The sequence below is a fragment of the Oncorhynchus gorbuscha genome, linkage group LG08 (genome assembly GCF_021184085.1).
Source record: "Oncorhynchus gorbuscha isolate QuinsamMale2020 ecotype Even-year linkage group LG08, OgorEven_v1.0, whole genome shotgun sequence".
In the NCBI taxonomy this organism is placed as follows: Eukaryota; Metazoa; Chordata; class Actinopteri; order Salmoniformes; family Salmonidae; genus Oncorhynchus; species Oncorhynchus gorbuscha.
Window position 1 is genome coordinate 73729811 of NC_060180.1, and position 72089 is coordinate 73801899.

Sequence of the window (72089 nt, forward strand, 5' to 3'; positions counted from 1 at the left end):
TCTCTCTGGCACTGCTACAGAATCTCCTGTTCAATTGGGATCTGGTGACACAGACACCCTTTAAACCCCCTATGCTCCTTTGAGACTCTTATATTCAAGTCACTGAGATCTCTTCTTTTATCAGTGGTAGCTAAAATAATGGGAAATTGACCACAAGCATGATGGGGAAGTTAATTGCTTAATTAACCCAGGAAGCACCACTGCTTCCCAATTTTTTTTTGTATCGCTTATTTACTCAAGTGTTTCCGTTATTTTGGCATTTTACCTGTATGTTCCCCTAGGAGGTGGTATAAATCCACATTTTTCAAATGTGTGTAATGGCCTGTCAAAAGTAATAACCTCGGTGGAATGAAAACAATCATTTAGGAAATGTTCTTAAATCTTTCTTTTACTTTGAAAATGTGGAGTAGGTTGTGTAGTTCGGTAGAAATTCTTTAATTTAGTCCATTTTAAAGGTAACAACATTTGAAAACTGTTCAAGGGGTGTTTAGACTTTTACTCGGCACTGTATAACTTTTACATCTCTACAAAGTGATCACATTTATATGCAGGACCAATACATGGGTGTTGTGTTGCCTTATGACAGTGTTACGGCCATAGATATAAAGCGAGTAGGACGGTCTTGGAACCTCTGATCTTGGCAATTTGACTGGTGACCTCATGGGTACACATAACATAGCTGGAATTGTAATGTATATATAGGGTGTAATTTTAGACATGTGGTTTTGCATCAGTCACTCAATAAGCCCATTTCAGCTAAAAATGTATTCGATTTGTAAATTAGTCTCACGGCCAGCTACAGTATCTAAACTTGTAGTATGCCGAATCACATTAAAAGCTGCAAACATTTGCCTCCATCCTATGGCAAAAAGTGTATAATTTTAATTTATTTTATTTAACCTTTATTTAACTAGTCACGTCAGTTAATAAGAACAAATTCTTATTTACAATGACGGCCTACCTCGGCTAAACCTGGACAACGCTGGGCCAATTGTCCACCGCCCCATCACGGCTGGTTGTGATACAGCCTGGAATCAAACCAGGGTCTGTAGTGATGCCTCTAGCACTGAGATGCAGTGCCTTAGATCGCTGCACCACTCGGGAGCCCTTTAAGAAACGGCAACATTTTCTCTATTCCCCATGGAAAAATTTGGAGGGTTTCTGTAAATATGGAGACAACTGGAAAAGGATGGATGAGATTGACCTGCGTGCCTACATAGGGCTACTAATATTAGCGGGTGTGTATAGGTCCTGAGGCGAAGCTACATGTAGTCTCTGGGATGCAGAGAGTGGAAGGGCAATTTTCCGTGCCACGATGCCACTGAAAGTTTTTCACACTTTCTCAAGAATGCCATGATTTGATAACCGCGAGTCAAGACCTGCAAGATGTGTGAGAGGCAAATTGCTGGCCATAATAGAGGTCTGGGAGAAGTGGGTGGAGCGTCTGCCATACCGCTACAACCCTGGGCCTGAAGTAACAGTGGATGAGCAACTGATTAATTTCAGAGGTACATTTTTAAATTTCATATCTGTAACGTAAGTGATGTTCACTGTAAGTGATTTTCTTCACTTCCTATAAACTGAGCCAGCAGCTCCTGAGGAGGAAGATCACCATAGTTGGCACAGTTAGAGAGAACAAGCCTGAGCTCCCCCCTGCACTCCTCGCAACAAGGGGGAGAGAAGCCTTCTCATGAAAGGTTGTCTTCATCCCCACCACCACTCTAGTTTCTTACCCCCCAAAGAGGAACAAGAATGTGGTCCTCCTGAGCACATTGCACAAAACAGCTCAGATCAGTGATTGTGAGGACAGGAAGCCAGTCGTCATCCTGGACTACAACCACAACAAAGGAGCCATGAACAACCTGGACAAGGTGATTGGAACTTAAAGCTGCAGGAGGATGACTGTCCGCTGGCCCCTGATCATCTTTCATAGCATCAATGATGTGTCCTCATACAATGTCTTAATGATGTGGAACAACATCAACCCTATCTGGATGCCTGATAAGCGGAACAAGAGGAAGGTGTTCCTGGAGCAGCTGGGAAAGGCACTTCAAATACGAGGGCGCCTCTCCCGCACAGCAGCCTCTGCAGCACTTGTGAAAGCTGTTCAGGAGGCTGAATCTTGTCGTGAGCCACCTGAGGCTGCAGCTGGGGCAGGCAAGAGGAGGAGATGCCAATTCTGTCCCCAAAAGAAGGACTGTAAAACAAATACTATGTGTTGCACATGTGAGAAATACATCTGCAAAGTCCATGCACACACACTTGCATACTTTCCTACATGTGCTAATTAGAGTTGATTGATTTATGTTCGTCACGTTTTTGTTTTGCATCTATTATCTTACTTTATTCTTAGTTATTGCTGTTGTTTATACACCTTGTGGATGGGGGCAAATGGTTAAAAAAATGGGAGAAGACTAGTATTTTGTAGTTGAATTCTACATTGTATAATATATAAGAATATGTCAATATTTTGCCAAAAAAGTTCAAGACTGTTATTGTTTCCCTTCAATAAAATGCAACTACTTTCTGCACATTTATGCTACTTTCTTAGGCTATACAAGTGCTATCTCTCGTTAAAAAAATTGTTTACACCTATGCAATAGCTTTAGCAACACCTTTAGCAATAATAATAATAAACCTCTACTTTAGTAAATAAAACAATTATGACAGGTGTGTTGTAATAAAAACAAGGGGTGTTCACTGATTAAATGCAGTCTTTCTCCAGTTTGCTCCAACAGATCCACAGATGATGCAATCTCTATTGCATTCAACACTGCCCTTTCCCACCTGTACAAAATTAAGACCTATGTGAGAATGTTATTCATTGTCTACAGCTCAGCATTCAACACATTCATTACCCGAGATGACATAGCAGTTCAGACGTCTTTTGTCCTCGTCTTGTCATGTCCTGTATATATATATATATATTTACAACTTTTTTTCACGTACATTTTATTTTTATTTTCCTTCAACTCATCTTCAAAACACTCTCCTGCAACCCGCCTCACCAATTTATATTTATAAATAAGTATTATTTACCTCAAATCTGCAATCCTCCAAGAAGCTAGCCAGAAGCTAGCCAGAAACTAACCAGAAGCTAGCCAGGAGCTAGCTAGAAGCTAATCAGAAGCTAGTTCAGAAGCTAGTTAGCTTCTTTACTGGCAAATCGTTAGTATTCAGCTAACCACGGTTTGTGGTCATCAGCTATCCTTTAGCTCGAAAATCTATCGCCAGTTTTGTACGGCGCAGCGCGGCTCGGAACGGAACATACCGGACCAATTTTTCTCTCCATGTCCTTGGATTTCAACTGCTCTCTGGACATTCATTCCCGGATCTCACAGCTAGCTAGCTGCTATCCGTGTGTCTATCTGCTCTCGTCGATTCCGGAGCAAACATCAATTACTCCGGAGCTAGCCAGCTCCGTCAATCACTCCTGAGCTCCGTCAATCACTCCTGGGCTGCAGTCACCTATCCGGACCCGTTTTTACTGCCTACGCGGAGCCCCACCGAGCCTTCACAACTGGACTGCCGACGTTATCTACCCGAAGGAGATCCGGCTGGCTCCTACGTCGCGACGTTACCTGAACGCCCATCTGCGGCCTGCTAACCGTTAGCTGTCTTACCGGCTGCTCTCAGAATAGACAATCGGACAATTTATTTATTTTTATTATTATTATGTTTCTTCTTGGGCCTCTATAACTATATCTATTGTTTTTATTTTATTTTTGTTGTTGTGTGATTTGGACTAATCCCCTCTACCACACGGAACCCCACTAATCTACTGACGGAACACAAGAGGTGGCTAACAACAGACCTCCATCCTATGCTAGCTTGCTACCGATGTCCTGGCTAGCTATCTAAATCGCCGTGATCCCCAAACCAACCACTCCACTCACTGGACTCTTTTGATCACTCGACTAAGGATGCCTCTCCTTAATGTCAATATTTCTTGTCCATTGCTGTTCTGGTTAGTGTTTATTGGCTTATTTCACTGTAGAGCCTCTAGTCCTGCTCACTATACCTTATCCAATTTATTAGTTCCACCACCCACACATGCAATGACATCTCCTGGTTTCAATGATGTTTCTAGAGACAATATCTCTCTCTTCATCACTCAATACCTAGGTTTACCTCCACTGTATTCACATCCTACCATACCTTTGTCTGTACATTATACCTTGATGCTATTTTATCGCCCCCAGAAACCTCCTTTTACTCTCTGTTCCAGACGTTCTAGACGACCAATTCTTATTGCTTTTAGCCGTACCCTTATTCTTCTCCTCCTATGTTCCTCTGGCGATGTAGAGGTGAATCCAGGCCCTGCAGTGCCTAGCTCCACTCCTATTCCCCAGGCGCTCTCTTTTGATGACTTCTGTAACTGTAATAGCCTTGGTTTCATGCATGTTAACATTAGAAGCCTCCTCCCTAAGTGTGTTCTATTCACTGCTTTAGCACACTCTGCCAACCCGGATGTTCTAGCTGTGTCTGAATCCTGGCTTAGGAAGACCACCAAAAATTCTGAAATTTTAATTCCAAATGACAACATTTTCAGACAAGATAGAACTGCCAAAGGGGGCGGTGTTGCAATCTACTGCAAAGATAGCCTGCAGAGTTCTGTCCTATTATCCAGGTCTGTACCCAAACAATTTGAACTTCTACTTTTAAAAATCCACCTCTCTAAAAACAAGTCTCTCACCGTTGCCGCCTGCTATAGACCACCCTCTGCACCCAGCTGTGCTCTGGACACCATATGTGAACTGATTGCCCCCCATCTATCTTCAATGCTCGTGCTTAACACCCCAGCCATCCTACAATCTAAACTTGATGCCCTCAATCTCACTCAAATTATCAATGAACCTACCAGGTACCCCCCCAAAGCCTTAAACACGGGCACCCTCATAGATATCATCCTAACCAACTTCCCCTCTAAAAACACCTCTGCTGTCTTCAACCAAGATCTCAGCGATCACTGCCTCATTGGCTGCATCCGTAATGGGTCAGCGGTCAAACGACCTCCACTCATCACTGTAAAACGCTCCCTGAAACAATTCAGCGAGCAGGCCTTTCTAGTCGACCTGGCCGGGGTATCCTGGAAGGATATTGATCTCATCCCGTCAGTAGAGGATGCCTGGATATTTTTTTAAATGCCTTCCTAACCATCTTAAATAAACATGCCCCATTCAATAAATTTAGAACCAGGAACAGATATAGCCCTTGGTTCTCCCCAGACCTGACTGCCCTTAACCAACACAAAAACATCCTATGGCGTTCTGCATTAGCATCGAACAGCCCCCGTGATATGCAGCTGTTCAGGGAAGCTAGAAACCGTTATACACAGGCAGTTAGAAAAGCCAAGGCTAGCTTTTTCAAGCAGAATTTTTTTTCCTGCAACACTAACTCAAAAAAGTCCTGGGACACTGTAAAGTCCATGGAGAATAAGAACACCTCCTCCCAGCTGCCCACTGCACTGAAGATAGGAAACACTGTCACCACTGATAAATCCACCATAATTGAGAATTTCAATAAGCATTTTTCTATGGCTGGCTCTGCTTTCCACCTGGCTACTCCTACCCCGGTCAACAGCACTGCACCCCCAACAGCAACTCGCCCAAGCCTTCCCCATTTCTCCTTCTCCCAAATCCATTCAGCTGATGTTCTGAAAAATCTGGACCCCTACAAATCAGCCGGGCTAGACAATCTAGACCCTTTCTTTCTAAAATTATCTGCCGAAATTGTTGCCACCCCTATTACTAGCCTGTTCAACCTCTCTTTCGTGTCGTCTGAGATTCCCAAAGACTGGAAAGCAGCTGCGGTCATCCCCCTCTTCAAAGGGGGGGGGCACTCTTGACCCCAACTGCTACAGACCTATATCTATCCTACCATGCCTTTCTAAGGTCTTCGAAAGCCAAGTCAACAAACAGATTACCGACCATTTCGAATCTCACCATACCTTCTCTGCTATGCAATCTGGTTTCAGAGCTGGTCATGGGTGCACCTCAGCCACGCTCAAGGTCCTAAACGATATCTTAACCACCATCGATAAGAAACATTACTGTGCAGCCGTATTCATTGATCTGGCCAAGGCTTTCGACTCTGTCAACCACCACATCCTCATCGGCAGACTCGACAGCCTTGGTTTCTCAAATGATTTCTCAAATCAAAGCTCATCACTAAGCTAAGGATCCTGGGACTAAACACCTCCCTCTGCAACGGGATCCTGGACTTCCTGGCGGGCTGCCCCCAGGTGGTAAGGGTAGGTAACAACACATCCACTACACTGATCCTCAACATGGGGGGGGGATGCGTGCTCAGTCCCCTTCTGTACTCCCTGTTCAGTCATGACTGCATGGCCAGGCACGACCAGGCACGACTCCAACACCATCATTAAGTTTACCGTTGATGAAACAGTGGTAGGCCTGATCACCAACAACAATGTGACAGCCTATAGGGAGGAGGTTAGAGACCTGGCCATGTGGTGCCAGGACAACAACCTCTCCCTCAACTTGATCACGACAAAGGAGATGATTGTGGACTACAGGAAAAGGAAGGCCGAGCACACCCCCATTATCATCAACGGGGCTGCAGTGGAGCAGTTGGAGAACTTTTGTCCACATCACCAACAAACCATCACGGTCCAAACACACTAAGACAGTTGTGAAGAGGGTATGACAACGCCTATTCTCCCTCAGGAGACTGAAAATATTTGGCATGGGTCCTCAGATCCTCAAAAGTTTCTACAGCTGCACCATCGAGAGCATCCTGACTGGTTGCATCACTGCCTGGTATGGCAACTGCTCAGCCTCCGAACGCAAGGCACTACAGAGGGTAGTGCGAACGGCCCAGTACATCACTGGGGCCAAGCTTCCTGCCATCCAGGACTTCTATACCAGGCGGTGTCAGAGGAAGGCACTAGGAATTGCCAAAAGTCTCCGGCCACCCTAGTCATAGACTGTTCTCTCTGCTTCCGCACGACAAGTGGTACCGGAGCGCCAACAGCTTCTACCCCCAAGCCATAAGACTCCTGAAAGGGCTACCCAGACCCCTCTTTTATGCTGCTGCTCTGTTTATTATTTTTGCATGGACACTTTAACTCTACCTATATGTACATATTACCTCAATTACCTCAATTACCTCAATTACCTCAATTACCTCAATTACCTCAAATACCTCAATTACCTCAATTACCTCAATTACCTCGACTAACCTGTGCCCCCGCATATTGACTCTGTACTGGTACCCCTGTATATAGCCTCGCTTTTATTATTTTACTTTTGCTGTTTATTAATTATTTTTGACTTTTATTTTCAATATTTTTGACTTTAACAAGTTTTTCTTCTTAATTTCTTAAAGCATTGTTGGTTAAAACTTCGTAAGGATCCGCAAATTTTAATTAAAAAAATTATCACAAAAATGACTCAAATCTAACTGGCTGTAGCTCAGGATCTGAAGCAAAGCATATTCTTGAAACCATTTGAAAGGAAACAGTTTGAAGTTTTTGGAAATGTGAAATTAATGTAGGAGAATATAACTCATTAGATAATACAAATAAAAAAACATTTTTAAATGTATTTGTTTTACCATCATCTTTGAAATGCAAGAGAAAGGACATAATGTATTATTTCAGCACAATTGAGATATTTGGATGGCAGCAGTGTATGTGCAAAGTTTTAGACTGACCAAATGAACCATTGCATATCTATAAATATGTTTGTATCAAGTGTGCCTAATTAGTTTATTAATACATTTTCAAGTTCATAACTGTGTACTCTCCTCAAACATAATACTAAAATACAGTAGAATAGAATACAGTATATACATATGAGATGAGTAAAGCAAAAATATGTCAACATTATTAGAGTGACTAGTGATCCATTATTAAAGTGGCCAGTGATTTCAAGTCTATGTATATGGGGCGGCAGCCTCTAAGGTGCAGGGTTACCTAGTGGATTTGGGCTAACCACTTACCCTGCCTCTTCCAAACGCTTGGCTAGGATGAGTCCCCTGCTCCCCAGACACTTGTGTTCCAACAGCTGCAGCTGAAGGGATGGTGTGGGCTTCCCAGTTTTATTGATGCTCTCTCTTATGGCCTTTACTTTTCTTGTCCTTGACTGCATCTTCTTACAATCGGTGTTGTCTTGACATTTGAAAGTCTAAAAATAAAGCTGTCTAAAAAAGAAACATGTATTTGATTGGTCCGTTTAATGGCCATTTCAGGTCTTTATCCGCTGGTGCACAGCTCAAAACGGAAACAAAACAATAAAGACCTGCTAAATGACTTTAGATATATTGTTGTGGAAGCTGGATGTATTTCTCTCAGATGGGCTATTCGTTTTAGTTTTTTTCAGTGGGCCTGTTTAACTTGGGTTTCTTGCAAAAAAATGTATTATTATCTGGCCTATATTAGGGGCCTAAAGAAATAAAATGGGCCGGTGTGTTTGAAATGCCATGGCTGGTCCCAGTCCGCCCCTTGACACACTCGTTTCTGAACATGACCATATTGGGATTGTAAATCATTTGTTGCTATTGTAACTCTGACTGTAATGGGATCAAAATTGGAGTTTGAAGAACAGCTCAGCAGATGTGGTTTGATACCCATGACATGTGGTTTGATCTCCGTGACACAGGGTCATAAAACAATCCTAAACAACTTAAGGCTGCATGTATTTCTGACATCCAGTTTCGGGAACATGGCCATTGGCCAAGGAAAAGGTCACTGTCAGGGGGGTAAAAAACAACCAGATCAGTTGTTTTGTGGATCCATGCCACAGCATGTGACATTTCAAATCCAGATTTAGATGTTTGCGACTTGTGGCATTTGAATGGATGAAATCATGTAAAAAAAATGCTGACATGAGCCAAGGCGTTGGGGTGTCTCAGGCAAACTCCTGTCTGTGGCGATAAAAACGACTTTGCGAGCACAGACTAGGGGCTCGATTCAATCTGTATCACAGAACATATGAGTTGTAGCGCGGTTGACAAAACAAAATTGAATGATGATATGATTGTGTCGACATGTGCAGTCTCACAGATTGCGGTAACATTGCCTTTACATGTCAATCGCACTACAACGCAGATCTTATGGGCTACGGATTGAAGTGAGCACTAAATCCCTTAAAATGTATAGGATCAAGAGTTATTGTTCAATCCTCACAAGGCCCTGCCAGAATACAGCAAATATATACTGTAGAACGCCAGTTGAATATTTAAGCAATAAGGCCCGAAGGGGTGTGGTATATGGCCAATATACCACGGCTAATGTTGGTTCTTAAGCACGACGCAACACAGAGAGCCTGGATACAGACCATAGCCGTGGTATATTGGCAATATACCACAAAACCCCTGAGGTGCCTTATTGCTATTATAAACTATTTACCAATGTCATTAGAAATGTTTTGTCATACCCGTGTTCTGATATACCACAGCTTTTATATTAATGTGTTATAATTACTTTTATATTAATGTTATCTTCATTAATTCTTGAAGAATATAACTTATTAATGCCTCATGAGTTTAGTCATACCGAATCAGAACCCAATGAGAACCCAATCAGAACCAGATCAGAACCCTATCAGAACCCGACCAGAACCCAATCAGAACCAGATCGGAACCCAATCAGAACCCGACCAGAACCCAATCAGAACCAGATCAGAACCCGACCAGAACCCAATCAGAACCAGATCAGAACCCGACCAGAACCCAATCAGAACCAGATCAGAACCCAACCAGAACCCAATCAGAACCAGATCAGAACCCGACCAGAACCCAATCAGAAACCAACATCGTTTTCTTTTTTTAACGCCACTGTTTGTAAACAATGTCATTGTAAACAAACACTGTATAGCTTCAAAACATCATTGAAACTATTCATCTGATCTCATGGATGATCAGTCCTTCTCGCCCATAGCTCTATCTATACATTTGAGATGAGTTACATTTCCACCAGCCCCATCCCTCAGCTCTTTAATCAAATCAGAGGCGGGGTCCCTACTTTACATCTTTTTTTTAAAACTGCAGATATCTGCTTTAATAACAGTATATCAAGGTCCTCCTGTTCTGGACAGCCCATCCACATGGTGTGTAGGATTCTATTCAAAACCCCAAGCACAAACAAAGCGGGTTCAGCTATATCAACAGATCCTAATCTTTCAATTTAGCCCTTAATGACTTAAAATTAGGTTCAGTATGTTAGTGCTGGATTGGAACAAATACAATTCAGATCAATCGGGAAGTAGACTGTTCACACTGCTTTTGAATGAGAATCGTTTCAGTTACATTCCTGAATTGTTTTGAGAGTTGGAGTGCTGATCTAGGAACAGGTTTGCTGTTTAGATCACAATAAATAAAATGACATTGACACTGAGGACCTGATCCTAGATCAGCGCTCCTACTCCGAGACGCTTGATACATACCGGCCCTGATCTCGATACAGTGCTCAGTAGAATGTGAGAAGACCCATGGCTGTCAAGTCAGTTGATGAGGTCTGTTGTGGCCAAATACACAGTTGTCTAGTTGGGTATATCCTCTGACACTGAGTGTCAGCCCCACCATTAAAATAAGCCTGTGTGTCTATGTATGCTGATGATTCAGAATTATACACGTCAGCTACCACAGCTGGTGAAATCACTGCAACCCTAAACACCGAGTTGCAGTCTGTTTTGGAACGGGTTTCCAGTAATAAACTTGTTCTGAACATATCTAAAACTAAAAGCATTGTATTTGATACAAATCATTCCTTAAATTCTAGACCTCAGCTGAATCTGGTAATGATTGATTGGCTGTTGAGTAAGTTGAGGGGACTAAACGGTTTGGTGTCACCTTAGACTGTAGACTCCGTTCCAACTAACAACTTGTCTGTCATATATATGGCTCCCTAGACGTGCATCAACCAACAACTTGTCTGTCATATATGGCTCCCGAGACGTGCATCAGCTGATTTATTTCAGCTTTTATTTATTTCATCACATTCCCAGTGGGTCAGAAGTGCACATACACTCAATTAGTATTTGGTAGCATTGCCTTTAAATTGTTTAACTTGGGTCAAACGTTTCGGGTAGCCTCCCACAAGCTTCCCACAATAAGTTGGGTGAATTTTGGCCCATTCCTCCAGACAGAGCTGATGTAACTGAGTCAGGTTTGTTGATATTGTTGCTTATCATCCTGCATATCGCTGTCACGGCTGTTGAAGGAACTGGACCAAGGTGCAGAGGGGCGAGCGTACATGATCTTTAATTAAGAAAAGACGCCGAACAAAACAACACTACAAAACAGTGACGCTTAAGGCTAAGTGCCATTAAGAAAGTCAACTTCCCACAAACACAGGTGGGAAAAAAGGGTACCTAAGTATGGTTCCCAATCAGAGACAACGATAGACAGCTGTCCCTGATTGAGAACCATACCCGGCCAAAACATAGAAATAGAAAATCATAGAAAAACAAAACATAGAATACCCACCCCAAATCACGCCCTGACCAAAACCAAAATAAAGACGTAAAAAGGATCTCGAAGGTCAGGGCGTGACATTCGCCGAAAGTTGTTCCAGATCTAGTTCGGTTGTGGCTGGAACTAGATCTGGTTTCAAATGTATCAAGAAATAATTGTATTTGTGTGCCTAGCAATCAACAAATTGCACATTGTTTAAAAGCACACATTACACAAGGCTGAGTCACAAATGATCGCTCCAATGAATAAGCTCCCCATGGTGAACGACATGAGAACCAGATGTTTCTTGAATCCTGACTCTTTCAAGTCTTCAGTTCAACGTTCACCAGTAGGGGGGCATCAAATGAACAAAATGTATTGAAAGATATGTTCTTTTGACTGAAATCGTCTGGAAAAAATCAGAGAACCTCTCCTCCTGGCCGTCTGTGAGTCAGAGACAGAACCCCTCCTCCTGGCTGTCTGTGAGTCAGAGACAGAACCTCTCCTCCTGGCCGTCTGTGAGTCAGAGACAGAACCTCTCCTCTTCCTGGTCATCTGTGAGTCAGAGACAGAACCTCTCATCCTGGCTGTCTGTGAGTCAGAGACAGAACCTCTCCTCCAGTCCGTCTGTGAGTCAGTGACAGAACCTCTTCTCCTGGCTGTCTGTGAGTCAGAGACAGAACCTCTCCTCCTGGCTGTCTGTGAGTCAGAGACAGAACCTCTCCTCCTCCTGGTCATCTGTGAGTGAGAGACAGAACCTCTCCTCCTGGCTGTCTGTGAGTCAGAGACAGAACCAGTCAGTGTGTAGTAGGAGAATCACCTGCAGTCGTCCGCATGCTGCCAGTGCTTCCCCTGGTACTTTACATTCATTCTTGATCTACCAGTGTGTGTGCCTGTCTGTGTGAGAGAGAATGTGCCTGCGTGGTACACTCTTTAGGGAACGGCATGACCAGTGTAGCATATTGGTTTGTGAAATTACAGTAAATGTTACCCTCAATGCTGCCATCAAATATATTTACCAACTTGCCTTGCACTGTCCTCATTATGATAATAGATTATTATAGGATTTATCAAAATTAGACACGGTGGAATTATGCTGTCAGTGTTCACTTGAACCATACTCCTGTAATGACAACATTAGTCTATACCAGTTTACGACCAATATAAAAGCATTTCATGTATTCAGTATTTGTTACACTTATCTACATACCAGAGGCTTCAAGTTGCAATGAGCCCAGCCTGTAGATCTTTGTCAGCAGGTATTAAATCAAAATCGTCTGATCTCAGATCTCCACTATGTCTACCATGCCACATGCAGTCAGGTCCATAATGAAAACTGTGCCAAAAAAGTATAAAATAAAGAATACAAATCCTGGGCAAAAATATTTTAGGGAAAATTATATTATTTTATACTGATACATTTGCTCAGGTAAAGAGATTTTGTTTAACAAGTAATACATTTTTCCCTGAAAAGATATGGATAATTGTCACGTTCTGACCTTAGTTCCTTTGTTATATCTTTTGTTTTAGTATGGTCAGGGCGTGAGTTGGGTGGGTTGTCTATGTTAGTTTTTCTATGATTTTCTATTTCTGTTTTTGGCCTGGTATGGTTCTGAATCAGAGGCAGCTGTTAATCGTTGTCCCTGATTGAGAACCATATTTAGGTAGCCTGTTTTCTATTGTGTTTGGTTGGTGGTTATTTTCAGTCTTTGTGTGTCTGCACCAGACAGAACTGTTTCGGTTGTTTCTTTGCTGTTTGTTATTCAGTGTTTAGTTTTTTCATTAAATAAGAAGAACACTTACCACCCTGCACTTTGGTCCTCACCTTCTTCCCAAGACAGCCGTAACAAAACCAGCCACCACCAAAGGACCAAGCAGCGTGGTAACGGGCAGCAGCAGCAGCAGCGAGATCTGGCCTATATTACAACATGGGACGAAATAGAGAGGTGGTCGGTTGACCCAGGGAGAATGTCGGAGCCCGCCTGGGATTCTCTGAAACAATGTGAGGAGAGATACCGGCGAATGGAGTTGGCACGGCGATCAAGGAGGCGCGAGAGGAATCCCCAAAAATGTATTGGGGGGGGGGGGGGGGCGGGGAGTGTGGAGAAGTCAGGTAGGAGACCTGTGCCAACTCCCCGTGCTTACCGTGGAGATAGATGGACCGGGCAGGCACCGTGTTATGCCGTGAGGCGCACGGTCTCCCCGGTGCGCAGGCATAGCCCGGTGCGGTACATGGCAGAGCTCGTATCGGCAGGGCTAGGTTGGGCATCGAGCCAGGTGCCATGAAGCCGGCTCAGTGCATCTGGTCTCCAGTGCGTCTCCTCAGGCCGGGGTACATGGCTCAGCACTACGCATGGTGTCCCCGGTTCGCCAGCACAGCCCAGTGCGGGCTATTCCACCTCGCCACACTGGCCTGGCTACGGGGAGCATTCAACCAGGTAAGGTTGGGCAGGCTTGGTGCTCGAGACCTGTGCGCCTTCACGGTCTGGTCTATCCGGTGCCAACCCCAGGCACCAGCCCTCCGGTGGCAGCCCCCTGCACCAGGCGGTCTCTCCGTCTCCTTCCTACAGGTGCTCCCGCCTGTCCAGCGCTGCCAGAGGCTTCCTCCTGCCCGGCGCTGCCAGAGTCTCCCGTCTGTCCTGAGCTGCCAGAGTCTCCCGTCTGTCCTGAGCTGCCAGAGTCTCCCGTCTGTCCTGAGCTGCCAGAGTCTCCCGTCTGTCCTGAGCTGCCAGAGTCTCCCGTCTGTCCTGAGCTGCCAGAGTCTCCCGTCTGTCCTGAGCTGCCAGAGTCTCCCGTCTGTCCTGAGCTGCCAGAGTCTCCCGTCTGTCCTGAGCTGCCAGAGTCTCCCGTCTGTCCTGAGCTGCCGGAGTCTCCCGTCTGTCCTGAGCTGCCGGAGTCTCCCGTCTGTCCTGAGCTGCCGGAGTCTCCCGTCTGTCCTGAGCTGCCGGAGTCTCCCGTCTGTCCTGAGCTGCCGGAGTCTCCCGTCTGTCAGTCAGGAGCTGCCGGAGTCTCCCGTCTGTCAGTCAGGAGCTGCCGGAGTCTCCCGTCTGTCAGTCAGGAGCTGCCGGAGTCTCCCGCCTGTCAGTCAGGAGCTGCCGGAGTCTCCCGCCTGTCAGTCAGGAGCTGCCGGAGTCTCCCGTCTGTCAGTCAGGAGCTGCCGGAGTCTCCCGTCTGTCAGTCAGGAGCTGCCGGAGTCTCCCGTCTGTCAGTCAGGAGCTGCCGCTTTAAAGAGGCCCCAGAGGCGGGTAGAGAGGCGGAGAAGGACTATGGTGGAGTGGGGTCCATGTCCCGCGCCAGAGCTGCCACCGTGGACAGACACCCACCCAGACCCTCCCCTATAGGTTTAGGTTTTGCGGTCGGAATCCTCACCTTTTGGGGGTGTACTGTCACATTCTGACCTTAGTTATTTTGTTTTGTCTTTTGTTTTAGTATGGTCAAGGTGTGAGTTGGGTGGGTTGTCTATGTTAGTTTTTCTAAGATTTTCTATTTCTGTCTTGGGCCTGGTATAGTTCTCAATCAGAGGCAGCTGTTAATCGTTGTCCCTGATTGAGAACCATATTTAGGTAGCCTGTTTTCTATTGTGTTTGGTGGGTTGTTGTTTTCAGTCTTTGTGTGTTTCTGCACCAGACAGAACTGTTTCGGTTGTTTCTTTGCTGTTTGTTATTAGTTTTTTCATTAAATAAGAAGAACACTTACCACCCTGCACTTTGGTCCTCACCTTCTTCCCAAGACAGCCGTTACAGTAATGTTATGGGTATGGGTATGTTCTCAGGAGGCTGAAACCTGGCCATAAGTGGACCTTCCAAAATCAAATCAAATTGTATTGGTTATGTCGTAAACAACAGGTGTTGGCTAACAGTGAAATGCTTACTTACGGCCCTTCCATAACGAGAATAAAATTGAGAAAGAATAGAAAATAATAACACGAGGAATAAATACATAATGATATACCAGTGGATACCAGTGCTGAGTCAATGTGCAGGGGTATGAGGTAATTGAGGTAGATATGTAAATATAGGTAGGGGTAAAGTGACATAAACAACAGGTATAGACTAACAGGTACCAGTACTGAGTCAATGTGCAGGGTTATGAGGTAATTGAGGTAGATATGTACATATAGATAGGGGTAAACAGGTACCAGTGCTGAGTCAATGTGCAGGGGTATGAGGTAATTGAGGTAGATATGTACATATAGATAGGGGTAAACAGGTACCAGTGCTGAGTCAATGTGCAGGGGTATGAGGTAATTGAGGTAGATATGTACATATAGGTAGGGGTAAACAGGTACCAGTGCTGAGTCAATGTGCAGGGGTATGAGGTAATTGAGGTAGATATGTACATATAGGTATGAGGTAATTGAGGTAGATATGTACACATAGGTATGAGGTAATTGAGGTAGATATGTACATATAGGTATGAGGTAATTGAGGTAGATATGTACATATAGGTATGAGGTAATTGAGGTAGATATGTACATATAGGTATGAGGTAATTGAGGTAGATATGTACATATAGGTAGGGGTAAAGTGACAGATGATAAACAGTAGCAGTATGTGATGAGTCAAAACAAAGTTAGTGCAGATAGGGTCAATGCAGAATGTCCAGGTAACTATTTAAATAACTATTAAGCAGTCTAATAGCTTGGGCGTAGAAGCTGTTCACGGACCTGTTGGTTCCAGACTTGGTACATCGGTACCGCTTCCTGTGTGGTAGCAGAGAGAACAGTCTATGGTAGCTGGAGTCTTTGACCATTTTTAGGGCCTACCTCTGACACCGCCTGGTATAGAGGTAATGGATTGGCATTGAGCTCAGCCCCAGTAATGTACTGGGCTTTTCGCACTACCCTCTGTAGCGCCTTACGGTCGGATGCCAAGCAGTTGCCATATCAAGCGGTGTTGCAGCCAGCGGTGATGCTCTCAATGGTGCATCTGTAGAACTTTCTGAGGATCTGAAGCACCATGTTCTGAGGGGGAAGAGGTTGTGTCGGTGTGATGGGAAGAAAACAATAATAAAAAACAGTAATATCTAACTAAATGCTTGTGTTCCTAGCTCCATCAGTGCAGTAATATCTAACTAAATGCTTGTGATCCTAGCTCCAACAGTGCAGTAATATCTAACTAAATGCTTGTGTTCCTAGCTCCATCCGTGCAGTAATATCTAACTAAATGCTTGTATTCCTAGCTCCATCAGTGCAGTAATATCTAACTAAATGCTTGTGTTCCTAACCCCAGCAGTGCAGTAATATCTAACTAAATACTTGTGTTCCTAACCCCAGCAGTGCAGTAATAACTAACTAAATGCTTGTGTTCCTAGCCCCAGCAGTGCAGTAGTATCTAACAATTCACAACAATACACACACATCTAAAAGTAAAGAAATAGAATTAAGAAAAATACACTACCATTCAAAAGTTTGGTGTCCCTTAGAAAGGTCCTTGTTTTTGAAAGAAAATAACATTTATTTTCATTAAAATAACATCAAATTGATCAGAAATACAGTGTAGACATTGTTAATGTTGTAAATTAATTTTGTAGCTGGAAACGGCTAATTTTATATGGAATATCTGCATAGACGTACAGAGGCCCATTTATCAGCAACTCCTGTGTTCCAATGGCATGTTGTGTTAGCTAATCCAAGTTTATAATTTTAAAAGGATAATTGATCATTATGCAATTATGTTAGCACAGCTGAAAACTGTTGTCCTGATTAAAGAAGCAATAAAACGGGCCTTCTTTAGACTAGTTGAGTATCTGGAGCATCAGCATTTGTGGGTTAGATTACAGGCTCAAAATGGCCCAAAACAAAGACCTTTCTTCTGAAACTAGTCAGTCTATTCTTGTTCTGAGAAATGAAGACTATTCCATGCGAGAAATTGCCAAGAAACTGAATATCTCGTACTTCCTTCCCAGAACAGCGCCAACGGACCCTAACCAGAAAAGAAAGAGGAGTGGGAGGCTCCGGTGCACGACTGAGCAAGAGGACAAGTACATTAGTGTCTAGTTTGAGAAATAGACGCCACACAAGTCATCAACTGGCAGCTTCATTAAATAGTACCCGCAAAACACCAGTCTCAACGAAAACAGCGAAGAGGCGACTCCAGGATGCTGGCCTTCTAGGCAGAGTTCCTCTGTCCAGTGTCTGTTCTTTTGTCCATCTTAATCTTTTATTTTTATTGGCCAGACTGAGAAATGGCTTTTTCTTTGCAACTCTGCCTAGAAAGCCTGCATCCCGGAGTCACTTCTTCACTGTTTTCGTTGAGACTGTTTCGTGGGTACTATTTAAGAGTGTGCAAAGCTGTCGTCAAGGCAAAAGGGTGGCTACTTTGAAGAATCTCCAAAATAAAAGATACAAAAATATTTTGATTTGTTTAACACTTTTTTTTGGTTCCTACATGATTCCATATGTGTTATTTCATAGTTTTGATGTCTTCACTATTATTCTACAATGTAGAAAATATGAATGACTCGTTGTGTCTAAACTTTTGACTGGTACTTGTATATAAACAGTTATGGAACCACTGCTCTAGAGGACTGTGATGTCACTCTTTCCTAAGGCTGGTCTGGACCAGTCCCCTGCTACCCAAGATGTATGTACACTCAACAGCTGCAGGACAACCCTAACCCTTGAGGGGAGGGGATGGGATTACCGCTTTCATCAATGTTCTCTTTTGTTATGAACTTGTCCTGTCTTAAAAGGATCTGAATATATATATAGCTGTCCCCCCAAAAAAAGAAGCGTGTATTTGACACTGGTCTGTATTTGGCCATGTCTAGTCTGTATCCCACTGGTGCTCAAACGGCAGTAGATCTGGTTTGATACTCAATCAATTTGACGGGGGGGGGTAATAAAGCCAAACGATGGTGTGGTGGTTACATTTACTCCTGACACCCAGTTTGTGAACATGGCAATATTGAAGACAAGATCATTGATAGGGCATGTAAATAATCGTGTTTTTTTTGCTCTTTGACCTCATGACATTGGACTGGAGTTTAACAGATGTGTTTCATTGGGTGGTTATGGGGATGAACATCTTTTAAAAAGACACCATAACTTACTTTTAAGATTAATTTCTTTATACTTTTAAAAGCCATATCTATTTTTATTTAGACATGTCATCCTTTCATAGACTTGCTCTTAAAGTAAAGCTCCGACTACCTATGTGGAACACAGAGGAATCCGGTGTAGGACAGCGCAATATTTTGACCATTTTGGTCAACCCTGTCCTCGCTTTGACTGACATTGGCTACTGTAATAGATTTACCACTGGGATATGTGACCTGCATGGAAAATAAGTTCTGAGTGAGCTGAGCCCTTGCTCTGACGACTCCAAGTCTTTCAAAAGGATACCAGGACTGTTATGTGGACCCCTGCCACTGCGTATGACATTATACATCCCAATTTAGACCTTTACCGGGGGGACATTGTGATGGATTAAATCACGTTACAAAAAAACCTGCTGTTGTATGCCAATGGTGGAAGACTGGCAGGCAACTCACGCCTGTCACAATAACACGACTTTGTGAGATACAACACCCTTAAAGAGGCACTCCAGCTAGATATTTTATACTTTTCCTGTTGAAAAACAATATCCCAAGATAAAAATACAGTAATGCACACATGCTTAAGGGTAAAAAATAAAATATATAAGTTTTGAGCAAAATACTGTTTTTTAGACAAATGCAGACTTCAAGGAGCTGGTCTGATTTAAACATGATGGGTGATTTACATTTGTGAATTCCATTTTATTTTATTTTATTCCCATATCCCAACTCCCCCCCTGAGAAACCCTTGTCAGTTCAGGGATTATAACTAGCAACCTTTCTATTATTAACACTATAATCACTATAAGCTACTTGCCACTCTGCGATATCATTGATGTCATTGTGATGTTACCATCAGGGTTCTGCAACAGTTCTGGACAGCTGGCGGTTAACAATACCATCACTGTTCTGAGACGGTTCCGGACAGCTGCAAAGGTGGTATAGACTCTTGTTCCACAGCAGCTCGATCACAGCTGATTCGGCTAATCAACTCCTCATAGTATTGATTCGAACCAATCAGGTGTGTCAGCCCTATCACAGTTAATTCAGCTCATGAACTCCTCATAGCATTGATTCGAACCAATCAGGTGTGTTAGTGAAAAAGCCTGTGCACACTGCCAGCAGCTCTCATTTACATTACATTTAAGTCATTTAGCAGACGCTCTTATCCAGAGCGACTTACAAATTGGTGCATTCACCTTATGACATCCAGTGGAACAGTCACTTTACAATAGTGCATCTAAATCTTAAAGGGGGGGTGAGAAGGATTACTTATCCTATCCTAGGTATTCCTTAAAGAGGTGGGGTTTCAGGTGTCTCCGGAAGGTGGTGATTGACTCCGCTGTCCTGGCGTCGTGAGGGAGTTTGTTCCACCATTGGGGGGCCAGAGCAGCGAACAGTTTAGACTGGGCTGAGCGGGAACTGTACTTCCTCAGTGGTAGGGAGGCGAGCAGGCCAGAGGTGGATGAACGCAGTGCCCTTGTTTGGGTGTAGGGCCTGATCAGAGCCTGGAGATACTGAGGTGCCGTTCCCCTCACAGCTCCGTAGACAAGCACCATGGTCTTGTAGCGGATGCGAGCTTCAACTGGAAGCCAGTGGAGAGAGCGGAGGAGCGGGGTGACGTGAGAGAACTTGGGAAGGTTGAACACCAGACGGGCTGCGGCGTTCTGGATGAGTTGTAGGGGTTTAATGGCACAGGCAGGGAGCCCAGCCAACAGCGAGTTGCAGTAATCCAGACGGGAGATGACAAGTGCCTGGATTAGGACCTGCGCCGCTTCCTGTGTGAGGCAGGGTCATACTCTGCGGATGTTGTAGAGCATGAACCTACAGGAACGGGCCACCGCCTTGATGTTAGTTGAGAACGACAGGGTGTTGTCCAGGATCACGCCAAGGTTCTTAGCGCTCTGGGAGGAGGACACAATGGAGTTGTCAACCGGGATGGCGAGATCATGGAACGGGCAGTCCTTCCCCGGGAGCAGCTCCGTCTTGCCGAGTTTCAGCTTGAGGTGGTGATCCGTCATCCACACTGATATGTCTGCCAGACATGCAGAGATGCGATTCGCCACCTGGTCATCAGAAGGGGGAAAGGAGAAGATTAATTGTGTGTCGTCTGCATAGCAATGATAGGAGAGACCATGTGAGGTTATGACAGAGCCAAGTGACTTGGTGTATAGCGAGAATAGGAGAGGGCCAAGAACAGAGCCCTGGGGGACACCAGTGGTGAGAGCGCATGGTGAGGAGACAGATTCTCGCCACGCCACCTGGTAGGAGCGACCTGTCAGGTAGGACGCAATCCAAGCGTGGGCCGCGCCGGAGATGCCCAACTCGGAGAGGGTGGAGAGGAGGATCTGATGGTTCACAGTATCGAAGGCAGCCGATAGGTCTAGAAGGATGAGAGCAGAGGAGAGAGAGCTAGCTTTAGCGGTGCGGAGCGCCTCCGTGATACAGAGAAGAGCAGTCTCCGTTGAATGACTAGTCTTGAAACCTGACTGATTTGGATCAAGAAGGTCATTCTGAGAGAGATAGCGGGAGAGCTGGCCAAGGACGGCACGTTCAAGAGTTTTGGAGAGAAAAGAAAGAAGGGATACTGGTCTGTAGTTGTTGACATCGGAGGGATCGAGTGTAGGTTTTTTCAGAAGCGGTGCAACTCTTGTTCTCTTGAAGACGGAAGGGACGTAGCCAGCGGTCAGGGATGAGTTGATGAGCGAGGTGAGGTAAGGGGAGAAGGTCTCCGGAAATGGTCTGGAGAAGAGAGGAGGGGATAGGGTCAAGCGGGCAGGTTGTTGGGCGGCCGGCCGTCACAAGACGCAAGATTTCATCTGGAGAGAGAGGGGAGAAAGAGGTCAGAGCACAGGGTAGGGCAGTGTGAGCAGAACCAGCGGTGTCGTTTGACTTAGCAAACGAGGATCGGATGTCGTCGACCTTCTTTTCAAAATGGTTGACGAAGTCATCTGCAGAGAGGGAGGAGAGGGGGGAGGAGGATTCAGGAGGGAGGTGAAGGTGGCAAAGAGCTTCCTAGGATTAGAGGCAGAAGCTTGGAATTTAGAGTGGTAGAAAGTGGCTTTAGCAGCAGAGACAGAAGAGGAAAATGTAGAGAGGAGGGAGCGAAAGGATGCCAGGTCCGCAGGGAGTCTCCAGGCCCGGGCTTGGTCCACAGCCTTCATCGACAGCACACCTTAACCCTTTCCTGTCCAGCTACTGTTTTACCACTCAGATACAGTGCTCACCTCATTATGAGAATCCTCAGCTTTGCCTACTCATCATGTGTCTCCTGCAACGCCCCCTATGATGTTTCCAACAGTGACTTTATTAATACAGGACATTGTCACAATGTTGCTAATAAGTTGGGAGAACATTGGGACATCTTAATTTTGCTCGTAGGGGGATGGAATGAGACGCTGCGTCTGAAATAATCAGAATAACACATTAATTCATCTGAACCAATTTGAAATAATTAACTTTTACACAGCAATTGATTCACATCACATTGAAAGCTGTAAAATGATTGTTAAAAGTTTTGATTTGATTTGATGCCAAATTTGATGTGAAATCAAATCTTAAACATGCATCTGACATGTAATCTCCAATTTGGAGAAACAAATGAATTGTTTCATAATTCGCGGTTATTTTGTTTGAAGGGGATATACATGGGGTGGCGGGTGGTTAGAGCATTGGACTAGGATCCGAAAGGTTGCAAGATCGAATCCCTGAGCTGACAAGTTTGTTCTGCCGGATAATACATGGTTTATATAACATCTTATGAGTGATCTTATAAATCATTATTAAACACGAAAAAATGTGTTTATAAATGTGTGAATAACTAGCTTACTAACATTCGTGAGTAATGATTAATAAATTATGAATAAACAATTTAATAATAAATGATAAATGCTTTATTACAAAGGTGTTGGTATTAAGTGCCACCCCTATTCATTTCATATCAGTTTTATTGAAGCTCAGCTGCTAAGCTATTTACTTCATTCAGAGTGTCATAAAAGTTTGAGGCAGCTATATTATATCTCTCTCAGCCATATGAGTGGATAGGAGTCATAAAGTACCGATGTTATGGACCATCGGAATTTGAACTCTAACCTTAAGTCGTAAGAATCCTACTGGACTGTTTAAAGCGCCTGCGGCATCTTCATAATGTAGGTGAATAACTACACATTGGAGTTAACAGTGCTATAAGCGATATGAAAGCCTAAATGTGTCTGTTCTAGATTTTAAATATTTATTTAATATGGTTTCACCAGGGTCATAAATCAAACTGAGCAAAAGCGTGAGGTAACGGCCAACTCCGTCAGAAGCATGAGGTGAGGAGAGGTTCAAAAAAAAGTAATATAGTTATTGGTAAGGATTAATTCATTACTGATATTCAACTAAATAAGGTCTGATTATATTTTCTAGAAAGAATTATAATGGTTGTGGAGGCAACGTGGACCATTACACTATTTGAGGAACATTTGATTTAGATGCACTATTGTAAAGTGACTGTTCCACTGGATGTCATAAGGTGAATGCACCAATTTGTAAGTCGCTCTGGATAAGAGCGTCTGCTAAATGACTTAAATGTAATGTAAATGTAAATGAATCAAACTGGAATACTATTAGAATCAGTTTGATTAATAAAACATTGGCATAATTATTAGTTATGACATCTCTCATTTACATTAAATTCTGTGAAATGTAATATTATATTATATTAAAGATAAGTATGTATTGGTTGGTTGAATTTACATGTCAAAGAGGTGTTATGCCATTGGCCAAACTTGCATATAGCGGGAGATCACATTGTTCCCAGTCTGAGATTTACATGGAACCAGTAGGTCAAGTTCTAAACTAAATTATTGTGTTTTATTTATGTAAATGACAGTGTGTACATGTTTAGTATGTACAGCAGCTCAAGGTCAGCCACAGAGCTCGACTCTAGGAGCAAGTTAGATGGACATGTCATTTGTAGACATTCCTGCAGTAGGCAACCTGATCCTCCTTAAGGTCTCAAAATAGTCTAGAACAATCCATGGTAAAAGAATAAGGAGTGTGGTGCTCCTCGAAGTGGGTGGGACTAGAGAGACACAGACACACAGGGGTCTCACATCCAATCCATTTCCTTTACTAGAGGTGTCCATAATTAACTTTTGCTTGGTTGGCACTTCCAGCCAGATATAAGGAGGCTGAGGCCCCAGCATTCATAAGTCAGGTCGATACCTTCTTCCTCTGTGGTAAGACTTTCTCCACTTCCTTAGTGTGTACATACAGTCTATTTTCACTCAGCATCTAAGGCAGTAGCTAACTGCATTGTTTGACTTCAGTATTTTTTTTTTGGTCTTTTGTAATATTTTACAATACGCAATCAAGTGGCATTGATTTAAAATGTTTTTTGTTAAATGTGTTTTACTTCAATTGTAAGGTGTAACTTTCATTCACAGTAAAATTTGGGATTACTGCACCCTTCTTTGTAAAATGAGGGGGTGGTCTAGAATGTAACTGGGTTTTCAGGGCTATTTTTTAGAATTCTTGAGAGAATGTAAAGTGAATTGCAACTAGGAAAATTAAAGTGTATGGTTGCATCTGTAGTTGAATTGGACATGGCTGTAATGATGGAGTTGAATTATGCCATTCAAAATGTTTCTTGTCCTTCGCGGGCTAAATGATAAGGCTTCAGACCTATGCTTATTCACAACAGCCTAATGTTTCACAGGATCCTCCAAGACGTACGAATACATCTGTAGGAGGGGTAAAAAGAAGGTGAAACAATATTCTGTGTGAAAAGAATTCTGTGTGAGATACAGTACCGCTCACTCTGTTGACTGTGGAGGAAGCACCACAGAGTCAATCATGTTTCTTGTTTCATCTCTTTCCTAGTGAACCGTCACCATGAGTACGGACGCGGAGATGAAAATCTACGGCAAGGCAGCCTTGTACCTTCGTAAACCCGAGAGGGAAAGGATTGAGGCACAAGCCGCACCCTTTGATTCAAAGAACGCCTGCTATGTGACAGATGTCAAGGAGCTGTACCTTAAGGGTTTGATCACTGGCAGGACAGAGGGAAAGTGTACTGTCAAAGTCAAAAATCCTGACGGCACTACAATGGTAAGTCTTATCTGAAAAGTATTGAAGTTAAAAATTATCAAAAACATTCCCAAAGCCAATATGAAATCACTAACAAAAAAAGATTAAGAATCATTTCTTTGTTCTTTTTAAAGCAGAAAATAACCCTCAAATAAAACACTTTTATAGATGCTGTTTAAAATTGGCATTGAATTATTGATAATGACAATTCAAGAATCACATGTATTTCTGGGTGATAACAAAGTACTTGGATTAAATGTGGGTAAGCATTTAAAAAAAGATTTATATTGTATTTAATCAGCAAAAAACATTCATGACCAGTTCGATCCGTGTGAAATCTAGATTTCTGACTATTTCAGGACAAAGAGTTCAAAGAAGCAGACATCTACCAGATGAACCCCCCTAAGTACGACAAGATTGAGGACATGGCCATGATGACCTACCTGAATGAAGCCTCTGTGTTGTATAACCTCAAAGAGCGTTATGCAGCATGGATGATCTATGTAAGAAACCTGCATAAACATACACACATACTGTAAATGAACATAAGAAATTCCTACATGCATGAACATGAGCAATACACACGTAAAGTACTACACTCAAATGAATAGTAGAAACCAAAACATACCAATACAGTAGAGCCACATTAGTATACCATAGTACACCCACATCCTCACATAAATCCAGGTAAAAGTCAATCTAACTTTGCTAATCTCCTAATTGAAATCCCTTTCATCCAGACCTACTCTGGGCTCTTCTGTGCCACGGTGAACCCCTACAAGTGGCTCCCTGTGTACGACGAAGAGGTCGTCAACGCCTACAGAGGGAAGAAGAGGATGGAGGCTCCACCCCATATCTTCTCCGTCTCTGACAACGCCTTCCAGTTCATGATGATTGGTACGAGCTCTCATGGAGAAATGGATGGATGGATGGAATCTACTGTCTTCTAGTCTAAGTTAGAACAGTTTGCTGGGAATCTCTCATTTCTCTAGCCTTGAATGGAAAATTTTCCAAAATGAAATTCATGATGATGCTTATGAATACAATGATGTACTCCAAATGTTGACTGGTTATAATAAGCAACATGTTTTTTGGTTCCAGATAAGGAGAACCAGTCCGTCCTGATTACGTAAGTTGTTTTCTATCATTTAACTTGATTAAGTGTTTCTATTCTGATGTTGTGTGACTTGGGTGTGATGAAAATATTCTGAACAAAAATATAAATGCAACATGTAAAGTGTTGGTCTAATATTAAGAATGTGACCATATTGTCATATTAAGAAGCTGATTAAACAACACAAATGTTACATAGGTGCACCTTGCACTGGGGACAATAAAGAATGTGCCGTTTTGTCACATTGCCACAGATGTTTTGATAACTGAATGTTCATTTCTCTACCATAAGTCTCCAACATTGTTTTAGAGAACTTGGCAGTACGTCCAACCAGTTTTACAAGCACAGACCACGTTATAATGAGCCAATGAGTGGAAATACTTTGTTAATAATTTAGTTTTGTTAGAAAACAGGTGAACAGTGTATTTGTCAATGCAGATTAGCAAAAACCAATCTGACACTCAAACCCGTCTGTCATATAAACCAGCGGAGAATCCGGTGCAGGAAAGACTGTCAACACCAAGCGTGTCATCCAGTACTTCGCCACCATTGCTGTTTCTGGTGTCAAGAAGGAAGTAGACCCCACCAAAATGCAGGTTGGTTGTGCTTTTATAACACAAATGAAGGTAACACATTTTAGTTTGGTGTTCTGTGTACACTTTGTTTTTCAAGCGGTGAATACTGTTTTAAGAAAAGTGTTTGCTAGTTTCTGAGAAACTTGTCTTTGTCTCAATCAGGGTCTCTTGAGGATCAGATCATTGCAGCTAACCCTCTGCTGGAGTCTTACGGTAATGCCAAGACAGTGAGGAACGACAACTCGTCTCGCTTTGTAAGTATGAAGGGCATACTGTGGAAGTTACCTTATATTGAGTGGAAAAATTTCAGTAGTTCACTATAGTTTTATCATCAGCTGTCCAACAAACTGTAACATTTCAAGTGGTCTATCAAAGTAAAATGTTATATTTATTTAGTTTACCTATTTCTAACCCCATGCTTTACAACAGGGTAAATTCATCAGGATTCACTTCCAAGGAGGAAAACTGGCTAAAGCTGACATTGAGACCTGTGAGTTGGGTTTCCTTGTTTCTAAATGCTTTCCTTAATGACATGCTGTGGAACTTTGAAGACTAGCAAGCATTTTTTCAACCTCCCGCTTTGGTCTAGATGTGTCAATATGTAGTTCATACATGCACAATCTCTCTTACCTTAATTAGCCAGGAAATGTTTCCCTGGAAGTTATGTGGCGCCATTTTCCCAAAATGTTCCCCCATGTGGGTCAGTCCCCTTAGTAATTCAATTTTCAGCCAATGAGCTTCAGCCCTTCACCATTTGAGTGACAGCTAGCAAGTTGCACTCACAACAGAGCAAAAGACAGAGCAATGACTTGGTGCCTCATATCTGCACCAATGTGAGGTAGTACGAAATTGTCAGGGACCACTTTTGACTCGTGAGAGTTCCAGAACTATGAACTATGAACTACTGGCTATGAAGTATACACAAGTACCGGAAAATCTCTTTAAATTCAAACACACCATTTTGGGGAGATCAAATCATCAGACGTAATATCTATATCGTTATATCTATATATCTATATCGTTATATCGTTATATCGTTATATCTATATATCTATATCGTTATATCTATATCCTTGTATCTCTCTCTCTCTCTCTCTCTCTCTCTCTCTCTCTCTCTCTCTCTCTCTCTCTCTCTCTCTCTCAGACCTGCTAGAGAAGTCCAGAGTGGCCTTCCAGCTGCCCGCTGAGAGAGGCTACCATATCTTCTACCAGATGATGACCAACCACAAACCTGAGCTAGTTGGTAAGGCAAAGTACAGGTTAAGGTGAAATTATTTACACCGCCATCTGTGGAATTTATTAAAATGTTTTCATAGTTCACACTGTTAATATTATTATAATGAGTACTTCCAAGGTAACAAGGCATCTAAACATGGGTCAGGTCTTTCAAGGTCTTTCATGGGAAAGATCAACTAATGCACTGTGATACGCTAGTCCAGGAGCCCCAGTCCCCCTCTTTTGATGCTATGCATTATACACTGCATGTATCCTTGAGTCCATCTATTGACTAAAGGAGGGAGAGATACTGTAAAGGTAGGACAGCAGAATTCTCACTGATTTAACTGACAAGCCATTCTCTGTTGTCCACAGAAATGACACTCATCACCACCAACCCTTACGACTTCCCCATGATCAGCCAGGGTCAGATCACTGTGGCCAGCATTGACGACAAGGTCGAGCTGGATGCCACCGATGTGAGTGATACAAAGTGTGAACCAAACTCTAGACATGGAATGGGTAGGACCACAATACACACTGAATGCATTGATAAAATCCAACTTGATTGCAGCTGGCCACCTTGTGTTAGTTAGTCATGTGCTTCAAGGCCATTCTTCATGCCTTCACACTCCACCTTGAGGCATACAAATGTAAGACATGAGAGACTGTCACTAAGTCCCCTGTGGAAGTGTGTAAAACTCATATTGTGCTGTCATATACTAGTGTGTTGGCCAAAAGTAATCAATGTGGAACTGAGAAGCCAGTTCATTCTAACCATCCCATTTGTTCTGGACTGAACACAGAACGGCAGTGTACTGTAACTGAGCAAACTACCATTCAGTTCCTCACTGTTGTACTTCCTCTTTAATACCAGGATGCAATTACAATCCTGGGCTTCTCTAACGATGAGAAAATGGCCATCTACAAGCTGACAGGAGCTGTAATGCACCATGGCAACTTGAAATTCAAGCAGAAGCAGCGTGAGGAGCAGGCCGAGCCAGACGGCACAGAGGGTGAGTCCCACTCATAAGACATAATATATGGGAAGCATTAGTTCCTTTCCCAGTCCCAAGTACGTAAGACAGACGGTGCCACATGAAAGTCAGGCAGGAGATACAAACTCAAAACCCCAGGAAATATTTTAAATAATATAAGTGGGTTAAAATCAAAAGAGTTGACCAAACTATATTGTCAGTGTGACATCAGAATCAAGCGATCTGTTGATGTTGGTTCTCTCTCCAGTGGCTGATAAAATCGGCTACCTGCTGGGCCTGAACTCAGCTGAGTTGCTGAAATGTCTGTGCTACCCCAGAGTGAAGGTCGGCAATGAGTATGTGACCAAGGGACAGACTGTGCCTCAGGTGAAGCGGTTAAATACACAGCATCAAACATTTTCTGACCAAATGAATTATTTTGGGGACAATTGCATTGCTTTTTATAAATACTTAGGTTGTTTTTCCCAACCTTATCACTGGACATGGTCAATATATCATGTATTAATTTGAGGCATTATCATTGAAGGTTTATAATGCAGTCATGGCTTTGGCCAAGTCCATCTATGAGAGGATGTTCTTGTGGATGGTCATCCGTATCAACGAGATGTTGGACACCAAGAATCCAAGGCAGTTCTATATCGGTGTGCTCGACATTGCCGGATTTGAGATCTTTGATGTGAGTATGAGACCAGAACAAGACATTTAGTTGTGATTCAGAAGGATTACAGCCTTGTATCATGAAATGATCCCTTCTGAAATTCCATCAACAGTACAACAGCATGGAGCAGCTGTGCATCAACTTCACCAATGAGAAACTGCAACAGTTTTTCAACCACACCATGTTCGTCCTGGAACAAGAGGAGTACAAGAAGGAGGGAATCGTCTGGGCCTTCATTGACTTCGGCATGGACTTGGCTGCCTGCATTGAGCTTATTGAGAAGGTAAATTGTCTGTAAGGATTATATTGGGATGCAACATCAAAGCTCATAGGGAGCACATTGATATATATTATCACAATGGTAAAAATGTTCTGACTGTTGAGAACTCAATATGTTTCCTATTATGGCCCCCTAAATGAATATAATCCTATAAAAGTATGTTTACTAAAGAAATAAATGTGATCCTAAATGTAAAATCACTAATTTGATAAACATCTCTTTTTGTAAAGCCATTGGGCATCTTCTCCATCCTTGAAGAGGAGTGCATGTTCCCCAAGGCTTCAGACACTACCTTCAAGAACAAGCTGAACGATCAGCATCTTGGCAAAACCAAGGCATATGAGAAACCCAAGCCTGCCAAAGGCAAGGCAGAGGCCCACTTCTCCCTGGTGCACTACGCCGGCGTTGTGGACTACAACATCACTGGCTGGCTGGAGAAGAACAAGGACCCCCTGAACGACTCAGTTATTCTGATGTACGGGAAGTCCTCAGTCAAACTGATGGCTACCCTGTATCCTGCTGCCCCACCTGAGGGTAAGACTAGCATCACATCAAATGCACTTGATACAATTCAGACCCACATTGTTTTTAAAGTCAATAGTTGTTATTTTTCACAATCTCATTGGCAGCATTTGATTCTCTCATTTCTAATGATCTTTTACTTACATGTGAACAGATACAACCAAGAAGGGAGGAAAGAAGAAGGGTGGTTCCATGCAGACTGTGTCGTCCCAGTTCAGGGTGAGCTTCTGAAACGTGTATTTTCAGTCCTCCAAAAGGAGCATTGATTACCATACATTATTCTGAGAAAATGGTTTGTAACCCTCTTCCAGGAGAACTTACAAAAGCTGATGACCAACTTGAGGAGCACTCATCCTCACTTTGTACGCTGCCTGATCCCCAACGAGTCAAAGACTCCAGGTACAAGAAATATTGACTTGAATATTACATTTTATCAATACAGTATCAGTAACCTTACCAATCCTTTAATCTGTTAATAAGTATTAAAGAGACATGGTTTGTTTTTCCAGGTCTGATGGAGAACTTCCTGGTTATCCACCAGCTCAGGTGTAATGGTGTTCTGGAGGGTATCAGGATCTGCAGAAAGGGCTTCCCCAGCAGAATCATCTATGCTGACTTCAAGCAGAGGTACACTCATGCAAACACACAACACACACAACATACAACACACACACAACCACAGAAAGATCTGCTCCAAGGGCATTCGCAGCACCAGAATAGGCTTACTTTTTATGTAATATAACCAACCTATTACAACTTGACATGTGTTAAAAATGTCTCCTCATTCAGGTACAAAGTACTGAATGCCAGTGTCATCCCTGAGGGCCAGTTCATGGACAACAAGAAGGCTTCTGAGAAGCTCCTTGGGTCCATTGATATAAATCACGACGATTACAAGTTTGGACACACCAAGGTCAGTCAAATACCCCCAGCAAAATCTGACAACAAAACAGAACTTCAATGATAATTTAAACCCCGTTTGATGCATCGATGTGTCGATGTCAGGTACAAAAACATCTCACCAGTTGGTTATTCATCCTTTTTTCTTCCTTCAAAAGATGGAGAAGTATAGAAACTCAACTCATTATCATGTGTATTGTGTTAGGGTGGTATGGCTTCAGTTACCTGTATCTGTGTACATTATTCATCTACACCTCTGCAATAACTTACAACTTTTAAACAAGCTATTTCATGGTGTGTTTGTAAGAATTGCAATATTTATGTTGTTCAAATGAATCTAGTGATGTTGTTCCCCTGTTCTGATCCAACCCTTTCTATCTGTCACCATCTGACTCTGGTTCCAATGGCCATGTTGACCTGTGTCTCAGGTGTTCTTCAAAGCCGGTCTGCTGGGTGTCTTGGAGGAGATGAGAGATGAGAAGCTGGCCGTGCTGATCGGCATGGTCCAGGCTCTCAGCCGTGGATTCCTCATGAGAAAAGAGTTCACCAAGATGATGGAGAGGAGGTGAGGAAGAGTAGACATCTTGGCAAAGCTTTCTGTGAACCACCTGAATGTAATGCATTATGATCACATACTGTATATGCTGTAAGTTGATCAGAATGAGAAAGTAGGTCTTATAATGCTCTATTAGTGCTGCAGTTTGGGATTTGGCAAAGCTGTTCAGCTGTCATTTGTATTGGTGATATTTACCCAATCATTATTTTGTATTTTGGGGGAGTGGGAGGGGCGGGGGTAGATCAGCATTAATATTGTGGATAGATTGTGGCTTCCATCATTGTAATTGTCTACATAATTTCAAATCCCCATATTTAATATAATATATATTTAAAACATATTTATATATATATATATTTAGCTTCTTTATTCTTTCCCCCTAACATCCCTCCCCTCATTGGATTTATGTTAGCCATATATTTTTCAACTGTGGTGTGATGTTTCACATAGTCCTGAACCCTGCTGTGACCATTTAACCAAGCACCTCGATGCAGTCAGACCATTCAATTATTTTGCCCTGCCAGGGCCATAATTTGGGCACGCTTTTCATCCAGATGTCAAATGCAGCCACCTACCCCAAAGAGGTTAATTGAAAACAAACAAAAATAGCTTCTTAGCAAAGAGCAATTTCTCAAGCAAGAATTTATCTTGACTGTCTGGGGGGAGGTGAAAAGTGGGAAGGCGAAAAATTTAAAACTATCTGTTATTGGGAAAGGGGTTTGTAAAGCTCTTTCTTATTGGTCTATTGACTAGTTTACATTACCAATTTGAGGAAATCGTTTCAAACAAAGCTTACACTTAAAAGGGCATTATCATAATCTTCACAATTTCAGAGTATTATTCCCAACTCATAGTGTGGAAATATATATAAAACAGAGGACAATCATGTTTTTGACGGCACTGGGCCTTGTCACTCACCATGCCACTCTATCCTCTCTGTCGACCAGAGATGCCATCTTCACCGTCCAGTACAATATCCGTTCATTCATGAATGTGAAAACCTGGCCATGGATGAAGGTGTACTTCAAGATCAAGCCCCTGCTGAAGAGCGCAGAGACGGAGAAGGAGCTGGCCAACATGAAGGAGAACTTTGACAAGATGAAAACAGACCTGGCCAAGGCTCTGGCCAAGAAGAAGGAGTTGGAGGAGAAGATGGTGTCCATTCTGCAAGAGAAGAACGACCTGGCACTCCAAGTTGCATCTGTGAGTGAGAAATGATCCTCATAAGGTCATATTTTCATACACATGAAAACATAAACGAGCACAATTTTTTTATTGCCCATGTTAAATACATATTTCATGAATGTTGATTTGCTCTGACCTCTATGACTAAATCAAGTCTATATTTTGATAAACAACATGAGTCTGCAAATATTTATCCTGTTCTGAAATCAGGAATCAGAGAATCTGAACGATTCTGAGGAAAGGTGTGAGGGGCTCATCAAGAGCAAGATCCAGCTGGAGGCCAAACTCAAAGAGACGGCTGAGAGGCTGGAGGATGAGGAGGAGATGAATGCTGAGTTGACTGCCAAGAAGAGGAAGTTGGAGGATGAGTGCTCTGAGCTGAAGAAGGACATTGATGACCTGGAGCTCACCCTGGCCAAAGTGGAGAAGGAGAAGCACGCCACTGAAAACAAGGTCTTGTTTAACCAAACAATAACCCAAACCATAATCAACTCAAAACATAGCTCAACAGAAATGGAATTGAAGATGTATTGTGGGTGGCGGAAACATGAAGACACGAAATAGTAGAATAGTGGTACTCCCCACGTTTACTGTATGTTCAGCTGCCCCTCGTTTATAACTTCCATTCAGTACACTGGCATGGAGTACACTGCCACCTAGTGTTGAATCTATAGAACAGTACCTGTTGACACATTTCTAATCTGAATTAAATGAATGCAATACATATGAAACTAAATCTCCCATTTATGTGAAGTAACAAAAGGCTAATTATGTGGTGGCCGTTTTCAGGTTAAAAACCTGACAGAGGAGATGGCGTCTTTGGATGAGAGTGTTGCCAAGCTGACCAAGGAGAAGAAAGCCCTCCAAGAGGCCCACCAGCAGACACTGGATGACCTGCAGGCAGAGGAGGACAAAGTCAACACTCTGACCAAGGCCAAGACCAAGCTGGAACAGCAAGTGGACGACGTGAGTGGAGTTGGACTTTTTGGATGTTATTATCTTCTGTTGTTTAGATTTGAACAATACATGTGTGTTTTTATCTTGTAGCTTGAGGGTTCTTTGGAGCAAGAGAAGAAGCTCCGTATGGACCTTGAGAGAGCCAAGAGAAAGCTGGAGGGAGATCTGAAACTGGCCCAGGAGTCCATAATGGACCTGGAGAATGACAAGCAGCAGTCTGATGAGAAAATCAAGAAGTAAACAAAAACAAATTACTACAATTTTACCTGCAATATTGAGCAAATGAACGGTTGTTCTTGTCTAATTCTTGTAAATATGAATGAACATTTGCATGTGATTCGTACAATACTCTCTCTGTACACTATTGAACCCAAAATGTGTTTGAAAATGTCTGTGTTTGTGTTTCTTAGGAAGGAGTTTGAGACATCCCAGCTCCTCAGTAAAATAGAGGATGAACAGTCTCTGGGAGCTCAGCTACAGAAGAAGATCAAGGAACTCCAGGTACAATACAGAACCTAAGCTCCAGTACAGGAAAGAACACGCCTGAAACATCTCCTAAAAATATATTCTGGTAGCAAACATTTTTCCTGGTGGCTTGAAGGTTGCAAGGGACATGATCTACTTAATATATCTGTGAAACTGGCTTTGTATGAATACAGTTTTTTCAACTGTATTGTAGTGTTCATCCCTCCCTGCCCCTGCCCCCTGTTCTAGGCCCGTATTGAGGAGCTGGAGGAGGAAATTGAGGCTGAGCGTGCTGCCAGGGCTAAGGTTGAGAAGCAGAGGGCCGATCTCTCCAGGGAACTTGAGGAGATCAGCGAGAGGCTGGAGGAGGCTGGAGGCGCCACTTCTGTTCAGATTGAGATGAACAAGAAGCGTGAGGCTGAGTTCCAGAAGCTGCGTCGTGATCTTGAAGAGTCCACCCTGCAGCATGAGTCCACGGCCGCCGCTCTGCGCAAGAAACAGGCCGACAGTGTGGCTGAGCTCGGGGAGCAGATCGACAACCTGCAGCGTGTCAAGCAGAAGCTGGAGAAGGAGAAGAGTGAGTACAAGATGGAGATTGATGACCTCTCCAGCAACATGGAGGCCATCGCCAAGGCTAAGGTGAGTAGTGATGTTTTGATCAAGCAGTGTTGAGGAGGGTCAACGACATTACCATTCAAGTGAACTGAAGTTGACAGGAGTCTCATATATAAAGTAATGATGGAACATGTTTCACTAACAGGGCAATCTGGAGAAGATGTGCCGTACTCTTGAGGACCAGCTGAGCGAGATCAAGACCAAGAATGAGGAGAATGTTCGCCAGATCAACGACATCGGTGGACAGAGGGCCAGACTCCTAACAGAAAATGGTACCATCATCAACAATGAACAACAAACCAATTCATTCTTCAGTAAAACACAATAACATGTATTGGGGATGTATCCAGATAGTATATTCCACAGTTTCACACCTAACATTGGCCTGCGATACCTTAAAATAAATGTTCAATCTGAGAGAACAGAGACCCAATTAACAGGATGTCCCTCTGTCCCTGCAGGTGAGTTTGGCCGCCAGCTGGAGGAGAAGGAATCTCTGGTGTCTCAGCTGACCAGAGGCAAACAGGCCTTCACCCAGCAGGTAGAGGAGCTGAAGAGGCAGATTGAGGAGGAGGTCAAGGTAAGGAACTCAAAATGAACTACAGAGTTTAGATCTTCATATAGACAGTGACTACGCCACCCTCTGAGACTTTTACTGTCTATATCTCTTATATCTCGCTTTGTCTTTCACTTTCTCTCTCACAGGCTAAAAATGCACTGGCCCACAGTGTCCAGTCTGCCCGCCATGACTGTGACCTCCTGAGAGAGCAGTTTGAGGAGGAGCAGGAGGCCAAGGCAGAGCTGCAACGCGGCATGTCGAAGGCGAACAGTGAGGTGGCTCAGTGGAGGACTAAGTATGAAACTGATGCAATCCAGCGCACAGAAGAGCTGGAGGAGGCCAAGTGAGTCGCACGGAACAGCAAAAACTCAAATATACGGTGTGGATGGTGAGGGCCGTAGGGGGCTCTAAGAAATTATTATTTGAACATTTGTACACATTCTGTCGTACAACAGGAAGAAGCTGGCCCAGCGTCTGCAGGATGCTGAGGAGACTATTGAGGCGACCAACTCCAAGTGCGCCTCCTGGAGAAGACCAAGCAGAGGCTGCTGGGAGAGGTGGAGGACCTCATGATTGACGTTGAGAGAGCAAACGCCATGGCTGCCAACCTCGACAAGAAGCAGAGGAACTTTGACAAGGTGAACATTAATAATTCTCAATCTAGAGTGATATTTTCTGTCTGCTATATGATCAAATGCAGAATAATTGTAGCATATTTCTGATTCAAAACTCTTCATCAAGACCTAAAGAAAATCCCATTGATTTCCCTAGGTTCTGGCAGAGTGGAAGCAGAAGTATGAGGAGGGCCAGGCTGAGCTGGAAGGAGCTCAGAAGGAGGTTCGCTCAATGAGCACTGAACTCTTCAAGATGAAGAACTCCTACGAGGAGGCTCTGGATCATCTGGAGACTCTGAAGAGAGAGAACAAGAACCTGCAACGTGAGCATTTGACATAATCTCTATTGGGCTCATGTTTGAATAGTGTTTTGAAAATGGAGGGAACTGTAATCATCAACACCATTTTAAAACAGTATTATAATAACTTTATGATTTGGACTTGAACAATCCAAAGATTTATGCCAACTGCTTTAATTATTTTTTCATTAGCAAGATCAGCAAACTTAGACGTAACATGTCAGCAACAAATGCTGACTCTACACATCCATGTATATCTGACCAAATAATGAAACACAAGCACTGTAATTTTCAATTCCGTAAAGTTAGTGTTGAAGAGGTGATGTTTTTTTGTTCTCTATCAACAATGACAAGCCACCGGGGTCTGACAATCTGGATGGAAAATTACTGAGGATAATAGCGGACAATGTTCGACATCTTCAATTTAAGCCTACTAGAAAGTGTGGGCTTGGAGGGAAGCAAAGGTCATCCCACTACCTAAGAATAGTTAAGCCCCCTTAACTGGCTCAAATAGTCGACCAATCAGCCTGTTACCAACCCTTAGTAAACCTTTTGAAAAAAATGTGGCTGACCAGATACAATGCTATTTTATTGTAAACAAATTGACAACAAACTTTCAGCATGCTTATAGAGAAGGACATTCAACAAGCACAGCACTTACACAAATGACTGATGATTGGCTGAGAGAAATTGATGATGAAACGATTGTGGGGACTGTTTTGTTAGACTTCAGTGTAGCTTTTGACATTATCGATCATTGTCTGCTGCTGGCAAAACTTGTGTTATGGCTAAATACCCCCTGCTTTCTTGTGGATAAAGTGGTACCTGTCTAACAGAACACAGAGGCTGTTCTTTAATGGAACATAATCCAGGTAGAATTAGGAATTCCCCAAGGCAGCTATCCAGGCCCATTACCTTTTCAATCTTTACTAAAGACATGCCACTGGCGTTGAGTAAAGCTAGTGTCTATGTTTGCGGAAACTCAAACTATACATGTCAGCTACTACAGTAACTGCTGGCCCTTGGATGCACACAGAGAGCTAACATTAATAATATGCATGCCAATCTCTCCTGGCTCAAAGTGGAGGAGAGATTAACTTCATCACTGCTTGTATTTCTGAGAGGTATTGACATGAATACACCGAGCTGTCTCTTTGAACTACTGACACAGCTCGGACACCCATGCATACCACACAAGACGTGTCTTCACAGTCCCCAAGTCCGACAGACTATGGAAGGCGCACAGTACTAATTAGAGCCATGACTACATGGAACTCTATTCCACAGTACTAATTAGAGCTATGACTACATGGAACTCTATTCCACAGTACTAATTAGAGCTATGACTACATGGAACTCTATTCCACAGTACTAATTAGAGCTATGACTACATGGAACTCTATTCCACAGTACTAATTAGAGCTATGACTACATGAACTCTATTCCACAGTACTAATTAGAGCTATGACTACATGGAACTCTATTCCACAGTACTAATTAGAGCTATGACTACATGGAACTCTATTCCACAGTACTAATTAGAGCTATGACTACATGGAACTCTATTCCACAGTACTAAATAGAGCTATGACTATATGGAACTCTATTCCACAGTACTACATAGAGCCATGACTACATGGAACTCTATTCCACAGTACTAATTAGAGCCATGACTACATGGAACTCTATTCCACAGTACTAATTAGAGCTATGACTACATGGAACTCTATTCCACAGTACTAATTAGAGCTATGACTATATGGAACTCTATTCCACAGTACTAATTAGTGCTATGACTACATGGAACTCTATTCCACAGTACTAATTAGAGCTATGAGTACATGGTACTCTATTCCACAGTACTAAATAGAGCTATGACTACATGGAACTCTATTCCACAGTACTACATAGAGCCATGACTACATGGAACTCTATTCCACAGTACTAAATAGAGCTATGACTACATGGAACTCTATTCCACAGTACTAATTAGAGCTATGAGTACATGGAACTCTATTCCACATTAAGTAACCGATGCAGCAGTAAAATTAGATTAAGAAACAGACTAAAAAAACACCTTATGGAACAGCAGGGACCGTGAAGCAACACAGAAATAGGCATAGACACATACACACTCACACACACACAAGAGCATATGCACTATGCACAAAGGTACACATGGATGTTGTACTGTAGATATGTGGAAGTGGTGGAGTAGGGGTCAGAGGGCACACAGTCTGTGAATGTATTGTTACGTTTTTAAAACTGTGTAAACTGCATTAATTTTGCTGAAGACGTGGCAGTTAGATTTGCAAGACCATTTGAAATTCTGATTAATTAATTAATTATTATGATTCAATGTCAACTTCAGTGTATTGGTGGTATCCACTGAACATCTCCCAAGTCTAAACTGCTCCTGTGTTTGGTGTGTGCAGAGGAGATCTCTGACCTGACTGAGCAGATCGGAGAGACTAGCAAGAGCATCCATGAGCTGGAGAAGGCCAAGAAGACCGTGGAGACAGAGAAGTCTGAGATCCAGACCGCTCTGGAGGAGGCTGAGGTACAAACTACAGCTGTTTGATGGGAAAAGCAGTGTTCATTTCATCATTTCGATGCAGAAGCATCATCTACTCTTCCTGGGGTCCACAGAAAACACAAGACAACAAATAACAAAACACTGATAGACAAGGACAGTCACACAAATGTAAAATACGATATACAAACAATACAACTAAAGTAGTACATTAGCCAACGCCAGCTACAGTCCCACAATCCCTGTATTGGTGTTTATTGTAGTCATATATATTTCATTCCTTGTGTTATACACATCCAAATGTATTGAACGCAATTGGCCCGACTGCTTCTCTTTGTCCAGGGAACACTGGAGCACGAGGAATCCAAGATTCTGCGTGTGCAGCTGGAGCTGAACCAGATCAAGGGTGAGGTGGACAGGAAGCTGGCTGAGAAGGACGAGGAGATTGAGCAGATCAAGAGGAACAGCCAGAGGATGATGGACTCCATGCAGAGCACCCTGGATTCTGAGATCAGGAGCAGGAATGATGCCCTGAGGGTGAAGAAGAAGATGGAGGGAGACCTGAACGAGATGGAGGTTCAGCTGAGCCACGCCAACAGGCAGGCCGCTGAGGCCCAGAAACAGCTAAGGAACGTCCAGGGACAGCTCAAGGTAAAGGGACCGGGATATCAGGCAAAACAATCTGAAGGTTAGGGAGAGATTTGTTTGTGAATCTGTAGAAAATAAAGAGGATTTGAATAGCGTTTACTAATATGCTGTAGACAGGTAAGGATATTGGGAAATTCTTACCAAGGAGCATTTAAATCAATGACCCAATCACCTCTACTTCCACAAATCCTAATGAACCCATGTCATTGTGAACCCCAGGATGCCCTGTTGCACCTTGATGACGCCGTCCGCGTCGCAGATGACATGAAGGAGCAGGCAGCCATGGTGGAGCGCAGGAACGGTCTGATGGTGGCTGAAATCGAGGAGCTGAGAGTTGCTCTGGAGCAGGCGGAGAGAGGCCGCAAACTGGCTGAGACTGAGCTGGTCGACGCCAGCGAGCGTGTTGGACTGCTGCACTCCCAGGTATGGGTCAAAAGCCATTTCGAATGAAACTCAACCAGGTATACCATTTCTGCCTTGTGACCTGAAAGTTCTCTTGATAGTCCTAAAAATGGTTTTAACTCCTTCAGAACACCAGCCTTCTGAATACTAAGAAGAAGCTGGAGTCTGACCTGGTGCAGGTGCAGGGAGAGGTCGAAGACATCGTCCAGGAGGCCAGGAATGCAGAGGAGAAGGCCAAGAAGGCTATTACTGATGTGAGTCCTTATGATCTATTCAATTACATTCACTTCATTTGTATCCATGGGCCAATGGTTGGATAGCTGAGCTGGTTTACCACAACAAAGTCCTCAGAAGGACGTTATGATTGGTGCCAATTGGTGCATAAATTAAAAAACTACCATTCCAGGCGGCCATGATGGCTGAGGAGCTGAAGAAGGAACAGGACACCAGTTCTCACCTGGAGAGGATGAAGAAGAACCTGGAGGTCACAGTCAAGGACCTGCAGCACCGCCTGGATGAGGCTGAGAATCTGGCCATGAAGGGAGGCAAGAAGCAGCTCCAGAAACTGGAGTCCAGGGTGAGTTAACAGTTGGGTGGATTAGGGTGGAATACTGATTGCCGAAAATGTATTTAACCATGCAAATACACAGGAGCATTGTGTAATGACTTTCTCTCAATAACCCACATAGATAATGAAATTGTATGATTACAGATCCCTTCAATTACAATTGTAAAAGTACATAGGAACAGACAACAATTGTGCCTCCTTGACTGGGTAGAAGAATATACCTCTGTTGTACTAAGATTTGTTTCGTCTGATTTCACCACCTGAAACAAATTTGTGTGTTAATTTCTTCCACAAAGGTGCGTGAGCTCGAGAATGAGGTGGAGGCCGAGCAGAGAAGAGGTGCAGACTCGATCAAGGCAGTCCGCAAGTATGAGCGCAGAGTCAAGGAGCTCACCTACCAGGTAACAGAAAGTGCCTTCATCCCAAACTTGACACTAACACAGACAGGTTTGTGTATCAAACTTTGGAGCATTGATTCTTTGATCTTGTCCCACAGACTGAGGAGGATAAGAAGAATGTTGTCAGACTTCAGGACCTGGTAGATAAGCTGCAGATGAAAGTCAAGGCCTACAAGAGGCAGGCTGAGGAAGCGGTGAGTCACATACTTTGTCAAATACTTTGAAAGCATACATTCAAAAACATTATTTCTTTCGTAGACATTCAAATTTGAATTCAGTTCTACTACTGCGCATCAGTAAACAATGACTCAATTGATAGTGCAAGTAATTTCAGAAGAAATGTCTATGTATCACCAAGTTAAAGGTGATGGGGTTGAATATTAATTGGCTGTACTCGGTCTAGTGGGTCTATATGGGGGTCTATATCCTAATCTGACTTCATCTAGTACTTGGCCTATACCCTAATCTGACTTCACCTAGTACTTGGCCTATACCCTAATCTGACTTCATCTAGTACTTGGCCTATACCCTAACCTGACTTCATCTAGTACTTGGCCTATACCCTAACCTGACTTCATCTAGTACTTGGCCTATACCCTAATCTGACTTCATCTAGTACTTGGCCTATACCCTAATCTGACTTCATCTAGTACTTGGCCTATACCCTAATCTGACTTCATCTAGTCCTTGGCCTATACCCTAATCTGACTTCATCTAGTCCTTGGCCTATACCCTAATCTGACTTCATCTATTCCTTGGCCTATACCCTAATCTGACTTCATCTAGTACTTGGCCTATACCCTAATCTGACTTCATCTAGTCCTTGGCCTATACCCTAATCTGACTTCATCTAGTACTTGGCCTATACCCTAATCTGACTTCATCTAGTCCTTGGCCTATACCCTAATCTGACTTCATCTAGTACTTGGCCTATACCCTAATCTGACTTCATCTAGTACTTGGCCTATACCCTAATCTGACTTCATCTAGTCCTTGGCCTATACCCTAATCTGACTTCATCTAGTACTTGGCCTCTTCATCTAGTACTTGGAGTCTTTTGTTTAGACATGTAGCTAGCTAGCTAGCTAAACAAAGAACCATAATCCCAACCCATACTACTATCAATACAAACTGATTGTCATTGCTAGCCACCATGCATGAAATGCTGTAGTATGAATCTGCAGGTAGCTAAAGATAACCAACTGGGTTCAGGACAGCAATGTTGTTGATAGCAGTAGCAACACTTTTGCAGTTCTCCGTGGCTAATGTTATATCTTTCAAAAAAGCCACAGTAGCAAGGATTATCTACACATACTGAGCAGCTCATGTTATAGACAGATGCATGCTACGTGGCAGACCAATCAGAACTAATCTCTTAGCATGTACAGCCCATCCATAATCTCAGCCAATCATAGCTAGCGGGAAGGTTCCTGACTTTTTCCGTGGCTAAACCAACTAGGTTCGTAATTGAACAATGTATTTGTATTTACAGATGGCATATAGAAGTTTGCTATTAAGGAACATGAAAGTTCACATGTTCCAGAAGGCATTTCTGAGAATAAACACATTTAGATTTTTAAAAATTGCAAAACCCAGGTGTGAAATACTCTTAGAAAACTTACCCAAAAAGAGTCACAGCTGTAATTGCTGCCAAAGATGTTTATAACGTGTATTGACTCAGGGGGGTGAATACAAATTAGTCCAGATATATTAGTGTTTTATTTTTCATAAATTATTTTAAAATGTTCCACATTGACATTCCAGAGTATTTTGTGTAGATCATTGAACAAAAAACTGAAATTGAAATCCATTTTAATCTGAATTTGTAACACTATAAAATGTGATGTTATCCAAGGGGTGTGAATACTTGTTTTAGACACTGAACATCCCTGGAGGCAGTGGTTTGATCCCCCATTTCACCACTCATTCTCTCTGCTGGATCATCTATCTCCCTATATACATTGTTTTCCTAAATCTGTCAATAACAAAGTACTTTAAAATACCTATAATATTAATTTGCTACCTGAAGCTTCAAACTTTGAACGCTAATTTTATGCTCCCCCTCTCTTTTCCGCACCCAGGAGGAACAAGCCAACGGCCACATGTCTAAGTTCAGGAAGGTTCAGCATGAGCTGGAGGAGGCTGAGGAGCGTGCTGACATCGCTGAGTCTCAAGTCAACAAGCTCAGAGCCAAGGCACGCGACACTGGAAAGGTACGGAGCTGCTGCTAAACCTAAACCTGACTCATGTTCAAATATGGCCACATCAACACAACCTATGATATAGTTTTCTCAGAGGTCAATACTGACCTTTTACACTCACTAAAATGTATTTAAGATCTAAGAAGCACATATCAGGTAGGGTCAAAATAGATGAATTCAAAACTAAGATGGTACTTCAACATTGAAAATCAAAGCTCAGCCTTTAATGCTTCATCCATTACATTATCTCTAACTGTTCATATATTCATATATTTTACATGTTCATTATTAATACTCATCCATTATTTTCTTTCCGTCTTCCTTACAGGGCAAAGAAGTCGCTGAATAAACAAGACCAAAGTCTTACATCATTTTCCTGTGTTGCATAAAATATGATTTTCACGGTGAAAATGAGCTTCGATTAAAAACATGTCGGCTTACATACACTTCCTTTGTGACTGTGGACTCATTACTCAGCAAACAGCTGTTTCATATCATACCAATATTGTACTTTAATTTAAGGTGCAACCTGGGATTCCAACAACAACGATGTGGTCAACCCAACGAATTTAAGGTGTCACCTTTTTTTTTTGTAAACAGCTTGAGGGTGAGGCTGGAGAAATGTAACCACGTTCAAATTCATATTTTATAGAATTGATTGGGATTCTCATTAGCCAACTCCAAATGGCGACAGCTCGTCTTCCAGGGGGTCTGACAGATAGCAAAGATATTTCTTGGAGGGAAAACAACTTTACAAATTGACATTTAAAAAGGCTGACATGAACAAAACAACTAGAGAGGCATTGTGTTTTTAAACCCTTCAATTCCACTATAAATAGTAAAGCTCCCTTTGCTGGCCCTAAACAGCCGACAAATCAGTTTGCTTCCTGTTCTTAGTAAACGGATGGAGGATGTTGACATGTATAACAAATGTGGATCTAAAAGAATAAAAAATAAAAAATAATCGAGAAATAATCAAAGTTAGCATATTGATGACATTGTGTGGCCTCCTTTAAAACAGTCCTAGGTTTCTAAAGGAATCACTATGGCATAGTAATCTGAAATGCAGTGGAAAGGGGAAGCAACCAGGATAATGATTTAATGTATCAAGTTTTAATAATCAAAAGTTTAATTAATGAATATTCATGTATCAAATAACTTTACATAAATAGGAAATACGTCTCTGATTTAATTTTCTCTAAATAACAAAATATATTTGACCTTATACAAAATAACTAAACACAATTCAGTATTTCAATCTCAGCCTTGAACACATTAACAACTTTCATGTAATGTTCCAGTCTTGTATAGCAAAGCATCAGCAAGAGACACCAGTATAAAAGGATGCTAATAGAACCATGACCGTGTATAAAACTAGCCCAACTCTGCATCTCCCTTAATCTGTGTGATACAGTGCATTCAGAAAGTACTCAGACCCCATTGACTTTATTTTTAAAGTCTTATGAAAACAGCCTAACCAGCTATGCTTGCAACAATTTGGTAGTCGATGTGAGCAAGACCTTTAAACAGGTCAACATTCACAAAGCCGCGGGGCCAGATGGTTTACCAGGACTCAAAGCATGCACGGACCAACTTCCTGATGGAGTCTGCGATATCTTTTGAACCAGGTAGGCTAGTTGAGAACAAGTTCTCATTCACAACTGCGACCTGGCCAAGATAAAGCAAAGCAGTGTGACACAGACAACAACACAGAGTTACACGTGGCATAACATGGAATAAACAATAAACAAGCCAATGACACAGTAGAAAAAAAAGAAAGTCTATATACAGTGTGTGCAAAAGGCATGAGGAGGTAGGCAATAAATAGGCCATAGTAGCAAAGGATTACAATTTAGCTAGCATTAGACTCAAACTAGAAAAGCAAACAAATAATAACGTCAGCTAGGGAGCCAGCCAGCTTACGTTAGCTAACTAGCTAACAGTACACTTAAGCTTGGAATGAAACCACTTCCTGTCAAAATTAGAAACGTGTAATATATGAAAATGTAGCTAGCTGATGCTAGACTATCTTACCTGTATACATCAACATGCATAATGGATGCGTCTCCCTGTCAGGAATGCCATACCATGATTGCCCTTAGTTTGAAGATGTAATCCGGAGACAGTTGTTTTCTCCATATCTTTAGCTATCATACTCTAATTCCACTGATTTCAAAACTTGGTCCTCCAGAAAATGGAATGCAAGACTAATGCCGTTTTACCACAGAATACATTTCTTTTAAAGCAGCGTTCGACAATATTACCAACACAGGCTGAGGAGCTCAAATAGACAGACGCCTTCAATATGGCAGACCAATCCAAACTCCTCTATCGGTATGTCCAGCCCACTCATTATCTCAGCCAATCATGCCAATCATCATAGTGGGTTGCTGACTTTTTCTTTGGCTTAACCAACAAGGATCATAAATTAACAATTTATCGTACTTACAGATGGCATGGAGGTTTATTAATAAGAAACATGATAGTTCACATGTTCGAGAAGGCATTTCTGGCAAAAAAAATGCATTTAGATAAAAACATATTTTTTCACGTTCAAAAGGCTTTCCTGTGAAGTTGTGACTTCTATGATTGGACAATTTCCTGCATCGGGTCAAATTTTAGTTTTTTTTATTAACTTCTTCGATATAGGGGGCGCTCTTTTAATTTTTGGATAAAAAACGTTCCTGTTTTAAACAAGATATTTTGTCACGAAAAGATGCTCGACTATGCATATAATTGACAGCTTTGGAACACTCTGACGTTTCCAAATCGGCAAAGATATTATCTGTGAGTGCCACAGAACTGATGCTACAGGCGAAACCAAGATGAAATTTCAAACAGGAAATGCCCCAGATTTTGAATGCGCTTTGTTCCAATGTCTCCTTATATGGCTGTGAATGGGCAAGGAATGGGCCTACACTTTCTGTCGTTTCCCCAAGGTGTCTGCAGCATTGTGACGTATTTGTAGGCATATCATTGGAAGATTGACCATAAGAGACTACATTTACCAGGTGTCCGCTTGGTGTCCCCCGTCAAAATTATTGCGTAATCTCCAGCTGCATGCATTTTCCCATGTGATTTAGAGGAGAAACCAAACTGCCACGAATGACTTATCATCGAATAGATATGTGGGAAACACCTTGAGGATTGATTCTAAACAACGTTTGCCATGTTTCTGTCGATATTATGGAGTTAATTTGGAAAAAAGTTCAGCGTTTCTCCTACACAAATAATATTTTTGGAAAAACTGAACATTTGCTATCTAACTGAGAGTCTCCTCATTGAAAACATCAGAAGTTCAAAGGTAAATTATTTTATTTGAATACTTTTCTTGTTTTTGTGAAAATGTTGCCTGCTGAATGCTAGGCTTAATGCTATGCTAGCTATCAATACTCTTACACAAATGCTTGTTTTGCTATGGTTGAAAAGCATATTTAGAAAATCTGAGATGACAGTGTTGTTAACAAAAGGCTAAGCTTGAGAGCCAATATATTTATTTCATTTCCTTTACGATTTTCATGAATAGTTAACGTTGCGTTATGCTAATGAGCTTGAGGCTATACTTAAGATCCCGGATACGGGATTGCTCGTCGCAACAGGTTAATATCCAAAAGTGAAAGTAGCTTTAAATTTCCCCTGAAATGTCATTGGCATACATAGACACCTTTGTTAAACCTTGGATTTCTAAGCCCTTAATTCATTAGGGTAGCGGGCACTATTTTCACCTCCGGATGAAAAGCATGCCCAAAGTAAACTGCCTGTTACTCAGGACCAGAAGCTAGGATACGCATACAATCAGTAGATTTGGATAGAAAACACTCTAAAGTTTCCTAAACTGCTCAAATAATGTCTGTGAGTATAACAGAACTGATATGGCGGGCAAAAACCTGAGAAAAACCATCCAAGAAGTGGAATTTGTCATGTTTGTAGTTTTTTATTGAATGCCATTAGAGTATCCATTGACATAGGACTCAAATTGTACTTCCAATGGCTTCCACCAGATGTCAACAGTCTGTAGAAATTGTTTCAGGCTTGTACTCTGAAAAATTTGGGATTAAGACCACTCTGAATGAGTGGACCACTCTGAATGAAATAACATTTGACATGTTTCTACGAACTTTACTAATACTTTTGAATTTTTCATCTGTCTGTTATGACTACCTTTGAGCCTGTGTATTACTGAACAAAATGCGCGAACAAAACTGAGGTTTTTGGATGTAAAGAGGGACTTTATCGAACAAAACAAGCATTTATTGAGGCAATGGGAGGCTTGTGAGTACAACCATATGAAGATCATCAAAGGTAAGTGATTAATTGTATCACTATTTCTGACTTGTGTAACTCCTCTACTTGGCTGGTAACTGTTTGCAATGATTTGTCTGATGGGCGCTGTTCTCAGATAATCGCATGGTATGCTTTCGCTGTAAAGCCTTTTTGAAATCTGACACCATAGTTGGATTAACAAGAAGTTCATCTTTAAACCGTTGTACAACACTTATATGTTTTAGGAATTTTTATAACGAGTATTTCTGCTTTTGAATTTGGTACTCTGCAATTTCACTGGATGTTGGCCAAGGGACGGTAGAAGGCCCCACACCCCCAGAGAGGGTAATGTTCTCATAGGATCTGATTTTAATAGCTAGAATTTTGATGGCCATAATGAATAGATACGGTCACAACGGACAGCCCTGGCTATTACTATTTTACATCTGGGTTGCTATACATACAGTCGTGGCCAAAAGTTTTGAGAATGACACAAATATACATTTACACAAGGTTTGCTGCCTCAGTGTCTTTAGATATTTTTGTCAGATTACAATTACAAGCATTTCCTAAATTTCAAAGCCTTTTATTGACAATTACATGAAGTTGATGAAAATAGTTAATATTTGCAGTGTTGACCCTTCTTTTTCTAGACCTCTGCAATCTGCCTTGGCATGCTATCAATTAACTTCTGGGCCACATCCTGACTTATGGCTGCCCATTCTTGCATAATCAATGCTTGGAGTTTATCAGAATTTGGGGGTTTTTGTTTGTCCACCCTCCTCTTGAGGATTGACCACAAGTTCTCAATGGGATTAAGGTCTGGGGATTTTCCTGGCCATGACCCAAAATATTGATGTTTTGTTCCCCGGGCCAATTAGTTATCACTTTTGCCTTATGCTGGAAAAGGCTTTGTTCGTCACCAAACTGTTCCTGGATGGTTGGGAGAAGTTGCTCTCCTGAGCAAGCTCTGTACTGATGGTGCCCTGATACCGCAACTGAATCAATTTTAGGACACGGTCCTGGCGCTTGCTGGACTTTCTTGGGGGCCCTGAAGCCTTCTACACAACAAGTGAACCGCTCTCCTTCAAGTTCTTGATGATCCGATAGATGGTTGATTTAGGCGCAATCTTACTGGCAGCAATATCCTGCGAAGCCCTTTTTGTGCGAAGCAGCCCCCTTGAACTTTGCAACCTTTTGCCACATTTCAGGCTTCAAACGTAAAGATATAAAACTGTATTTTTTTGTGATGAATCAACAACAAGTGGGACACATTTGTGGAACGAGTGGAACGACATTTATTGGATATTTCAAACTTTTTTAACAAATCAAAAACTGAAAAATTTGGCGTGCAAAATTATTCAGCCCCTTTACTTTCAGTGCAGAAAACTCTCTCCAGAATTTCAGTGAGGATCTCTGAATGATCCAATGTTGACCTAAATAACTAATGATGATAAATACAATCCACCTGTGTGTAATCAAGTCTCTGTATAAATGCACCTGCACTGTGATAGTCTCAGAGGTCCGTTAAAAGCGCAGAGAGCATCATGAAGAACAAGGAACACACCAGGCAGGTCCGAGATACTGTTGTGAAGAAGTTTAAAGCCGGATTTGGATACAAAAAGATTTCCCAAGCTTTAAACATCCCAAGGAGCACTGTGCAAGCGATAATATTGAAATGGAAGGAGTATCAGACCACTGCAAATCTACCAAGACCTGGCCGTCCCTCTAAACTTTCAGCTCATACAAGGAGAAGACTGATCAGAGATGCAGCCAAGAGGCCCATGATCACTCTGGCTGAACTGCAGAGATCTACAGCTGAGGTGGGAGACTCTGTCCATAGGACAACAATCAGTCATATATTGCACAAATCTGGCCTTTATGGAAGAGTGGCAAGAAGAAAGCCATTTCTTAAAGATATCCATAAAAAGTGTTGTTTAAAGTTTGCCACAAGCCACCTGGGAGACACACCAAACATGTGGAAGAAGGTGCTCTGGTCAGGGCAACAATGCAAAACGTTATGTTTGGCGTAAAAGCAACACAGCTCATCACCCTGAACACATCATCCCCACTGTCAAACATGGTGGTGGCCGCATCATGGTTTGGGCCTGCTTTTCTTCAGCAGGACAGGGAAGATGGTTAAAATTGATGGGAAGATGGATGGAGCCAAATACAGGACCATTCTGGAAGAAAACCTGATGGAGTCTGCAAAAGACCTGAGACTGGGACGGAGATTTGTCTTCCAACAAGACAATCATCCAAAACATAAAGCAAAATCTACAATGGAATGGTTCAAAAATAAACATATCCAGGTGTTAGAATGGCCAAGTCAAAGTCCAGACCTGAATCCAATCGAGAATCTGTGGAAAGAACTGAAAACTGCTGTTCACAAATGCTCTCCATCCAACCTCACTGAGCTCGAGCTGTTTTGTAAGGAGGAATGGGAAAACATCTCAGTCTCTCGATGTGCAAAACTGATAGAGACATACCCCAAGCGACTTACAGCTGTAATCGCAGCAAAAGGTGGCGCTACAAAGTATTAACTTAAGGGGTGTGAATAATTTTGCACGCCCAATTTTTCAGTTTTTGATTTGTTAAAAAAGATTGAAATATCCAATAAATGTCTTTCCACTTCATGATTGTGTCCCACTTGTTGTTGATTCTTCACAAAAAAATACAGTTTTATATATTTATGTTTGAAGCCTGAAATGTGGCAAAAGGTTGCAAAGTTCAAGGGTGCCGAATACTTTCGCAAGGCACTGTATGTAATAGTTTTACACACAGTACAACACATCGATTCCTTAAAATTCATAGTTTGCTGTAACACAATGTAAACAACTTAAATGTGGGCTTCAATTGCCCTCCATAATGATACGTAATCACCTTAAAATTGTAGGTTACTCATTTATGGAATCTATTGCAGCCAAGTTGAGATATCCATTGCTGTTTTGGATTGTATCTGAAGCTAGAGGTAAGAAGACACTATAATGGTGATAATAATAATAATAATAATAATAATAGTATCATCTCCTACTACAGGTATGTTTACCAAAGACAGTGTACAGATACACTCACAGCCAATGGGACTGGGACAATATTATATTATAAATGACCACTAGGGGGAGACATCCACCACATATTTTCTCTCTTCCTGGACACTCACTTCCATAGTGGAGAGGAGTGATAGGAGGAATGGGGAGAGATGGGGATGAAAGAAAGGAGAGAGGAGAAGAAGAGAAGATGGAGGAGAGTAGATGGTGGAGTAGAGAGGATATGGGGGAGAGGTTTGGTTCTAGAGAAACAGAGCCTGCCAGTCCACACCTGTCCCTGGGTTAATCTCATCAAAGTTAGTGATTCATCATTGCGGCCTTGGACTTCAATTGCTCTTTGTTCAACTGTGAAATCACCTGCCATTGTTTGTTTTTGTTGTTGTTTCTTTGGGGGCTGGTTGTTCTTTTCAGCAAAGAAAGAAAGAAAGAATGAAAGAAAGAAAGAAAGAAAGAAAACAAAAGCTGTTAAGTGTATTTTAGCTGGAAGAGCTGGGGACACTGAAAAAAATAATTATACATTCAAAACTAAGGCTTGAATGCAAAATAAAGATGTTTATTAGAACATCACTGTGCCCTAAACATCAATAAATGAATCACTGCAATTGTAAACCCCATGCTGTGTTAACCTGTTGTGTTAAGAAACAAAACTGTGGAATACATTTCCGTGTCCTCTAGTCATCAACTAAGATGTGGTATCAAACTGTGGAATACATTTCCGTGTCCTCTAGTCATCAACTAAGATGTGGTATCAAACTGTGGAATACATTTCCGTGTCCTCTAGTCATCAACTAAGATGTGGTATCAAACTGTGGAATACATTTCCGTGTCCTCTAGTCATCAACTAAGATGTGGTATCAAACTGTGGAATACATTTCCGTGTCCTCTAGTCATCAACTAAGATGTGGTATCAAACTGTGGAATACATTTCCGTGTCCTCTAGTCATCAACTAAGATGTGGTATCAAACTGTGGAATACATTTCCGTGTCCTCTAGTCATCAACTAAGATGTGGTATCAAACTGTGGAATACATTTCCGTGTCCTCTAGTCATCAACTAAGATGTGGTATCAAACTGTGGAATACATTTCCGTGTCCTCTAGTCATCAACTAAGATGTGGTATCAAACTGTGGAATACATTTCCGTGTCCTCTAGTCATCAACTAAGATGTGGTATCAAACTGTGGAATACATTTCCGTGTCCTCTAGTCATCAACTAAGATGTGGTATCAAACTGTGGAATACATTTCCGTGTCCTCTAGTCATCAACTAAGATGTGGTATCAAACTGTGGAATACATTTCCGTGTCCTCTAGTCATCAACTAAGATGTGGTATCAAACTGTGGAATACATTTCCGTGTCCTCTAGTCATCAACTAAGATGTGGTATCAAACTGTGGAATACATTTCCGTGTCCTCTAGTCATCAACTAAGATGTGGTATCAAACTGTGGAATACATTTCCGTGTCCTCTAGTCATCAACTAAGATGTGGTATCAAACTGTGGAATACATTTCCGTGTCCTCTAGTCATCAACTAAGATGTGGTATCAAACTGTGGAATACATTTCCGTGTCCTCTAGTCATCAACTAAGATGTGGTATCAAACTGTGGAATACATTTCCGTGTCCTCTAGTCATCAACTAAGATGTGGTATCAAACTGTGGAATACATTTCCGTGTCCTCTAGTCATCAACTAAGATGTGGTATCAAACTGTGGAATACATTTCCGTGTCCTCTAGTCATCAACTAAGATGTGGTATCAAACTGTGGAATACATTTCCGTGTCCTCTAGTCATCAACTAAGATGTGGTATCAAACTGTGGAATACATTTCCGTGTCCTCTAGTCATCAACTAAGATGTGGTATCAAACTGTGGAATACATTTCCGTGTCCTCTAGTCATCAACTAAGATGTGGTATCAAACTGTGGAATACATTTCCGTGTCCTCTAGTCATCAACTAAGATGTGGTATCAAACTGTGGAATACATTTCCGTGTCCTCTAGTCATCAACTAAGATGTGGTATCAAACTGTGGAATACATTTCCGTGTCCTCTAGTCATCAACTAAGATGTGGTATCAAACTGTGGAATACATTTCCGTGTCCTCTAGTCATCAACTAAGATGTGGTATCAAACTGTGGAATACATTTCCGTGTCCTCTAGTCATCAACTAAGATGTGGTATCAAACTGTGGAATACATTTCCGTGCACTGTAATCAATTGAAAATAATTGAAAGTAGAAATGACACTCAATTTAATGGGAGACTTTCTTTTTTTTAAATGAAACGTTTCGACTTCAGGCCATAAGTGTTATGAATTGTCACCTGACTTCTATTTTCAAGGATAATTGCATGTCACATGATCAAGCAAGAAACTACATCAGAAAATCTATGAATCAGTATCTAGATTATATACAAAATATACCGATACGGACAGAGAAATATCATCAATAATTGCATTTACATATACAATGTAAACATCTCCTCAGCGTAAATAACACAAGACTGTGATAGAGTACGGAGCTAGAGAGACCACTAGATGGGGGTATCGAACACTATTAAGAGAAAATATACCAGTCCCAGAAACTACTTAATTCATGCCTGATGGACAAGCCTTAAACACAAGGCCAGATCTACACTGGAGTTTAAATAAGACAGGGAATGTTCCTGACTGGCTGACTTACAGTTTTGACTTATGTCTACTTGAAAATATATAGCAAGAACTGGAAATGGATGTGTAGCAATGATCAACAACCGATTTAGAAAATCATCTTAGTGATTTACCCAGAAAGACTCTGTAATCGCAGCCAAAGGTGCTTTTACAAAGTATTGAGTCTTGGGTGTGAATACTTATGTAAATGAGAAATGTCTCTTTCATTTTCATTAAATTAGCAAACATTTCTTAAAAACATGTTTTCACTTTGTCATTGTGGGTTTTTGAGTGTAGATGGGTGAGATAAAATAAATATATTTAATCCATTATAAATTCAGGCTGTAAAACAACAACATGTGAAATATTTCTGGTATGAATAATATCTGAAAGCAATGTAACTCCAAATCAAATCAAATAGTCACATGCACATGAATAGGTGTAGACCTTACAGTGAATTTCTTACTTACAAGCCCCTAACCAACAATGCAGTTAAAAAATATGACTAAGAAATAAAAGTAACAAGTAATTAAAGAGCAGCAGTAAAAAAAACAATAGCGAAACTATATACAGGGGGTACCGGTACAGAGTCAATGTGGAGGCTATATGCAGGGGGTACTGGTACAGAGTCAATGTGGAGGCTATATACAGGGGGTACCGGTACAGAGTCAATGTGGAGGCTATATACAGGGGGTAGCAGTACAGAGTCAATGTAGAGACTATATACAGGGGGTACCGGTACAGAGTCAATGTGGAGGCTATATACAGGGGGTACCGGTACAGAGTCAATGTGGAGGCTATATACAGGGGGTACAGAGTCAATGTGGAGGCTATATACAGGGGGTACAGAGTCAATGTGGAGGCTATATACAGGGGGTACCGGTACAGAGTCAATACAGAGTGGAGGCTATATAGCAGTACAGAGTCAGGGGGTACACCAGAGTCAATGTGGAGGCTATATACAGGGGGTACCGGTACAGAGTCAATGTGGAGGCTATATACATGTGGGGTACTGGTACAGAGTCAATGTGGAGGCTATATACAGGGGGGGTACAGAGTCAATGTGGAGGCTATATACAGGGGTACTGGTACAGAGTCAATGGAGGCAGGGGGGGCAGTCCGGTTAGTCAAGGTAATATGTATAGATAGCAACAGAGACCATGCTCTCGATGGTGCAACTGTAGGACCTTTTGAGGATCTGAGGATTCTTGCCAAATCTTTCCAGTCTCCTGAGGGGGAATATGTTTTGCCCTCTTCACGACTGTCTTTGTGTGCGTGGACCATGTTAGTTTGTTGTTGATGTGGACACCAAGGAACTTGAAGCTCTCAGCCTGCTCCACCACAGCTCCGTCGATGAGAATGGGGGCGTGCTCGTTCCTCCTTTTCCTGTAGTGCACAATCATATCCTTTGTCTTGATCACGTTGAGGGAGAGGTTTGTTGTCCTGGCACCACACGGCCAGGTCTCTGACCTCCTCCCTATAGGATGTCTCGTCGTTGTCGGTGATCAGGCCTACCACTGTTGTGTCATCAGCAAACTTAATTATGAGGGGCCCAGGTGTCGAGGATCAGTGTGCCAGATGTGTTGTTATCTATCCTTACCACCTTGTGGTGGCCCGTCAGGATGTCCAGGATCCAGTTGCAGAGGGAGGTGTTTAGTCCCAGGGCCCTTATTGATGAGCTTTGAGGACGCTATGGTGTTGCACGCTGTAGTCAATGAATAGCATTCTCATGTTTTATCCAGGTGGGAAAGGGCAGTGTGGAGTGCCATTGAGATTGAATCATCTGTGGATCTGTTAGGGAGGTATGCAAATTGGAGTGGGTCTAGCGTTTCTAGCATAAGGGTGATGTGAGCCATGACCTTTTAACCTCTTCAACCTATGGGGGCGCTATTTCATTATTGGATTTAAAAACATGCCCGTTTTAAGCACAATATTTTGTCACAAAAAGAGGCTCGACTATGCATATAATTGGCAGCTTCGGAAAGAAAACACTCTGACGTTTCCACAACTGCAAAGATATTATCTGTGAGTGCCACAAAACTGATGTTACAGGCGAAACCAAAATGAAACTTCAAACAGGAAATGAGCAGAATTTTTGAGGCTCTGTTTTCCATTGTCTCCTTATATGGCTGTGAATGTGCCCTGAATGAGCTTACGCTTTCTGCCGTTTGCCCAAGGTGTCTGCAGCATTGTGACGTATTTGTAGGCATATCATTGGAAGATTGGCCACATTTACCAGGTGTCCGCCCGGTGTCCTTTGTCTAAATTGGTGCGTAATCTTCAGCTGCAGGCATTTTCCCATGGGATTCAGAGGAGAAAGCACACTTCCACAAACGATATATCATCGAAGAGATATGTGAATAACACCTTGAGGATTGATTCTAAACATGTTTGCCATGTTTCAGTCGATATTATGGAGTTAATTTGGAAAAAGGTTTGGTGTTTTGATGACTGAATTTTCGGGTTTTTTGGTAGCCAAACGTGATGTACCAAACGGAGCGATTTCTCCTATACAAACAATCTTTTTGGACAAACTGAACATTTGCTATCTAACTGAGAGTCTCCTCATTGAAAACACCCGAAGTTCTTCAAAGGTAAATTATTTTATTTGAATGCTTTTCTGGTTTTTGTGAACATGTTGCCTGCTGAATGCTAACGCTAAATGCTACGCTAGCTATCAATACTGTTACACAAATGCTTGTTTTTCTATGGTTTTTAAAGTCGTAGGTTGTCAATTTTATTTTCCAATGATTGCACGTTAGCTAGAAGTACAGAAAGCAGGTGGTGTTTATTCGACCGCCTATGTTTTCTCAGCTCTGTCCTCTTTTTCTCCATTGTCTCTTCACGCAAATGATGGGGATCTGGGCCTGTTTCCGGGAAAGCAGTATGTCGTTCACATCGGTCGGGTTTGTCGGACTCATAAAAAAAAGCTTCTGCCAGTTCGTGGTGAGAAATAACTGTTCTGATGTCCAAAAGTTATTTTCGGTCATAAGAGACGGTAGCAACATTATGTACAAAAAAAAGTTTTAAAAAATCAGTAACAAACAACGCTAAAAATCTACCATAATAACACAATCGGTTAGGAGCAAGTACATCAGCCATCTTCTCCAGTGCCACCCACCGGTACAGAGTCAATGTGGAGACGATATACAGGGGGCACCATTCCTATTCAGAATATCTTAATATCTTATGAGGCAGCAGACTTTGAGAAAATTAATATTTGTGTCTGTCATGATCGTTGAGTAGACCAAGGCGCAGCGTGCGTAGAGTTCCACATAATTTTAATAAACCGGAAATCACAGAACAAAACAAACAACCAAATGAAACGTGAAGCTACACAGGCAACTAACTGTAGACAAGATCCCACAAACACAAATGGCTACCTAAATATGATCCTCAGACAGAGACAAATTAAACGTGAAGCTACTGGTGTGCACACAGGCAACTAACTGTAGACAAGATCCCACAAACACAAATGGCTACCTAAATATGATCCTCAGACAGAGACAAATGAAACGTGAAGCTACTGGTGTGCACACAAGCAACTAACTGTAGACAAGATCCCACAAACACAAATGGCTACCTAAATATGATCCTCAGACAGAGACAAATGAAACTGTTATGCAGGTGAATGAGGACCCAAAAGCGACTTGGCGAAAACAGAGTTTTAATCCAGTAAGAAACTTTACAAAACAAAAGCATAATACTACTCGTAAAGACGAGAACAGACTGGAGACTTGATCGAGAACTGCAGGTTGCCTCGGGAAGGCACTTGAACCTAGCAGACTCAGACACCTGCTCACCACGCAGCATCTGAGGGAAACACGACACGACAGGGCAAAACATAGACACAGCACGGTGAATTATAGATAAGGATCCGACGGGGCAGGAACGGAAAACAAGGAGAGAAATAGGGACTCTAATCAGGGAAAAGGATCGGGAACAGGTGTGGGAAGACTAAATGATTGATTAGGGGAATAGGAACAGCTGGGAGCAGGAACGGAACGATAGAGAGAAGAGAGAGCGAGAGAGTGAGAGAGGGAGGGGAAGCACAGGGACAAGACATGATAATTAATGACAAAACATGACAGTACCCCCCCACTCACCGAGCGCCTCCTGGCGCACTCGAGGAGGAACCCTGGCAGCAACGGAGGAAATCATCAATAAGCGAACGGTCCAGCACGTCCCGAGACGGAACCCAACTCCTCTCCTCAGGACCGTAACCCTCCCAATCCACTAAGTATTGGTGACCCCGTCCCCGAGAACGCATGTCCATGATCTTACGTACCTTGTAAATAGGTGCGCTCTCGACAAGGACGGGAGGGGGGAGGGAAGACGAACGGGGTGCGAAGAAAGGGCTTGACACAGGAGACATGGAAGACAGGATGGACGCGACGAAGATGTCGCGGAAGAAGCAGTCGCACAGCGACAGGATTGACGACCTGGGAGACACGGAACGGACCAATGAACCGCGGAGTCAACTTACGAGAAGCTGTCGTAAGAGGAAGGTTGCGAGTGGAAAGCCACACTCTCTGGCCGCAACAATACCTTGGACTCTTAATCCTGCGTTTATTGGCGGCTCACAGTCTGTGCCCTGTAGCGGCAAAGTGCAGACCTCACCCTCCTCCAGGTGCGCTCACAACGTTGGACAAACGCTTGAGCGGAGGGAACGCTGGACTCGGCAAGCTGGGATGAGAACAGAGGAGGCTGGTAACCCAGACTACTCTGAAACGGAGATAACCCGGTAGCAGACGAAGGAAGCGAGTTGTGAGCGTATTCTGCCCAGGGGAGCTGTTCTGCCCAAGACGCAGGGTTTCTGAAAGAAAGGCTGCGTAGTATGCGACCAATCGTCTGATTGGCCCTCTCTGCTTGACCGTTAGACTGGGGATGAAACCCGGAAGAGAGACTGACGGACGCACCAATCAAACGACAGAACTCCCTCCAAAACTGTGACGTGAATTGCGGGCCTCTGTCTGAAACGGCGTCTAACGGGAGGCCGTGAATTCTGAACACATTCTCGATAATGATTTGTGCCGTCTCCTTAGCGGAAGGAAGTTTAGCGAGGGGAATGAAATGTGCCGCCTTAGAGAACCTATCGACAACCGTAAGAATCACAGTCTTCCCCGCAGACAAAGGCAGACCGGTAATGAAGTCTAGGGCGATGTGAGACCATGGTCGAGAAGGAATGGGGAGCGGTCTGAGACGACCGGCAGGAGGAGAGTTACCCGACTTAGTCTGCACGCAATCCGAACAAGCAGCCACGAAACGGCGCGTGTCACGCTCCTGAGTCGGCCACCAAAAGCGCTGGCGAATAGACGCAAGAGTGCCTCGAACACCGGGATGACCAGCTAACTTGGCAGAGTGAGCCCACTGAAGAACAGCCAGACGAGTGGAAACAGGAACGAAAAGGAGGTTACTAGGACAAGCGCGCGGCGACGCAGTGTGCGTGAGTGCTTGCTTAACCTGTCTTTCAATTCCCCAGACTGTCAACCCGACAACACGCCCATAAGGAAGAATCCCTCGGGATCAGTAGAAGCCACAGAAGAACTAAACAGACGGGATAAGGCATCAGGCTTGGTGTTCTTGCTACCCGGACGGTAAGAAATCACAAACTCGAAACGAGCGAAAAACAACGCCCAACGAGCTTGACGGGCATTAAGTCGTTTGGCAGAACGGATGTACTCAAGGTTCTTATGGTCTGTCCAAACGACAAAAGGAACGGTCGCCCCTCCAACCACTGTCGCCATTCGCCTAGGGCTAAGCGGATGGCGAGCAGTTCACGGTTACCCACATCATAGTTGCGCTCAGATGGCGACAGACGATGAGAAAAATAAGCGCAAGGATGAACCTTATCGTCAGACTGGAAGCGCTGGGATAGAATGGCTCCCACGCCTACCTCTGAAGCGTCAACCTCGACAATGAATTGTCTAGTGACGTCAGGAGTAACGAGGATAGGAGCGGACGTAAAACGTTCTTTTAGAAGATCAAAAGCTCCCTGGGCGGAACCGGACCACTTAAAACACGTCTTGACAGAAGTAAGAGCTGTGAGAGGGGCAGCAACTTGACCGAAATTACGAATGAAACGCCGATAGAAATTAGCGAAACCTAAAAAGCGCTGCAACTTGACACGTGACCTTGGAACGGGCCAATCACTGACAGCTTGGACCTTAGCGGAATCCATCTGAATGCCTTCAGCGGAAATAACGGAACCGAGAAAAGTAACGGAGGAGACATGAAAAGAGCACTTCTCAGCCTTTACGTAGAGACAATTCTCTAAAAGGCGCTGTAGAACACGTCGAACGTGCTGAACATGAATCTCGAGTGACGGTGAAAAAATCAGGATATCGTCAAGATAGACAAAAACAAAGATGTTCAGCATGTCTCTCAGAACATCATTAACTAATGCCTGAAAAACAGCTGGCGCATTGGCGAGACCAAACGGCAGAACCCGGTACTCAAAATGCCCTAACGGAGTGTTAAACGCCGTTTTCCACTCGTCCCCCCTCTCTGATGCGCACGAGATGGTAAGCGTTACGAAGGTCCAACTTAGTAAAGCACCTGGCTCCCTGCAGAATCTCGAAGGCTGATGACATAAGGGGAAGCGGATAACGATTCTTAACCGTTATGTCATTCAGCCTCGATAATCCACGCAGGGGCGCAGAGTACCGTCCTTCTTCTTAACAAAAAAGAACCCCGCCCCGGCCGGAGAGGAAGAAGGCACTATGGTACCGGCGTCAAGAGACACAGATAAATAATCCTCGAGAGCCTTACGTTCGGGAGCCGACAGAGAGTATAGTCTACCCCGAGGAGGAGTGGTCCCCGGAAGGAGATCAATACTACAATCATACGACCGGTGAGGAGGAAGGGAGTTGGCTCGGGACCGACTGAAGACCGTGCGCAGATCATGATATTCCTCCGGCACTCCTGTCAAATCGCCATGTTCCTCCTGAGAAGTGGGAACAGAAGAAATGGGAGGGATGGCAGACATTAAGCACTTCACATGACAAGATACGTTCCAGGATAGGATAGAATTACAAGACCAATTAATAGAAGGATTATGACATACTAGCCAGGGATGACCCAAAACAACAGGTGTGAAAGGTGAACGAAAAATCAAAAAGAAATAGTCTCACTGTGGTTACCAGATACTGTGAGAGTTAAAGGTAGTGTCTCAAATCTGATACTGGGAAGATGACTACCATCTAAGGCAAACATGGGCGTAGGCTTGTCTAACTGTCTGAAAGGAATGTTATGTTTCCGAACCCATGCTTCGTCCATGAAACAACCCTCAGCCCCAGAGTCAATCAAGGCACTGCATGTAGCACCCGAACCGGTCCAGCGTAGATGGACCGACATAGTAGTACAGGATCTAGATGAAGAGACCTGAGTAGTAGCGCTCACCAGTAGCCCTCCGCTTACTGATGGGCTCTGGCCTCTTACTGGACATGAATTAACAAAATGTCCATCAAATCCGCAATAGAGGCACAGGCGGTTGGTGATCCTCCGTTCCCTCTCCTTAGTCGAGATGCGAATCCCTCCCAGCTGCATGGGCTCAGTCTCAGAGCCAGAGGAGGGAGATGGTTGCGATGCGGAGCAGGGAAACACCGTTGATGCGAGCTCTCTTCCACGAGCCTGGTGACGAAGATCTACCCGTCGTTCTATGCGGATGGCGAGAGCAATCAAAGAGTCCACACTGGAAGGAACCTCCCGAGAGAGAATCTCATCTTTGAGCACTGTGTGGAGTCCCTCCAGAAAACGAGCGAGCAGCGCCGGCTCGTTCCAGTCACTAGAGGCAGCAAGAGTACGAAACTCTATAGAGTAATCCGTTATGGATCGATCACCTTGGCATAGGGAAGCCAGGGCCCTAGAAGCCTCCCCACCAAAAACTGAACGGTCAAAAACCCGAATCATCTCCTCTTTAAAGTTCTGGTAATTGTTAGAACAATCAGCCCTTGCCTCCCAGATAGCTGTGCCCCACTCTCGGGCCCGGCCAGTAAGGAGTGAAATGACGTAAGCAACCCGAGCTCTCTCACTAGAGTATGTGTTGGGTTGGAGAGAGAACACAATATCACACTGGGTGAGAAAGGAGCGGCACTCCGTGGGCTGCCCGGAGTAGCAAGGTGGGTTATTAACCCTAGGTTCCGGAGGCTCGGCAGGCCAGGAAGTAACAGGTGGCACGAGACGAAGACTCTGGAACTGTCCAGAGAGGTCGGAAACCTGAGCGGCCAGGTTCTCCACGGCATGGCGAGCAGCAGACAATTCCTGCTCGTGTCTGCCGAGCATGGCTCCTTGGATCTTGACGGCAGTGTTACGAGCCTCTGTAGTCGCTGGGTCCATTCCTTGGTCGGATCCTTCTGTTATGCAGGTGAATGAGGACCCAAAAGCGACTTGGCGAAAACAGAGTTTTAATCCAGTAAGAAACTTTACAAAACAAAAAGCATAATACTACTCGTAAAGACGAGAACAGACTGGAGACTTGATCGAGAACTGCAGGTTGCCTCGGGAAGGCACTTGAACCTAGCAGACTCAGACACCTGCTCACCACGCAGCATCTGAGGGAAACACGACACGACAGGGCAAAACATAGACACAGCACGGTGAATTATAGATAAGGATCCGACGGGGCAGGAACGGAAAACAAGGAGAGAAATAGGGACTCTAATCAGGGAAAAGGATCGGGAACAGGTGTGGGAAGACTAAATGATTGATTAGGGGAATAGGAACAGCTGGGAGCAGGAACGGAACGATAGAGAGAAGAGAGAGCGAGAGAGTGAGAGAGGGAGGGGAAGCACAGGGACAAGACATGATAATTAATGACAAAACATGACAGAAACGTGAAGCTACTGGTGTGAACACAGGCAACTAACTGTAGACAAGATCCCACAAACACAAATGGCTACCTAAATATGATCCTCAGACAGAGACAAATGAAACGTGAAGCTACTGGTGTGAACACAGGCAACTAACTGTAGACAAGATCCCACAAACACAAATGGCTACCTAAATATGATCCTCAGACAGAGACAATGATAAACAGCAGCCTCTGATAGGGAACCATATCAGGCCACCATAGAAATACAATATCACCTAGATGACCCTCCCAAGTCACTATCACGCCCCAACCAACACAGAGAATAAACAGCTTACTATGGTCGGGGCGTGACAGTGTCATTCTCAAAACCTTTTGCCACGACTGTATATATAATTTGGCTGTATGTATTTTTAGATATAGGCCTTTTGTAAAATGTGTATAATTTATGCATTGCCATCTTTACTGCTAAAAATATGTTCATATATATTATATATTAATATTAAATATTAACGTAATTAAATATTACATATGAATTCATATATTAATAGAAGTTCATCTTTAAATTTACACCTGGGTCCTGTTTCAGTAATAATTATGGTATCTGGTTGTGGTATAATAGTATCTGATAGTTTCCATAATAGAAGTTGATCTTTGAGAATTAAAGTGCCATTAAGCCCCTGAGTTTTTCCCCAGATTGAAAACATTTAATAATATCAAAAAGTTCCTCCTCTGTAATTTAGCCGACACACTTTTTTTTGCAGTGTAAATCAAGGCTAATTGTCTAAACTTAATCTTAATCTTAATCTTAACAATCTGAGGCTGAGGCTGTGTGCAATTACTATGCATGATTTCCCTTACGGTGCGGCCAACATGGCACTGAGAGGCTTGTGTCTTAAATTCCCTACATAGTGAACTTCTTTTGACTAGAACCCCATGTGCTGATCTCTCTCTCTCTGTATCTCTCTCTCTCTCGGGTTTTCACTCTTCACTTGATTGATTCATTCTGATCACTAATGTGTCACGAATTCTGCCAACGTTGATGCCTCTCCTTGATCGGTTGGTGCTCGGTGGTCAACGTTACCGGTCTTCTAGCCATTATTGATCCATTTTTAATTTTCCATTGGTTTTGTCTTCCTACACACCTGGTTTCAATCCCAATCATTACCTATTGTGTATTTAACCATATGTTTGTAAAGATTCTCCTCGTCATCTGAGGAAGAGTAGTCAAGATCGGACCAATGCCCAGCGTGGTAAGTGTCCATGTTAAATTTATTCGATAACTGAACACTGAAACACAAAGTAAACAAAAGATAAACCGAAACAGTCCTGTCTGGGAAAGAGAAAACAGAAAACAACTACCCACCAAAACCCATGTGGGCAAGAGCTACCTAAGTATGGTTCTCAATCATAGACAACGATAGACAGCTGTCCCTGATTGAGAACCACACCTGGCCAAACAACACAGAAATCAAAAACATAGAAAATGAACATAGAATGCCCACCCTAGTCACACCCTGGCCTAACCAAAATAGAGAATAAAAAGCCTCTCTATGGCCAGGGAGTGACAATGTTTCCCATCATGTCTTTGTCAGAGATTGTATCTTGTTTCAGTTTCGTGTTTGTATTTGGTGCGATGGATCCTCATACCCAATTTGTTTCATTTCTATTTTATGGTTTTGGAGTTATGTTTAGTTTTATTTAACCACTCCATTTACCGAGTTTATTCTCCTGCGCCTGACTTCCCTGCTACCTATACACACATTTGTGACAGAATCTCTGACCACCAATGAAGCCAGCAGGAGAAGGTACCCCGACCAAGGAGGTGGAGGAGCGCGTCATGGAACATACTGCTATGATTTCCAAACTGAGTGTGTCGTCATGTCCAGAATATGGACCTCTGGGAACACAGGGAGTTTTCCCAGCGCCTCCACCAGCACAACCGGGGTCTCCCTTGAATGCCTCTTTCCCACCTGAACCAAACAGGATCCAGCTATCCATGCCACAGGGATACGACGGAGATGCTGCCAGGGTTTCCTTCTCCAACTAAGCCTGTACCTGGCCACGGTCCACCCAGCTCCATTGGACCCTGAGAGGAGTTTCGCCCTCGTCTGGTGCCTCACCGGGAAAGCAAGCACTGGAGTGGGCCAGCGCTGTGTGTGGAGGGGGAGATTGGACGTTTTTGAGGAGTTCACCCGCTGTTTCCAGACAGTATTCGACCACCCACAGGGCAGAGCGGCGGGTGAGCGCCTCTACCATCTGAGGCAGGAGAAGAGGAGCACTCAGGAGTTTGCACTGGAGTTTAGGACCCTGGCTGCGGGAGCTGGATGGAGCAACCGGGCCTTAATCTACCATTACTACTGTAATCTACGTGAGGACGTCCGTCGGGAGCTGGCTTGCAGAGACACCACCCTCACTTTCGACCAGCTGGTGGACCTGTCTATCCGGCTGGACAACCTGCTGGCTACTCGCGGGGTCCAGATCGGGGTCTGGTTGTTCCATCCTCCCGCACACCCTCTCCGATACCTATGGAGCTGGGAGATGCAGTGCACAGGGAGAACGGAGGGGGTTCCCGCTCGTGCACCGTATGTGGCCACAGAGGTCACACTGCTGGCCGGTGCGGGGTTGGTTCCTCTGCGTATCGAGGCGACAGGCAGGGCATTCTGGCATCAGCCCAGGTGAGTGGGTACCATTCTCATCCAGAGCCTTCTATTGCACATATGTATGTCTCTGTTACCTTTCCTGAATAAAGGATTAGTTCTTAGTTTAGGGATTCCCATTGTTCCTGTAAATATGCCTTTCCCCGTTCATGCCTTAGATAGTCGACCATTAGGGTCATGGTTTATCGGGGAGGCCACCACTCTGGGCCTACCCTGGTTAGCTTGTCATAACCCTACTGTTGGGTGGCCACAGAGGGCTCTCACGGGGTCGTCGCGAGAGTGTTCAGGTAGGTGATTAGGGGTTTTCATTGGTGCTACTACGGTGGAAAGTCCAGACCAGATCTCCACCGTGCGCATCCCCCCTGAATATGCCGATATCGCTCTCAATTACCACCCCATTGAAAGGGGGATTGTGCGATAGATCTCCTGGTAGACGCTGCACTTCCCAGGAGTCACGTGTATCCCCTGTCGCAAGCGGAGACGGTGGCTATGGAGACATATGTCTCTGAATCCCTGCGTCAGGGGTACATTCAGCCCTCCATTTCTCCCGTCTCCTCGAGTTTCTTTTTTGTGAAGAAGAAGGATGAAGGTTTGCGCCCGTGCATTGATTATCAAGGTCTGACTAAAATCACGGTGAGGTATAGTTACCCGCTACCTCTTATCGCTACAGTGATTGAGTCAATGCACGGGGCGAGTTTCTTCACTAAACTGGATCTCAGGAGTGTGTACAATATGGTGTGTATTAAGAAGGGAGACGAGTGTAAGACGGTATTTAGTACCACCTCAGGGCATTATGATTACCTAGTCATGCTGAATGGGTTGGTGAATGAGTCTTCCAATCATTTGTGGACGAGATTTTCAGAGACCTGCACAGTGTAGTGGTATATATCGACGACATTCTGATATACTATGCCACACGCGCCGAGCATGCTCCCTGTTGGACCTGTACGTCAAGGCTGAGAAATGCTTGTTCTTCCAACAGTCCTTCTCCTTCCTGGGGCATCGGATTTCCACGTCAGGGGTGGAGATGGAGAGTGATTGCATTGCGGCCGTGCGTAATTCGCCAACTCCCACCTCGGTAAAGGAGCTGCAGTGATTCTTAGGGTTTGCCAACTACTACCAGAGATTTATCCGGGGTTTTAGTCAGGTTGCTGCTCCCATTACCTCACTGCTGAAGGGGGGCACGATGCGCTGCAGTGGTCAGCGGATGCGAACAGGGCTTTTAGGCACCTGAAGGCTCTGTTTACCTCGGTTCCTGTGTTTGCTCATCCGGACCCATCTTTGCCATTCATAGTGGAGGTGGACACATCCGAACAAGGGATAGGAGCAGTGCTCTCTCAGCGCTCGGGTATGCCACTGAAGCTCCGCCCCTGTGCCTTATTTTCGAAGAGGTTCAGCCCGACAGAGCGAAACTATGATGTGGTGGACCGGGAAGCTGTTGGCTGTCGTCAGGGCCTTGAAGGCGTGGAGACATTGACTTGAGGGGGCTAAACACCCTTTTCACATCTGGACTGACCATCGCAATCTGGAGTACATCTTGGAGGCGAGGAGACTGAATCCTCGCCAGGCAAGATGGGCCTTGTTTTTCACCCGTTTTGTGTTTACCGTCTCTTACAGACCAGTTACCCAGAACGTGAAGGCAGACAAACTGTCCCGGCTGTATGACACAGACGAGTGGTCCATGGATCCCAGACAATTTTCCTGTCCTGCTAAGCATTCAAAATGTAACAAGTACTTTGAGTGTCAGGGAAAATGTATGGAGTAAAATGTACATTACTTTCATTAGGAATGTAATAATGTAAAAATAAAAGTTGTCAAAATATAAATAGTAAAGTACAGATACCGCCCCCCCCAAAAAAACTATAGATAGATACAGATACCCTCCCCCTAAAACTATAGATAGATACAGATACCCCCCCTAAAACTATAGATAGATACCGATAACCCCCCTAAAACTATAGATAGATACCGATAACCCCCAAAAAACTATAGATACAGATACCCCCCTAAAACTATAGATAGATACAGATACCCCCCTAAAACTATAGATAGATACCGATAACCCCCCAAAAAAACTATAGATACAGATACCCCCCTAAAACTATAGATAGATACAGATATCCCCCTAAAACTATAGGTAGATACAGATATCCCCCTAAAACTATAGGTAGATATCCCCCTAAAACTATAGTTAGATACACATAATAAAACTATAGGTAGATACAGATACCCCCCTAAAACTATAGTTAGATCCAGATACCCCCTAAAACTATAGTTAGATCCAGATAAAACTATAGTTAGATCCAGATACCCCCTAAAACTATAGTTAGATACAGATACCCCCCTAAAACTATAGTTAGATCCAGATACCCCCCATAAGTACTTTAAAGGATTTTTACTGGAAACAACGGTGGCTCAACTTACCCCACTCTCCCCGAACCTGTAACGTCTCCTGTCTCCTCCAAGGGTATCTTCAACCAGGGATGTTTCTGTCCTAAGTGTGGACTCTGAGCTCATATGAAGTGTAGACTGGGGCGTCTGTGGAGGAACTGGTCAAAATAAAATAAAAAGAGATATGTGCCTCTAGTACTGTTGAGTTGTGTTCTCAAAATGCTCCAGGGATATTTCTTTACCAAATGTCATGTTGTTGTATCCTGTGTATTCAGTGTATTCATCTGTGTATTCAGTGTATTCAGCGGTGTATTCAGTGTATTCAGCAATGAATTCAGTGTATTCAGCTGTGTATTCAGCTGTGTATTCAGCTGTGTATTCAGCTGTGTATTCGGTGTATTCAGTGTATTCAGCTGTGTATTCAGTGTATTCAGTGTATTCAGCTGTGTATTCGGTGTATTCAGCTGTGTATTCGGTGTATTCAGCTGTGTATTGTGTATTCAGCTGTGTATTGTGTATTCAGCTGTGTATTGTGTATTCAGCTGTGCATTCAGTGTATTTAAGATATTCAGTGGTGTATTCAGTGTATTCAGTTGTGTATTCAGTGTATTCAGTTGTGTATTCAGTGTTTTCAGCTGTGTATTCTGTGTTTTCAGTGTATTCAGTGTATTCAGGTGTGTTTTCAGTGTATTCAGCTGTGTATTCAGTGCATTCAGCTGTGTATTGTGTATTCAGTGTATTCAGCTGTGCATTCAGTGTATTGTGTATTCAGTGTATTCAGCTGTGCATTCAGTGTATTCAGCTGTGTATTGTGTATTAAGCTGTGTATTCAGTGTATTCTGTGTATTCAGCTGTTTATTCAGTGTATTCAGTGTATTCCGTGTATTCAGTGTATTCCGTGTATTCATTATATTCTGCTGTGTATTCATTATATTTTGCTGTGTATTCATTATATTCTGCTGTGTATTCAGTGTATTCAGCTGTGCATTCAGTGTATTGTGTATTCAGTGTATTCAGCTGTGTATTCAGTGTATTCAGCTGTGTATTCAGTGTATTCCGCTGTGTATTCAGTAAGGTAAGAAGTGTATTCAGGTGTATTTTCAGTGTATTCAACAAACTGTATTCAGTGCATTCAGCTGTGTATTGTGTATTCAGTGTATTCAGCTGTGCATTCAGTGTATTGTGTATTCAGTGTTCATGCATTCAGTGTATTCAACATGTGTATTGTGTATTAAGCTGTGTATTCAGTGTATTCTGTGTATTCAGCTGTTTATTCAGTGTATTCAGTGTATTCCTAATTCAGGCACTTATTCATTATATTCTGCTGTGTATTCATTATATTTTGCTGTGTATTCATTATATTCTGCTGTGTATTCAGTGTATTCAGCATTCAGTGTATTGTGTATTAAGTGTATTCAGCTCATCCAGTGTATTCAGCTGTGTATTCAGTGTATTCTAGTGTATTCAATTCAGCTTCCCAGTGTATTCAGCTGTGTATTCAGTGTATTCAGCCGTATTCCGTGTATTCACTGGTATTCAGTGTATTCAGCTGTGATTCAGTGTATTCAGCTGTGTATTCCGTATTCAACTGTGTTTTCAAGACCATGGTGTATTCAGCTGTGTATTGTGTATTCAGCTGTGTAGGGGAACGTGCAGCCTCATTGTGTACCTCCAGGCTGTGATCAGTGTATTCAGCCTACATTCAGCTGTGTATTCAGTGTGTATAAGTGCATTCTGCTGTGTATTCAGCATCCACCATGTATTCATTATATTCTGCTGTGTATTCATTATATTCCACTGAGTATTCATTATATTCTGCTGTGTATTGTGTATTCCAGCTCAGTATTCAGTGTAAAATGTATTCAGCTGTGTCTGGTATTCCAATGGTGGAACAAATTCCAGCTGTGTATTCATTATATTCTGCTGTGTATTCAGGACAGCTGTGAGTCATTCAGTTGTGTATTCAGTGTATTCAGTGTAGACACCTGTAAACCCCACCTGTATTCAGTTATTCAGGAATACCTGTGTATTCAGTGTATTAAATGTATTCAGTGTATTCAGCTGTGTATTGTGTATTCCAGCTGTGTAAGTGTATTCAATGTATTCAGCTTGTAAAGTGGTTATTCCACTGTGTATGTCAGTGTATTCCAGCTGTGAATGTATTCCAGCTGTGTATTCAGTGTATTCAGCTGGATTTAAGAGTATTCAGTGGTGTATTCAGTGTATTCAGTTGTGTAAATGTATTCATGTAAATGTATTCAGTGTATTCAGCTGTGTATTCAGTGTATTCAGCTGTGTATTCAGTGTATTCAGCTGTGTATTCAGTGTATTCCGCTGTGTATTCAGTGTATTCAGCTGTGTATTCCGTGTATTCAACTGTGTTTTCAGTGTATTCGGTGTATTCAGCTGTGTATTGTGTATTCAGCTGTGTATTCAGTGTATTCAGCTGTGTATTGTGTATTCAGCTGTGTATTCAGTGTATTCAGCTGTGCATTCAGCTGTGCATTCAGTGTATTCAGCTGTGTATTCAGTGTATTCAGCTGTGTATTCAGTGCATTCAGCTGTGTATTCAGTGTATTAAGCTGTGTATTCAGTGTATTCTGTGTATTCAGCTGTTTATTCAGTGTATTCCATGTATTCATTATATTCTGCTGTGTATTCATTATATTCTGCTGTGTATTCATTATATTCTGCTGTGTATTGTGTATTCCAGCTGTGTATTCAGTGTATTCAATGTATTCAGCTGTGTATTGTGTATTCCAGCTGTGTATTCAGTGTATTCCAGCTGTGTATTCAGTGTATTCCAGCTGTGTATTCATTATATTCTGCTGTGTATTCAGTGTATTCAGCTGTGTATTTAAGGTATTCAGTTGTGTATTCAGTGTATTCAGTGTATTCAGCGGTGTATTCAGTGTATTCAGCTGTGTATTCAGTGTATTCAGTTGTGTATTGTGTATTCCAGCTGTGTATTCAGTGTATTAAATGTATTCAGTGTATTCAGCTGTGTATTGTGTATTCCAGCTGTGTATTCAGTGTATTCAATGTATTCAGCTGTGTATTGTGTATTCCAGCTGTGTATTCAGTGTATTCCAGCTGTGTATTCAGTGTATTCCAGCTGTGTATTCAGTGTATTCAGCTGTGTATTTAAGGTATTCAGTTGTGTATTCAGTGGTGTATTCAGTGTATTCAGTTGTGTATTAAGTGTATTCAGTGTATCCAGTTGTGTATTAAGTGTATTCAGTGTATCCAGCTGTGTATTCAGCTGTGTATTCAGTGTATTCAGCTGTGTATTCAGCTGTGTATTCAGTGTATTAAGTGTATACAGTTGTGTCTTCAGTGTATTGTGTATTCCAGCTGTGTATTGTGTATTCCAGCTGTGTATTCAGTGTATTCCAGCTGTGTATTCAGTGTATTCCAGCTGTGTATTCAGTGTATTCCAGCTGTGTATTCAGTGTATTCCAGCTGTGTATTCAGTGTATTCCAGCTGTGTATTCAGTGTATTCAGCTCTCTCTGACACTTGTCCGACCCCATTTTAAATTGTGTCACTCTGAGGCCTCCGGTAAGATCAGCACTGCAATTTTCCATTTTCAATAGCCTGAGAAAAATATTACACTCACACAGACAGACACACGTGTGATAAATGGATAGATACATGTACAGTATAAACGTGAAATGTGAAGCTAGATTACTCTACTGGTCTTTATTTACAGTTTATTTTTACCGTGAAGTGTCTTTGGTTGCTGAAAGACACTTTAAATTCAATGTATTATTTGTAGTGTTATCATCAAGTTTTAAGAGGGAGATGTGTGTAGGACAGATGGTAATGTATAGTATATCCTCTTCGTATGTTTATCTGGTGGTGTAGGTCCCTTTCTCTTACTGTTGTTCACAGATGAATGAACACCTATGACTATAGCGGCAATTTATAGCCTATGTCCATGACTCATACTTTAGTGCAGGTCAAGTTGATATCACAGTGTGTGTGTGTGTGTGTGTGTGTGTGTGTGTGTGTGTGTGTGTGTGTGTGTGTGTGTGTGTGTGTGTGTGTGTGTGTGTGTGTGTGTGTGTGTGTGTGTGTGTGTGTGTGTGTGTGTGTGTGTGTGTGTGTGTGTGTGTGTGTGTGTGTGTGTGTGTGTGTGTGTGTGTGTGTGCATCCACGTGAGCGCGTCTGTGTGACTGATATTGCTTCTCTCTCCGCACAGAGGGCTCCAATGGTGCGGAAGCAGCACGACACAGGTCAGTACGGCTCGACTGACCGTGTCACTTCCTACGATCTCAGCAGAGACTTCATGTAAAAGCTGGGTCTGTGGAAGTGGCCTATACATCCCTATACATCCCGCCAACAGTTTAAAGTTAAGTCTTAGCTGAAAAGTTCAAAAGTTAAACCCTCTAGTAGTACTCTAGGAGGGGTCCTGTTTACAAGGCTCCAGGCATCATAGACTGTGATGATTTCAAGGTTTATTTGATATTGTACACATTAGCAGCTTATTAACGCTGAATTTCAGTATTACAGACACCAATTATTTGATGAGGAGGAGGAGGAGGAAGAGGAGGAGGACGACGACGAACACAGTCAATGAACACAGAAGGGCTTGGGCACACAGGAAATAATCACATCATCACCATAACCTAACATGCTGACCAGACTGCTCGCGCGCTTGGGTTTGCCATCGCACGCATGTTTGACACATCAGACGCGATCTGGACACGCAGGTTGAAATATAAAAACGAACTCTGAACCAACTATATTAATTTCGGGACAGGTCGAAAAGTATAAATAATGTATGGCAATTTAGCTAGCTAACTTGCTGTAGCTAGCTAATTTCTCCTGGGATATAAACTTTGGGTTGTTATTTTACCTGAAATGCACAAGGTCCTCTACTCCGACAATGAATCCACAGATAAAAGGGTAAACTGAGTTAGTTTCTAGTAAATTCTCCTCCTTCAGGCTTCTTCTTCTTCTGTGGACTTTATATTGCGGTTGGCAACCATCTTCAAGGTGCATTACCACCACCAACTGGATGGGAGTGTGTGGACCTCAGTTCATCTTTCAATCACCCACGTGGGTATATGCTCCTAACAACCAATGAGGAGATGGAAGGGGCGGGACTTGCAGCGCATCAAGCCTCACAAATAGAACCCAAGTTCTATTTTATCACCTGGCGCCGCAGAGACGCGCGAGGGTGTGGTCAGCATGTAAGAGAATTTAACTCTTTCTAAGAGTTCAGTGCTAACTATATAATAAAAAATAATAAAAAATAATATAAATATATAAAAGCCACGAAGAAGACTTTTAGTGGAGAAATCCACTGCTTTACAAGAATATGTTCAAGTTTATAAAATACCTTCTCTACCCTCTTTACCTCAAGTCTACTGTTAAGTGTAAGAGCTAGAAAGAAAGGTCAGTGTTGATGACGATGGTCACAATCATGATACGATGTTGGGTAACGATGAAGAACACAGACCATGAACACAGGAAC

General features: G+C 42.9%; 1 pseudogene; it reads left to right on the forward strand.

The window, feature by feature from the left end:
• Positions 1–23576: 23576 nt before the first annotated feature.
• LOC124042176 lies at positions 23577–43236 on the forward strand (annotated as a pseudogene).
• The last annotated feature ends 28853 nt before the right edge of the window (positions 43237–72089 follow it).